Genomic DNA, 63,462 nt, shown 5'->3' on the forward strand with positions numbered 1-63,462 from the left:
ACGATACAATAAAATTTTGCATCAGACCAATGCAACTCTAATATTAGTTAATATTAATATTAATCATTTCCTGGAAATCACATTAAATAAATTCATAATAGTCATTATTGTGAATAGTATGCAATATAAGTTAGTAAAGGTGCTTTGAAATGAAATGCATAGGTTACATGTGTGTATCCACAATATATATATATATATATAATATATATATATATATATATATATTTTAGATGAACAGTCATTAAATAAAATTTTAATAACCATATGTTAATATATCAGAGCTTACTCTTTTCAGTGGCGAATAGAAACATTTGATCAACTAAACTTAACAACAGTTAATACACACAGTATAGCAAATGATTTTTAAAATAAATAATGTCTAAAATTAAATAAAAACAAACTTTAAATTAGGGACATACAGTAGGAACGCTTGAATGTGAAAAAGAGGGTTATTTCTTTAAAATGTCTGACTGTAAAGACGTAACCATACGGCTCAGCGTAAACGACATAAAAATGGTTTGTGCAGTTATAATGCAGATATTATACTGTGAAGTCTGAACTGGAGACTGAATTCACTGGCTTTCGTAAACGTCGATGTCGGCCACGCCGTGCACCTGCGACAGCTGTTTGCATTCCAGAGACGCCACCAGCTTCCTCTTGCCTGCTATCGTGGGGATGAAGTGCTCCGTCACCGTCACATTGGCATGTTTGCTCACATCACTGAGAGACAAGAGAAAGAGAAGACATGGAAGAGAGAGAGATTAATGCAACACGTTCATTAGTGGAAGAAAAGTGTCATAAAGAGCAGTGAACTGAACTGTGTACAGGATCTGAACTGAGTGCAAGTCATTGTTATTTAGTATATAGTTTTATTTTTTATTGTACAGTATTATAGTATTTATTCATATTTAGAATTAGCTTTAATTTTTATATTATCAGTTCTCATTTTACATTTAGTAATCGTTTTTGTCATTTTTATTAATTTAATTTATTTTATATTTATGTCAGTTTTAATAGTTCTAGTAGAGCAAGAGCAATGAACTGAATTGTGCACAGGTCAGTGTTATTTAGTATTTTATATTATAATCTATATTATAGTTTTTATTTATTATAGTATATTTTTATATTATTTAATAATACTTAGAATTAGGTATTTTTATATAATAATTTTCATTTTAAATTTTTTTTTATATTTTAGTAATATTATTTGTTTTAATTAGTTTAAAAAATGTAATTATATTTTTTATTTAGCTTGATATTTATATCAGTTTATGCTTTAGTACTTTTATTTTAGTACTTCAACTTAAACTCTTTTATTTTTTTTCTCAGTAAGTTACCATGGCAACATTTCTTAAGTTTATGTATGTTTACTTCTAATTTAAGTTCAAGTTTTTTATCAAAATTTTCAATTTTATTTTATTTCAGCTTTATTCCAATTAATGAAAATTATTTTTAATCTTTTAAGTTTTAATTAATAACACTGGATCCTGTGTAAAGTTTAACCATAATTTTGAACCGTTTCTAACAGGAATTTAGTGGAAATCAACCAAGATCCTAATCAAAATTCCTGCAGGATTTTATTATTTTTACGAGTCCTTTTGGATATTGTGCAACATTCAACAAAACTCTACTTGTATTGTATTGTACAGGAATAGGGAAATCATTAAGAGAGCTTTAGCAGTTTTCAAAATTTCAAACAATTTTCTTTAAATATCCTACAGGGGCATTGTATCCAGACCATAGTCATAATAGTCCTGTTGGGAACTTTGTGCTCTTTGGGATCTAGTTTTCTGTGTTGTGTTGTGTTTTGTTTTGATTCAATAAGAAAATTCCCACCAAGATCCTGTAGGATTGTTTTCAAATGGTCGTATTCTGAGAGGAGTCCTGCACACACTCTGTTCTAAACAGTTAAGATGACTAATCTTGATGAATTGTGAGGCTCTTACCCGACTCTGATGGGATGGAGGTCTCTCAGCCCCAGTCCTTCCACTCGGATAACCACATTACGGAGAACACAAGGCAGAGGATTTGTGAAGGTGATCTTTGCGGATGTCTCCTTGCCAACATACGCCTCTCCTATAGGCTACAACAAGAAACAAAGCACATTTACAAACCCATTCCAATTTTAAGATGCAATAAAAGTATCTGCAAAGCATTATTGTGGTCAAATTTGGGAGTAAACATAACTGTACAGTGGTAAAAAGCAGCTGACGGCTCTGGATTTCTCACCTCAATTTGGAGATCAGGTGTTCGGAGCCTAAAGCTGGTCTGACTGGCCAAAACCTGCTGGGTCTCACTGACCCGTCCCGATAGGGTCAGCATGAGCGCGGCCTGGTCAACCAGTTGATTCTGATACTGTGTGTATGGCAGCACCCAGTCAATGGTCTTCTCTAAAGGACGTGCAATAGACATGAAGAGTTTATCAGCAATGGTTATGAGCTTTAGACGTGACATTCCTCAGTATATACTGTACACTGCTTGCTTTTAAATGCTGTATGGATTACATAAATAAATAAAATAATTATACATTATGCAACAATAAAGGTTTGACAAACTTTCACATGACATTATGTTGCAAGCTTAATTCAGCAAATTGCATTAAGTTATTTCAATAATGAATGTGTTGTTTAATTGCAAAAATAACTTCAAATTAAAATAAATAAAATGAATTTGATTAGCATATATTTTATATGGAAAAGCCTTGGCAGTCTTTATAAAAATAATGAGAAAATATGTTTGATGTGGTTTATCACATTAGAAATGAAAGCGGAAACTGTGTATATTATGGAAAAAGTCACAATTGTGAGACATAAAATCAGAATTGAGGGAAAAAGAGTCAAACTTACAAGATGTTAACTTAATTAGGAGGAAAAACTCAGAATTAAAGTTTATAACCTGCAATCATGAGATATAAACACTTAATTGTGTGAAAAATCTAAAGTGCGAGATACAAACTCAAAATTAGTTTGTAACTTGCAATTGTGTGTGTGTGTGTGTATAAAGTCACAATAGTGAGATAAAAGGTTGCAATGACCTATTTTATATTTTTATTTCATGGCATGACAGTATGCATAGTTAACTGTAGTATGAAAACTCACCTTCCTGTGGCTTGAGCTCCACATTAAGCGTGTCCTTCTTCACGGTGTCCTTCAGCACGCCGGTGTAGTACATGACTGCCACTTGGCTGTGGAGGGTGGTTCTGCGCGGCTGAGAGCTGGTGTTCTTCACCACGATCTTCAGCTGAGCGTCTCCTCCCATGCGTGGACCTTCTCCCTCCATCATCACCTCCACCCGCACGTCCTCAGCAATGGGACTGGAGTAGATTTCGGGTTTACTGCCATAGCGACAGGCAGTTTCCACGGCGATACGCTCCTCCTCCGAGTCTGATGTGACAGATTAAAAAAAGGAATGTACATACAGTACTGGTATATCCTACATTTTTCAAAATGTCTACTTTTCTGTTGAATAGAATAGAGAAACTCATATAAGTCTGGAAGGGAACAGGTTGAGGGTGAGTAAACGGTGAGAGAATTTTCATTTTTGGGTGAACTTTCCCTTTAAGTCTTGTTTGTTTATATTTTGTGTAGCTGAGTAACTGAGACAATGCAGATATTGTTTCCTGTGGGTGGGACTCGGGTAAATTTAAACTACCCATTTGGAGATAATGACAGGTATGTATTTTGGTGAAAAGGCTGAGTGATTACGGCAGAGGAATGTTAAGCCACTTATCATTGATTCAGTGCACTTGTAAGACAGCATTGACTAAGAACATGAATTTAACTCCTGACTGTTTAGATAAATCTCACAAAGAAAGGTTATATTATTACCTAAAGGTCAAATCTTTTTTTTGTATTTTTTTTTTATAAGATAAAATAAAATAAAATAATAAAAAGGTTTTTTTTTTCTATTTGCTTATAAATCATTTTCTTTTTTATGTATATATTTTCATATATATTAAATTAGAAATTATGTTATAATAAATATTACATTACAAATAATTTAAATAACATCTTTTATAATAAAGCTTTTTTATTAAAGAAAATCACAGTGTAAAAATAATTATGTTTATGCAAAATTATTTTCTTTTTTTTTTAGTTTGATTTGAGGTAGTAATATGACATTTCTTCACAGTTTTTTTTTTTTCGATTCACTCATATTAAAATATATTTTGTATACGAGTGTTCTCATAATTTTAATACCACATTATTTCATCATTATGTACATATTGGCCCTGATATATTAAGTAATATTTTCTCAGTGCCTCTTCTTTTGACAGCTGCTAGTCTGTATTTCATGTGTTTCTGATGGATACTGGCAAAACGAGACATTGAGATCGATGTTCAAAATGTGTGAAAGTGTGTGTTTCTCACCTTCAGGATATTTGTAAAGGTGTGTGATGTCGACACGCTCGTCTGAGCCCACCGCCTTAGTGCTGATGCAGTGGCCGACTGCTTTCTTCTCACTGTGGATCTGACTGAAGGTGCTGTCCGGGTTCCTCTGCCAGTAGATCTTATCGCTGTTCACCTGCAGCAGAAAAAGCACAAGGTTTGGAGCTGACACGTTTTCAAAGAGACATGACTGTCAAGATACATGCAGGTTTCAAACTGAATCTTACAGAGGGTATAAAGTAAATGTCCTGTAGTGTATTCACATTTAACAGCATCCACAAGTCCTTTAACTTCTGTACTGTGATATACTCAGAGTGAAACAGCAATTAATTTTTTCTCAAATTAAAAGAAATTGTGATGTCCATTGTTATTTCTGTTACCAAAAACTATTAAAATACATTTGGGGTTATCAAATAAAGCTGAAATGCAATGATATATGAATATTAGAAGAAAAACTAAAAAATTACAAATGTTGCCTTGGCAACTAACTTAAATGATTAAGTTAAGTTAAGTTAAAATTAAGTTGTAAAAACATTTGTATAAAAATTACTAAAAAAGTATAATAATTACTAAAACCGAAATAAAAAATTAAAAGCCAAATAGAAATACACACACAAAACGCTTCAAATAAATAAAACTAAAAAGAAAAACATAAATGAAAGCTAATCTAAAATAGTAATAAATACTATGAAATAGTACATTAATAATACTAAAATAACACTGGTGATGTCAGCCGAAAAGGAAGGTTTATAAGAAGCTAGCAGGAGCAAGCTGTTATATTCTGATTAAATTATTTTCATTCAGAAATAATGAGAGAAAAAAAAACTGTAAATAAAACAAAACTTTTATAAATATTATAAACGCTATAAACAAACAACAATTGTATTTTGGTTATTCTCACTTCATAACAAATCCTTCAAATGTAACCATATTCAGATATAAATATAATTTTATTTTGGTTATAAAAACATTTTAAAATGTCTTTCATTTTTAACCATATTTATAACAAAATAGTAAAAAAATTTTTGGTTACAGTCATAATAGATATGAATTTCTTTAGCTTTGGAATATAAGTTGAAGTATGGTTCAGATAATTAAAAAGTAGCTTATATTCCAAAATATGGTAAAATGTAACTGGTGCCTTTATTGTTATAGTTTATAGTTAACAAAATAATATATTTATTCTTTATTTACTCTCTCGTCGTTATGTTTTTATGTATTGAATTTATTTATTGTTTTTTTATTAATAGAATGTATTTTGGTGTTTTGTCTGTCATCATACACATAGTAGGAAACATAAATACTATGGAAGTCAATGGGTACCACCAACTGTTTGATTACCAGCAAGTAAATAATCTTTTTTTATGTTCAACTTAGAAAGCAACTCATACAGGTTTGGAACGACATGAGGGTGAGTAAATGATGACAGAATTTTCACTTTTGGGTGAACTATCCCTTTAAGTAATTTTCAATAAATGTGTATTTTTATTTATCTGCTGTAAATTTTAATAAATTTAAATTCTAATATTTTGTGCTTAGTATGCAAACTTGTGATTGCCTTGAACAAAAACTAAGTAAAGTGAAATAGGAATAGTATGTTGTACTGGCTTACTTAGTATAGTTCTTACAAAGAGTTCTAGTAACTAAAAAAGAACGGTAAATTCTTTCATTTAGTTTACTCACGGACTTAGTTTAGCTACCTCACTGACTCCCAGAATGCATTGCGCCAGAATAATTTATGCAGTTGTTGTTTTACAGTTGTTGTGTTGGTTATTTTGCCAATTTTATTTGATGTCTTGTGTCAGTAGTAGCACAACAAAACAGAGCAAAGAAAATGGCTATTGTTGACTAAAGAAAATAAATTAAACTTAATTGTTACCATTGTTTGTGATCACGTGATGAAAGTTTAAGTCTGTGTGTGACAAGCAGCATATTACCACACACCATTTAAGGATTATATAAAAAGCAGATCAAGGTATTTATGAAAAATAAAGTCTCAAAAATGTAATTATTAAACGCACACAGAAAAAATGCTTAATTTAAAAATAGGTCATTTTATAAAAGCAATCTATTTTATTACTTCTTTGAAATCAAATAACTCTGATTTTTGATGCATTGCTGCATTAACATAGAGAAAATTATGGTAACATAAAATGAAGTTTTCAGGTTTGCCCAACCAAGGGAACCCGAATCACTATAATGGTTAAGGCTAAAAAAAAAAAAAAAAAAAAAAATGAAATTAGCAACATATTTGCACTGCTAGCCTCTAGACTGGTTATTAATGTCATTGGTTCCTTTGTGGCTACTTGAATATTTTACGTAAGTGTTTTCAAAACAGTAAGTAAATTTTTTATTTGCCTCTGAAAGTAGCTGAAACTATAAACTAAAACCTCGTATATTAACAACTAAGTAAAAACTAATTAAATCTAAGTAAGGTAAACTATTGGATTTTACTAGTCAGAAAGAATGTGTGTTTTTTATATATCAATATATATATATATATATATATATATATATATATATATAACGATAGTTTTAACATTGATGAGTCTAGACTCACCTCAGCAAAGACGAAAGGTGTGTCAAATTTAAGGTACACCTGTCCAGAGCGGATAGCGGCCAGTGATGCCGGGCCACAGCGGAACGTCCCGTGACTGGTCTCCTGGGGTGTGGAATCCACGGCCTGCCAGCCACCCATACCAGGAGGCAGATCCGGACGGGCCATCCAGCAGTCATTCCACACATGGAAGTTCCTGCAGGAACAACAGAAGAAAAGAGAGGAATCAGGGATTCAGAAAGACTTAATAAAAGAATGAGTAATGATATACCAGTGAAATTATTCCATGAAAAAGCACAAATGCTCACCATACAGAGTCCGAGTTGAGATGATGGATTGGTTCCATGTTCTCATCAAAATACACATCTGTGGTCAAGGACACATCCGTATCATGGGCAGACTGGAAATTAGTTACGGAACGGGTAGGAATCCCTAAACATCTCAATACTGGGACAGATACGGAGAGAGAGAGAGCATGAGTTATTCATTTTTTGTAAATATTCAATATTATAAAATACACTACCATTCAAACATTTGAGGTTTTTGAAGAAATGAATGCTTTTATTCCACAATTATGCATTAAATTGAACAAAAGTGACATTTAAAATGTTACAAAAGATTTATATTTCAAATAAATGCTGTTCTTTAAACTCTTCTTTTTTTAAATTTATCAGAGTTCTGAAAAATGTATCAAATATATATATCAAAAATATGAAGCAGCACAACTATTTTCAGCACTGATAATAATAGGCAATGTTTCCTAAGCAGCAACAAAACCACTAGAAAGCAAGCCTGCAATTATTAGCCGAAAAAAAGCGTAACGGCTAATGCTAACGCTTCCGGTTTGCCAGTATGTGGGAAAGGGCACCAGAGGCTGTTATTTTTAATGGATGTCAATGTAGGAGAGGCTTCACTACGCTGAATAAACAGCTTTTTAGAGGTAACAGCTCATCATTTAATTAATCGACAGCCTTTCGGCTAATCTCCAACATGTTTTACACTAAACAATACAATACAATTATCATTTAAAAAAAAAAACTTTTAAATGCTAGGGTATATCATATCAAATGAATCGATTGTGACAGTCTAGCAATAAGTGCAAGAGTCTCATGCAGAGTCAAATACTATTAATATCTGTGTGTGGAATGAACAGTATGCAGAAGAGAGTATTTTAAACTGAAGTTCTCTACGGGGGTCAGCTATGAATGTCACAGGACTCTGACTGCAGTAAAGACAGTCTGCGACTGGGAGCTCAATAGCATATTTTGTTGATTTGTGAATTCCTATGATATTATATACCCTTCCAGTCTCTATGATATTATATTTGACCATGTACATTTTGATGTAAAACATTAAAAGCTGATTGCAGAAAATAGGAAGCAACCTGTAATTAACAAGACTGACTTGAGAAAATATTTGCAATGCTTTTTTGTATGTCAGTTGTTTGTGATTAGTTACTAGTTCAGACTAGTTGACTGGTGACTTTTTTTAGGAATAACAAAAAATGCATGATTGCAATATTTCACCCCTTGATTTTTTAAATTAATCATAAAATGTCCTTAGATATCCAGGCAGATTTCACCGAAATAAGTGTAATAATCTTATTTTGTCACAAAGGCATTTTTTGGCATGAATTGATCATTTGGACAAAATAACACCAAAAACAAGCATTAAGAAAGACAATAATGTTATGGAATAATATGTTTCATTTCACTTGTACAGTATTATTTTTTCACATTACTGTAAGTAATTTTAGTTTGATTACAGTAAATCTGATTTACTGTGATTACAGACTCTGTAAACAGCAAAAAAACAAATAGAACTTTTAAGGACTATCACAATCACGCTCTTTTGTGTTCGGGTTTGCTCATATCGGAGTTGGGCGGGGTTTAGAAAGGCAAGATACATAGGACACTTATCTGTGATTTTTTCCACAGTCAAAGTTTTTGTTATTCTCTTAATAAATAAAGGTTCTGAAAATATTTTTCGTAATGTGAAAAACATTTTAAAAATCTAAAGAACATTTTTCCGCTATAAAGAACCTTTTATGGAATAGAAAGATTCCATGGATGTTATCAATGCCAATAAAGAACTTTTCTTTTAAGAGTGAATATGCCTACAAGCTGGAATCCTAAATCTCTAATCACAAGTTTTACTACGGTAGTGGAGGCTGTTATCTACACACACAAACACACCTGTGGTCGTGACCCCAGAAAACACCCAGCACTGGCCGTATTTGACAGGTGTTCCTCCTTCTCTGTGGTATTGCCTGAGGATTTCAACACTTCCACTCCAGGCCGTGGGAGACGTCCCACCGGCGTAATTTCCAGACCAGTTTCCCTCCAGCACTCCACGGTCATCCGGGGAATTGATCTAGAACAGGCAATCAAATAAATTCACTAAGGGTTTCTGTGGTCAGGGCGGATAAAGAGTCTTTGTTTAAAGTATAAGAATAATCTGGCACTCTCTACCAAATTTGTTCCAGCAGTATTGCTGGATGTGGCGGCACTCACCATGGCAGAAATGACTCGGACCACATTGACAGGATCTCCTCTACCCGAGGGAGGAACCTCGCTATTATCCAGCACAAACAGACAGGCCTCTAGAATTCCTTCATCAAACTGGGTGTGAGAGAGAGAGACAACCAGGTAAAATCTCAAGTCTAAACAGGGTCCAAAATTAACATTTGCCAAAACTGGTTCTGGTTGCAAAGTTGACACAGATTTTTGCTATTTTGTAAGCACAGTAATCACATGTTGTTTTCCAAGCCAGTCTATAATTGTGGTATAAATGATGTCACATTTACTGTAAATGCCACATAAAAGCAAAATTAACTTCGCTTTATATGCTGTCTTTTCCTGTCTAATTGAGCAGGTTTTGCAAAAATAAGTTAAACATGCTTCATGTTTTTGTGAAATGTGGTGTTACTTACAAAAAAAAAAAAAAAAAAAAAAAAAAATAACACAAATTTTAATTTTAGTAAAAATAAAATGTTATATACGTATATATTATCTATATACGTAATATAATATATATATATCCATATATATATACTCTATATATATATAATATATATATATTATATATTATATATATATTATATCTATATATATATATCCTATATCTATATATACTATATATATATATATATATCTATATATATCTATATACGTATATATATATATAATATATATATACTATAATATATACGTATATATATATATATATATATATACATACTGTATATACATATAGTACAATTGTTGTTATCATTAATTAAAACTACTAACAATTGTTTTTGGTAACTAAAATGAAGCTGAAATAAAATGTAAATTTTTTGTTGAGAAACTAAAATCAGAAACGAAAATAAGGAATGCCTTGCCAACTAGCTGAAACACATAAGTTTAAACTGAAGTACTAAAATTACTCAAAATTTAATACAATAAACTTAAATAGAACTAAATAGACATTAAAAAAAATAAAAATTACTATATATATAATTTACAATGGCAGGTAAAATATGGATAGCTGTTAAATGATCAGTTCATCAATCATTGGCAAATGTGGTAAATGTTACGTTTGATATCAGTGTGTCAGTTATGGTTTGCAATGTGCTTTCTTCCTTGTATGACACAAGAAGTTCCCACAAAGATCTTTCAGAAGCATGCTTTTCCCCGAGTGCTTAATTCTGCTTTATTCTTAGTGTTTTATTTCTGTCCACACCTGGCCGAAGTTCCATGTACGAGCTCCGATCTGCTTCTCAGTGCCATAGTAGATTCTTCCAGTGTCATTTAAGACATACTCCTTCAGCTCTTTCTCACTCTCCATGTACACTGTGTCATCTGAAGAGAGAGAGAGAGAGAGAGAGAGTCATGAGGGAGCATGAACACACTGTTCCAGGATTTGATACGGTGGTTTGGATCACTTTAAAAGAAAGCAGTGTTATAGAGTGATGTCATCAACGTGAGCCCCACCACAGGACGTCTGGTATCTGCCCTGTTTTGCTTCCATGGAATGTTTTCCCTCCTGAACATGGGCATCATGGTGCGAACAAGAGGGAGGTGCAATCAAACGGGAAAAGGGAGAGAAAGGGAGGTAACCGAAATGACCAGAAGAGATACGAGAGGTCTGCAAAGATTGCAAAATGAAAGGAAAAATGACTCAGACATGCTAGAGAAAAGTGTAATGGAAAGAAGCCAGAAAGGGGGAAGCATTGAGACAGAAAAACACAGCAGGCTCATACTTTCTATAGTTTATGTTTGGGACTTAATATACTGGAAAAGATAGTAAAAGTACTTTAAGATGTAAATCGTATTAGTTTTCCGTTAACAATATCACAATTAACTGAACATAGAGCAGAATTTTCCAACTACCACTGTTTTGTTAAAGCTATCTAAAAGTATACGATTAAAAATAGCTTCCATTACTTGAAATAAGGTTGAAATAAAATAAAATATAAATATTAGATAAAAAAGAAATTAATTAAAAATGTTGCCATGACAAATAACCAAATAAAATAAAGTTAAATTACTTCAACTGAAATAAAATAAATGAAAGCTAAACAGAAATATAAAAAAGGCAAAAGCACATAACAAAATTACTAAATCCTAAACTAAAATTAAAATGAAAACTGAAAATAAAAAATCATAAATAATACTAAAAAATTAAAAACACACCATTTAAAATAATTAAAAACATGCCATTAATTAAACTTTTTGTCCGATGCCTCTTCGTTTTTTCCCTTTCTCTGATCAAAATGTTTCAAATAAACATATTTCCTTAAGAATATTGTTTTAATTAGTCTCTTCATTAATATTTTTTTTTCTTATAAGCTTTTAGTTAGTCTTTTGTAAAATCACCTTAAATAATAAAAGCCAGTTCCTAATGACATTATCGTTCAGGAAGTGGCATAATTTTGGAAGGAAAAAAATTAATAAACAACAGCAAATATTAGCAAAATATTTGATGAAGTTGCAGAAATTAGTATGATGATATCAAAATGACAACGGACGGTTATAAAAAGATCCATTATTAACAATATGACACCCAATGAGCAATGGTTAACTTTATCTCTTTATTTGAATCCTCTTAGGCATCTTCTAAATTTTATTGCCCTTGAGTAAATAATAAAGTTATGTCAAGTTAATTGAAACACTTTATTCATGCAGGTTTACAGAGTTCACAATGTTCAGCAGAACAGGAATGAGCGAGCAGCTTTCAGCAAAATCACAGAGCATAAAAATGCAGTGTTATAAAACAACAGTCTGAAAGAGAGCAGTAAAGAATGACAGGAAGGGGCATGGAGTGAACGAGGGGCCAGGGAGGGAGAGAAAGAGAGTGGGAGAGGGAAGATATATTTGACATGTGAACCGCCAGATGAGGTGGAGCTGTAGAAGAAAAGGCAGAAAAAAATGCAAAGAAAGAAAAGGATTACAGTGTTTGGAGTGAAAGGTGATTTGGCAGACCTCTCTCTCTCTTTCCTAACAAAACATTTCTGGCATTCAGTGCAGGAAAGAGGGCAAAGCCTGAAGCACACCAAAAAACTAAACTAACAGACTAATAAAGACTTAACACTTTGAATCAATGCAGAATGAAGCTTTAAAATGTAAAAGGTGTAAAACATGTGTTCTTTTTATTATTATGATATGCATTAAATAAGTTGAATAACTGATGAAAATATGTGACGATTCAAGTCGGTTGAGATGTTAAATGTATCACAATAAAGTTGGGTGAGGGAGTTTATATTAATGTATCTCTGAGGGGAAATGACTGTCTTCAGAAAAGTTTAGATGGTATTTCCATCTTATCTCCATATTAAAGTGTTTATAAACGCAGTGCTGCTTCGTTTACAGCGGTAACCAAGGAAATGCTGTATCACTGCTGTTCCATAAGGGCCACCTGCTGTCAGAGAGTGAATTTGCGTGACGTTTACACGAGTGTGTTTTCATTTTAAACTGTTTAACTTTTGCTATGATTCCACCTGTCGTTTACACTACCCCGGCATTTTCAACCCTCAAAAAAAACAAAAACAGAGACTTCCAAAAATGCTGTAGACACCGTTTTCATTTGAAAACTCCGGGGTTGCATTTCAGTGTAAACTGACCAAAACGGAGACTTTTGAAAAGATGGCATGGCTGCCCACATTCACTCTGCATATCCTTGATGACCGTGTAAACAATGACTTCATGTTCATTGTTTTACCAGCATGAATGGTCATGTGACAAATGCGCTTTCGTGTAGTGTGAACGGAAAACTCAAGTGTAGACCAGGATCGTTTTCATTTTAAAACACCGTTTTAAAACAAAAACGCACTAGTGTAAACAGGGCCTCAGCCCGTCTATGGTTTTTGTTTTGTGCAGGTATGTTTTATGCAACATAATTTCACATCCCTAAGCATCGTTATTTATTTTATAGTTAAGACTTTTTATTGGATTGCATTTCCACTTTCCTTTGAATTTGAAATTCATTAAAAAGCCTGTATAAATAAACTTTTTGCAAGAGTTTCCAGAATCTATTATCAAAACAATCATTTGGCAAAGTAAAAAAACAAAACAAAAAAAACTGAGGTGGCCATAACCTCAAGCTAAATGGATTCCTGCTTGACAGAGATGATGTAAAACTGTCTTGTAAGGACAAGATTAGTTATGAGTTATAGCTAGTAATTGCAGCAAAGCCAAAGCAGCTGTTAATCAAACCTGATGGAACTCAAATGGATAGTAAGATCACATTCATTCCTCCTGAAGACTGACATAAGTCACTGGGGTGCAAGAGGAAACTTGTTGCACCTTCATGTTATATTGCATTAACAGTTGCCTGTGCAATATTTTAGGCTAAATATATCAGTGTTTCCCAGACATGCCTCAGTGGTGGTGTGTCTTGGATTCTCGTCAATGAATGAGTTCGATTAAAAGGAAGGTGTAGAGTCATCTTCTATCTACGCAAGCTTGACTTTATGCCTCACTACATTCTAAAATGTGACCCAACGCAATTCACAAACATGTTGGAATCTCCGTGATGATGCAAAAGGCAACTATGGCAAGGTCAGACACTACTGTGTTTATGGGCTATTTGGCTTCTTTCAGACTAGTGAAAAGAAAACATCCAAACTATACATTTAAGTGTTAATTTTATTGCACTTTATCTATTTGCATCTGTGTATTTCAATTACAATTAATCTCAAAATTTGTTTTCGTTTCAACAATGTATCATTTTCAGTAAATGGGTGCCGTCAGATTGGGAGTTCAAAGATCAAGCTGCAAGCAACAGTTTGAAGTTAAAGTTGAAGTTCTTTATAGATTTGTTTTTAATAACCATGCAGATGTTCGCATCACAAGATGTTAACTGATGGACTGGAGTGGTGTGGAATACTTGTGGATTATTGCAATTGTATTTATCAGCTGTTTGGACTCATTCTGACGGCACCCATTCACTGCAGAGGATCCATTTATGAGCAAGTGATGGAATGCTAAATTTTTCCAAATCTGTTCCCATGAAGAAACAAACTCTTCTACATCGTGGATGGCCTGAGGGTGTGAAGATGTTCTGTATATTTTCATTTTTGGGTGACGTATTGCTTTAAGAAACCTGGAACTCTATGTGTCTTACCTTCACACCAGGGATTGAAGAGCATGTAAATGTCTTTGTCGGAGTCATGCGTGGTGGTTTCGCCCGTCTTCAGGCATTGCGTTGTGATGGTCAGCTTGTACTTCCCAATAACAGCAGTGACGGGGGAGTTGACGGACAGCTTGACCCGGTTGATATTCTGCTCCACGATCTTGGCCTCCCAGCGTTCATCCTCGAGCTCGTCCACCAGCGGTATGATGATGTGTGTCTTCTTCGACACCTGCGGGAGCGGCCCTGAATGACGACATGAAACATATGGTTTAGGGAGAGGCTCAATGGCCTCCAGAAGAACGTGATGAATTTGCTTCCAGGTTTCGAAACTCGTGATAAATTATTACACAAGGGAGGAATCCAGCCGAATCATTTCCAAAAACAACTATGTTGAAATCAGGGTTATTATAGTTCACTAAAACTAAAGCCACAAAAAAAGTAAGATTAACTAAAATAAAATATTTAAAAAATGTAAACTTTTTCAGCTAGTTGCCAGGGCAGCATATTCCATTTTCATACAGTTTAATTTGAAATACTAAAATAACTAAAACTAAATAAATTGAAAGTAAATAAATAAAATTAATATAAAATATACAGACAAACTAATGACAAAAACAACAAAACTACTAAAACTTTAACATTAATTAAAATGAAAGCAGAAAATGTTAAAATAAAATCTAATTCAAAATATTAACAAAAACTATAATAGTACATCAATGATACTAAATGAACACATCATTCATTCACATATGGCCAGCCAAAGAAGTTCACAGAACACATAAGACTCGCACACATGAAACTTGGTCCTCCCTCTTTCAATTCCTGTTTTTATGCATCTGTGATTTATTAATAGCTTTAAAAATAGCATTTAAATGTTAAAGTGTCAGATGTGAAACATGAAAAAGAAAGCTCTATTGCCCAGGAAAAAATATACAGCACATTAAACACTGGCTCACACTAAAGTGGCGCATTTTGTCACAATATACGGGGTAAGATGTCATAGTGATAACTTGCAGTTTAATGACATGTGAAATAAAATATTTATTAAATATGAAATAACTTTATCTGAAAAAATTTTAATGTTAGATTCTTGTATTCTTTTTTTTGTATTTTTATTTTTCTATTCTAATCTTTACAATATAACATATTTAAGATGGAATTTAATTAGCAAAAATAGAAAAGGTAACACATAAATGCATTCCAGCACTCTGACCTCTATATTTTCTTGATTTTATTTTTTTATTTTTTCAGTTGTTTGGAAAGCATGAATAAGTTCTTTTTTAAAATCATTTTAGGGAGGTACTCACAGAGAGTCAAAGAAAAGAAAATATATATATATATATATATATATATATATATATATATATATATATATATATATATTCAAACAAAGATATCAGTCATCCAATAAGTGTCAGTTGTCACAAGTTCCCTTTTGTTGTGACAACATGCCCCACTTTGAGTCAAGCAGTGTTCAATGAGCTGTGGATTTTTTCCTGGGCGCTAACAGTGAAAATACCGGTGAATATTTGAAGATTTCACTATATGTTTAAACTAAAGAGATCAGATAAAAGCACATATTAGTGTAATAAGACCTTACAGTTATTGAGATGCAACTTCATGCTCACCTGTCTTCAGTTCCAAGTGAAGTTTATCTGTGTTTGGATTGAAAGTTCGTGAGAGGTCGAGCTCTATTTGGAAAGTCTGGCCTCTGCGGACGATGAGCTGGTCGCTGTGGTATTGATCCGTGTGATGCTCCTTCTTGTTCCGATCGGATTTCCGGCTGAGCAGGTTCACAGAACGCACTGCTAGAGTCAACTCTGATGAGAAAAGATGGGGAGAAGAAGATTGAGTTTGAGGAACTTCAGCTGAAGTTTATGAAAATAAGTCTCAAATATCATGTCAATAATCAGTCTGCCTGAGACAGAGCTCCTCACCGTCCAGCTCTGTATCTCCAGTGGCAGTAATCGGAGACGTGGGCCCTTCATTCTCTCCGCCCCCGACAGCCACACCTTCATTGTCACTGGTCACATCATTCGAGCTGTTCTGACGCCGGAAGCAACACGGACAAGCCCTCCGAAACCAACGGCGGCATCCGCTCTCTTCTTTCTTCATTTTGGACTCGCTTTGTCTCTCTGGGACGGCCTGGCCATTGCTGGCAGAAACACCGTGGAAACGGCCGACAGCAGAGTTATCTCGGATTGACAGTCTCTCTCCTGGCATCCTGGAAAACATCATACAAAATAATTAGATGGAAAATGGTGTAAGGACTTGGAATCAGCAGACAACAAAAGTTTAACAATGCATTTGCTGATAAAGATTAACTGGTGAAGTAAATGCAAAGAGAACTCATGAGTCAAGAGTGATGTGTAGTAGGAGTATGTTTTTTTTTGAGGATAATTTTGTAAGTTGTTGTTTACAGAATACTTTTGTAAAAAATACAGAAAAACTGTAAACACAATTACGGCCAAAAACTGTAAATTTTACAGTATAAAACTGTTATTTACAAACAAGACAATTTTAATGTAAACCAGTAAATTCAACAACGCACACTGCTATTAAATCTGTTTTTGTACCTTTAACATACTGACAACCACCATAATAATGCAGGTGGTAAAAGAGAAAGCCACATGAAGAATCGAAGTTCATCACAAGTAGCTTCGCCACAAACAGAAGTTTATATTAATATATAGAAGGTGCACAAAGTCATTCATGCAAACACAAAACACCATCATGGTGACACACGATACTTAAACAATTCATAAACTTTCATTAAACAGCAGAAGATGTAACATAAATCCCAAATGTACAACTGATAACAAAAACTATTAAAAAACATGATTAGTTTTAAACAAAATACTTTCAAATGTGGAGCGTCAACACAGGGAATTCTGGAATATCAGTTTACAGTTTTTGACTGTAAAATTATACATTGATTTGTTCTTTTTTACTTCTAAAAACTGTAAAAATTAACAGCATTTTACTGTAAAATTACATGAAATGTCTGGTTAGATCTTTTACAGTTTTTTCCCTGTATGTAGTACGGGAACTTACTGTTAACCTATTAACACTTTTTTTTTGTAGCGTTTTTACAAAATTGTACAGTTAAAATGACACTTATTTTTTACAGTGTGGAAAAAATACAAGAGTAACATCATTCTGCTTTTTAATTTTTTATGACATGTTGGTGTTATCTCTTTCACTTGGATGTTATAAGTTGCACTCAGTAAATACAACAGGATAAAACAAAAACTGACTCCGTCTTCATTTCAGGCTGCAAAGCTACAAAATTTGATTATTTTAAAGGGGGTGATTCTTTTCTATAACCAATGTAAATGATAACTGTTTGCGTGGAGAAGCATTTACTGTGAACACAGCTGCTCTGAGATGCATGTAACCTACACGCATATAAATAAAATGCATATGAAACCTGCAGCACTTATATTTATTTAATTGAATCGCAGACTTTGTGAATTAACAATAGCACTATGCTTTTTAATGATTTTTAAATGGCTTTAATATTTTGTGCAGCCTTAGAAATCAGTCTGATAATACTCTTCATGGATTGTCGTCCGTGGAATGTGCCACTTTCGGTTAATCGACAGGCAAAATGCAATCGAGGATTATTTTTTTAATTGAGTACTTGAATTTAATCGAGGAATCGTGACAGCCTTATATATAACATAATATTTTCTCCCATGTTACTTCATCAAGACCCCCATGGAAAGAAAAAGTCTCCACACATCTGCGTTTCTCCACAGTTTAATTGCCTGTTTGGTCATGAGCCATAAACTTAAGCATGCTGTTTAAAGATACAGGAATTTCCCAGTATTGCTTTCGCTGACAGATGTGCCTCAGATTGCCATTAAAATATACATTAGTGTTTATTCACAAATGATCAGTGATCACTAGTACTTTGGTGCAGAAAAGATTAAATCAAGAGGAATAAAAAATGCTGATGTTGCATGACATTGAAAATACACTGAAAAGGAGAACCATGTGTTTTCCTCCAAATAGCCTTGTGCTCTCTTCCATCTCCTTAACATGTTTTCTTCTGTTTTCTCAAGTCTTTTCTCACTATCTCCGAATTCCAAAACTCACCAACCAGCCACCCGCATTTCTGAGACCCGTTCCTTTCATTTGAACATAAACCAGACACGCATCTGCAGTACCTCCTAAATTGTTTTTCCTCAGCGGCAAGGAGATTAAATGCAAACAGAGAGTTTTTAAGAATTGCTTTTATCAGATTATTGTCTCAAAACCCAAAAATCTCAGTTTAAACTCTGGAGACAAGTGAAATCTCAAAAATTTCTCAAACAGTGCTCAGATTTGCAGAGATACAAACATCTGCAAACCAAATTCAAAGATTTAAATATGGACTCAAATTACATTCTTTTTTTAGATCTATACTCTTACTTTATGACAAATATTGTCTCTTTTGTGTCTCTTTTTTATTTCTCTAAATAAATGGATGTGACACATCAACAAAACATAATTGAGAGCTTGTTTAAGCTATAGAAATTTGGCAAAAATTTACTCTAAAATTTACTCTAGGCATGTTACTGATCAGTTACTGTAAAAATGTCCAAAGCCCAGTATAACACAGTCAAACACACACAGTTCTGCTCATACGTTTACAGCTGTATATGTGAATGTGTTCCAGACCAAGAATGTGTGCTATGCAGCTCTGGATGTCTGTAAGTCACTGAAGGCTGCAGACTGTATGCCATGAATACTACATGTTGCTATACATACTACAGTTACTACAATACTACAGTTACAGGACAGACCAGACCAGAGGACAATGCAAATAAAATCTGCTGTGACATGTTTTATTCAATTAGGAAATATGCATTCATGATTGATGTCATGAGAACTTTCACAAGGCCTGATGAGTAGTCTTCAGTTTAAGATTCTTACAGGAGCAAACGTTCAGTCAAAGACTGTATTTAATTGTGTATGCAATTCTCTATGTTCAACCAATGAGCACCCCAGTTTCTTAAACATGAGGTCACGACCTCTATGGCCCTGCAGGCACAAACTGAGTTAGTACTGAGAGGTTTGTATCTGTCAAGGAAAGAGAAATCTCAAATCAGAGATCTTTAATGCATCAATTGTTTCTTCTAGACAGAAAAAAATGAAGACTTTTGCTCCTGCTTCCACTTGTCTTGTCTAGACTATAATAGATCTTAGTTATAACATACCAAATCAAAATAAAAGTCTCATGGTTAGACATTTGAAAAGGAAGAAATTAGGATAATAAATAATAAATATAAATAATAGCAGTGTCACATTATGTAAAATTAATTATTATATTGTTTCATTTAAAAAAAAATCTTAAATACTGTAAATTATTATATTGTTTCATTTTTTTTTTAAATCTTAAATACTGTAAATTAATTTTACAGTGATTATTTATTCTTTCATTAATTATGTTATTTTTCAAAAATACTACATTATATTTTACAGTGAATTATTACAATAGTTAAATTTGTATTTTAAAGTATTTTTATTGTTTAGTAGTAATAATAATAATTATGAAATATCACAATACTTTATCATGACATATCATAATTATTATCATCTTCATCTCATCATCATCATTATCATCATATACACATATTGATATATAGTCACGAACTGATATATTATCACAATTTTGACCAAATTGTGCAGCCCTACAAAAAAGAAGAAAAAAAGATTTTTCAAAGTTGTAAATAAACCAAAGATTATTAGAGTAAATATTTAGACAAAAATACTATTTCAGTTACTCCACTTCAAAATGTAAAATTTAATTCAGTATTTCTACAACAATTTTTTCAGTGTACCCAAAAGCACAGCAAATCTGGATTTGTTTTTAAATCACAATTTTTATTTAAATCTTTTTTTTTTTATGCAAATCTACTATACTCTAAATTGTATGTTGTGGCTATTTTTATTTCTCCCAAGGACTTTTAGGAGAAACATCTTCACAATGTTGCATTTTAACTGAAACTCAACCAAACTAATTTAAGTCTCATGAGCTATTAAAGAGCAACACATTTTTCCACTGGGTGTTGTGTATCATGAGATGCCACAGGGATTTATGGATGTTTTAAAATGAATCTTTCAAGTATACATAGACAGCTATGACTAGAATGCCTCCAAATACCCAGGCTGCAACCTTTCTCACACATCTGCTGACACTAAATCATGACTCACAGTGACCTATGACCCCTGCATGCTTATATGAGTTTCCCATTCAAAGGTTTAGGGTCAGTTACACTGAATGATTTCTGAAGGATCATCTAACTCTGAAGATTGGAGTAATGATGTTGAACATTCAGATTTGCGTCAACGGAAAATTTCACAGTTTTACCGTTTTTACTATATTTTTTATCAAATAAATGCAGCCTTGGTAGAGACTTCTTTCAAAAAACATTTAAAAAAAAACATTTACACATTCAGAAGTTTGTGACTGGTACGTGTCCACTTTTGCAACTGTGTGTATGAGGTCTAAGGTCTCCAGCAGCTGGTCTAAAGCCAAAGATAGAGCAAGCAGATGGCAAATATGTGCACATGAGAGGGGAGGCTACTGATCTACCCCTCTGAGCCAGATTTAGATTTTAAAGGCATAGATCACACCACAAAAAAAGACAATTATGTTGTTATTACTTTACTCTCAAGAACCCCACTTTTTCTTTCATAAAGCAAAAAAAAAAAAAGTTAGTGACAGTTTTGTGTGCGGAACACTGAAAATATCAGTATTCACTTGAAAGCTTGCATACATTCTGTTTTTGCATAATGTTAGTCTATTTCTCTGTTCTGGTCTGTCGTTGTATGTAAAACAGCTGTGTGAACAGTCTGCAAACTCTTTTTGTATTGCACATATATAAAGGTGAGAAAGCGATGGTGACTTTTAATTTCTGAGTGAACTGTCTATATAAAGTGGTGCACAACAGTGTGTGTTCATGTGGGATCTTAGAAGGCACCTAATTGTTTTAATTTCACCACAAGGTTTAATTTGGTGTGACCATCGCCCACTCGTTTACATGGAAACGTCCCATACGGATGCATAAAAACCTAGCAACACGACCAAAACAAAGACATAACGTCTCATACCTGATGAAGTCATTATCTTCAAAAACCAGACTTCAATGACATGTATTTCATCATTTCTATGATGCAGAACAAAAAAAATGACTGGGCTTTTCACCAATCGAGACGTAACATGACTCTACATGCAGTTATTACATGACAGCAGATAGATATTTTAGATAGCTTAGTTCACCTCTTCTGACTCGAGCCATCAAAAGGAACCACCTAGCAACCACTCAAAACACCTTAGCAACCCAGAACACAGAGTAACTTCAGTTTTTCCTCTTTCTTTGCACCACTGTGGTTCACATGGTTGCGTTCATCTGTTTGTGTGTGTATGTGTGGATTTTTGCAGTCAAAACTGGACCTTTATTGTTATAATGCAATAGTGCAAGAGCTTGAGAAGCAGATCTAACCAAAGAGTTTTGCAATTCAATCTAATTTATCACAGGGAACACATACATCTTTAAAAAAAAAAAAGTTTATATGAAAAAAAGAGTTGCCAGTTCATTCTTCAGCATTTCTCCTTTTGTGTTCCACACAAGAAAGAAAGTTTGAAACACCATGAAGGTGAGTAAATGATGATGGAATTTTAAGAACTATGTCTTTAAGAACTTGTTTTGAGTGATGCTAAAAATATAAAAAGTTCATGTTTACAGCATTTGGAGTCATGAGGAGATGAGCACATGATAATCACGGCATTTATGTGGAATAGACAAAATAATTGTTTGACTCAAATGGATGGCCTGGAAAAAAAATGGATGCAGTAGCCCCAAGAAATTGATGATTGTCATAATTGTGTTAATAAATGAAATATACATGTAAAATGAAAAATAGCAGGACGGCTATGACATTATCATAAGCTGTCTCATTTGTTTGTGCAGAAACCAGCAGAGAATAATGGAGAGATGTTCTCAGGTCTGATGTATGTTAACTATGTGAAGAGGTTTTCGTTCCCCACCCTTTCAAATCAAGTACAGCTGGAATTCATTAGAGCGAGAAAAACAAAACAAAAAGAAAATAAATAAAAAACATCTGGAAATCATGAAGTCAGTCTCCAGCTTTAACTGTGATCCTTGCCAAAACATAAGAAATGATTCCAATGCAAAAAAGCATTGGCTTCGGTCCAAATACTATGCAACGTGTATCCTTAAGGCATACTGAATAAACTGGCTACATCAGTAAACAACTGTGACTTGTAAGTGTGGTTTGAGTTTCTCAGTACAGAAAGTTCACACATCAGTCATCCAAACGGAAGTACAGAGACACTGAAAATGTCTACTTTATAAATATCAACACGCAGAAACCGTTATATATATATATATATATATATATATATATATATATATATATATATACTACTTTATAAATATCAACACGCAGAAACCGTTATATATATTTTTTTTGAACCTCCCAAGAGGTCACGGCGCACTTAAGGACCCTGAACAGCATTTCTGCACTTCAGAACAAACAGCAAGACTGACAGCAAATAACACATGAATGAATAAAATGTTTAGACTTACTTTTAAACAGTTTTTCTTCACGGGATTCCGATAGTGTTCTTTAAATATAGCAGTACGCGAAACTCCCAGCAGACTAAAATTTGACACTGAACCGAATTTTGTCCACACACGACTTAATGCTAGGGGCGTGTCAAGAACATTTTAAACAGGAGGGGGGTGTGTGTGTGGGGGGGGGGGGGTGCCTCGAAAGAGGGTGGCCGCAAAATTACAAAAATCACCATGATGAGAGGGAAAAAAAACTTGTAGAATCGATGGTACCTGCAAATGTTATCTATTTCTACCTGATCTTACCCTTATGTTTAATTTTTTCTTTTTGTGTATACCTCCCCATTTTATGTGGTTTTGTTTTAGTTATTTTTTTTGTGTTTATAGATGATTTGGTTTTTTTTATTGATGTTATATGTTTGGATGTTTCACCAGGACCACTCCCTCTCCTTGGTCTTCAGATATGTCTGATATTAATTAAGTGACACTCTTATGGAAATATTATAATATTTTGTGATTTTCATTTAAATCTGACCAATTTTTTAACTGTCATAAATCAGCATCTCAGGAAAATGTTATGGGGTTTCAAATCAAAATATGACTTTCTGTTACGAAACAGGACGTTGATTTCATACATGTCCTCATATGAGGACACCGGGACTGTTTATGACGCGGGACTGTTTATTACGACACAACAAATGAATAGGGAAAGAAATTATGTTTCAATATTCCTATGAAATATTCGGGATTAACTCTCGACATAGCAGTGACTGACATAGTGATGACCATAGCAGTGAATGGGACAAAATATGTGAGAATATGCATTACGACTAGAGCAGCCTCACTAATTTCAGAGGCACCCAGTGATTTATTTCTGGAACCGGGCCTGGTTGATACACTTTTATTATAGAACTATATACAAAAATACAAATGCACTAAATAAAATAATTTAATAAATGCATAGGCTATTTACAATACGCGATTAACTCAAATAGGTATTAAATAAATAACTACAGAAGGCTGACTATAATCAGCTTGCTTCCATTTAGTGATGAGCCTACTCTTCACCTGAATTAAAAAAGCTCTTCTGGTCTTCAATGAAGCAAGAGCAAAGTTTGAGCGTGCACACGCAAAGCGCACGTCCAGTTTAGTGTGAGAGCGAAGGAAATCCGCTGTGCTCGCGTATGGATGAGCTATCATTTCACTACTGAGCTCTCGACATTTGTCATTAAGATAACTTTATAGAAAGCGCCTAAAATGATAGCCTACATAGAAGAGAAGAAAGCCGCCCTATAGCCGCCTATATTGCCCCTGCCAGATGCAGTTAGAAGCATAATATGATGATAATGTTAAATTGTCCCCTGTCTCCCTACACTTGTTAATCCCAAAGTTTTAATGATTGTTCACTGATCAACATGTGGTATTTAAACACTTACTGTAAAGTTACTAGCCTTGAAATTATTTTTACATTGGAAATATTTCTTGATATTTCTAACATTATAAATTCTCCCTGAAGAAAGGACTGGGTTATCGCAACAGAGCAATAATTTCCCTTTCAAGCCTAAAAATAGTGTAGAGGAAGTGAAACTGCAATGTTAGCTATACACCACCACTTTCATGAAGATGTATACCTTGTCTTTACTGAAGGGGTGGAAATTGTTCCTTAAAGTACTGCCACGGCATTGTGTTATGCAATAGGAAAAAGCAGTGTGTATTACATTCTGTCAAATTATTATTCAGGAAACAGTTAAAACCACGATCAGGGTTGAAACATATCAAAAGTGGTTTAATCAAGCTTATTTTTTAGATATCATCAAATCATATTTGGAGTTTTGTGGCTTTAACTCCATGTCTGATAGCTTTGTTGATGCAATATTGATGTTACATGTTTTAATATAAGACACAACAACAACAACAACACAGAAATGTCATTTCATTTAATTGAGCTGTTAAATATTAGCTTTTGCTGATTTTTGGCTGTCATTGTTTTTAAGGTTCTCTGAGGCTCTTTGTAATGTGCCTCATTCTATTGCCTCAAACTCAACTGAATGCAATTGAGGTGAAACGTTAGAGGAAGTTCATCAGGTCAGTGAGGTCACTAGTAACTTTTCTAAGTAATATATGTGTTTTTTTAGTAAAACCATAGGAAGAGAAAACCTCAGTGTTCACAAGTTAACAAGTTCACAGTTACGCAAACAAAAAGATTCTCATACCACTTGTATTAGTCTTTCTTTCTTATTATAAACATTTTTTACATGATATTATCACCCCTATACTGGGTACATCTTGCAATTTATGACCTAAAAGAAAAAGTTGCTTTTCTCTGTTGAATTGGAGAAGCTCAGGAAAAGAGTGAGAAGAGTGATGACACACAAAGTTTGCCACTCCTTTCTGGTTTATATATTTCATAATATATACAGTACAGAGAGTGGGAAAGAACGTAAGTTATGACTTCATAGTGGAAAATAAATAAGCCGTCATAATGATGTATGAAGGTGTGTCTTTTTCATTCTTATCTGAACAAAAATCTATTGAGAAAAAGCTGTTAGGAAATGCATCAAAATGAGCAGTGTAATTCATTCAGTCTGATTCATCATTACAACAACTTTCAGTCTTTCTCTGATCTCACAATCTGACCCACCCAAGTCATGGAGCGCAATATTAATTAACCTGAGTTAGCTTAACAACCAAGGGTGGGGTTTGAGTGGATGTTGAAGATTCGCAGGATAAGGGTTACCATCCCGACACACAAGCTCAACCTGTCCAGGAGACACATTGACCTTAAATATGGAGTGCCCTCTAGAGGCAAGAACCATTTACTGCTCTAAAGGCCTCTCTTTGGCTCTTAAAGGACTGTTTTGGGCTCAGTATTAGTGATCCAATGCATGTTACTTTTACTAGATCTACAATATATAGTAAGCATACTGTGTACATTATGTGAATTTTATGTTTGCATAGAATGACCTGCAGTAAAAGCCAGAAGTGTGCAAAATACAACAGAGCACAATATCTCACAATGCAGTGAATGTGACTTGACCTTCTAGTTCTGATTGTGACAGATTACTTGCAATCTATTTTTTGGACAATGCACTGAAGAAGGTTGGAAATATTTGTATAATATAAAAAAAATAGGGATTTATTTATTTATAGGGAATTTTTACTGAGTCAAACCGGAAACTCTTAGTTCTGTTGAACTATTTATTAAAAACGGCACATGAGAGTCATTTGTTTCAGAAATCAGGTAACACTGGTCGACTGGATCACTGGTATGTTTTTTGATTCTCTACAATGAACCGGCTCATAAGAGCCAGTTGTTCGTGAATCGGAAGTGATCTGGGTGCATAGTTCAAAATGTTTGTTTTGCGTGCAGTCTGAGAGGACAGCTGAATGACCATTATTCCGTAAGAATGAGTACCACCTGGAACGACCTTGTGAGATAAACTAAACTATTCATTAAACAATCTCGGCAATACATGATATTATATCAAACACTGACAGCTCTTAAAATACTCTTTTTTTGTCAGTGTGAAGATAATTAAAAAATCTAAAGTACCCTTTTTTGGAATGAAAAGATTTTATTGAAGTTAAAGGTTCTTAATTGAACAATCAATGTAAATAACCATTATTTTTAAGAGTGTAAATCAAGCAGTTCAAACAGTCCTTTATACTAGTGCTACCATCCTAGTCCTACTAGTGCTGTGCTATATTGTGCATAGTTTTCTCATTTTAAAAAAATATAATACCTGTATGACCAACTGCACATTAGTGAAGGGTCATTTATGAACAGTTTGTTAATTTTCATCTGTTGTGTGACAAACGAACAAAACACTCAGATTTGAAGACACAGCTGAAATGATAAACAGCTGTAGCAAAATCATGTCCTTAATGCAGCATTTTTTATTCATGCAAATTTTTTAGTTTTAGTATGAAGTACACATATGAAAAAAGTGCCCATAGTTACAGAATCACCCTATTACTAGTTTACATGGTGTGCAACATCATATTACTCAGCATTAAACAATAATTGGTATTGCATTAGTAAATAATTATACTAATGTACATATGTGTGACATGCGCTACTTAAATGTTACCAGTTTGGGTCATTTTTTTCCTTTATGGCTTGATATGCATTGAGTTGTGTGGGTTTAAATGACAGGGGTGTTGCACAGGTCCGTCTGACAGCACTTGGCTTTAATATAGGGGCTGGACTGAAGAATCATGCAGTCTGTCATGCTAATGCACCTCCGGAAGTAAGAAACTAGAGGAATGGAAAAGAATATATAAGAAAAAGAGCTTCTTTGTTCAAGAGCTTCTTTGTACATGTTTTTCTCTGTACAAGTATTTATATATTTTTGAGCAAAGTTCATTGCACACGTGATAATAAAAGGAAACTCACAGGGAGAGATTGTGAATCTGGCAGATACACACGTGTCTTTTTTATAGCCACACGTCTCCTGAGTGGTCACACAATGTCCTCCAGGTGTGCTGGGGACACATTTGTGACATTTCAGGGCGGAGCCTACAACACAGGTAATCTGATTATTAAAAAAAAATCTTTTTATGACACTTTAAATGACACATTATTGTTTTGCACAATTAGATAAGACACCATAAACCTACCATTCTCCAACACCAGGACAACAACAAGAGCCAGCAGCAGAACCTTCATCATCCTGTTGAATAAAGTGGAAAACTAATCAGCTGAAACAATATATTGTGTCACAATATATTGCAATACAAAATGGCTAATTGTGGATAGCAACAGAATGTATTGTACTGTTTTCAACAGACACATTTAACTTAGCCTCAGATATAGTAATGGTGCATGATATAATATAGCAAACCCAGAAGGTCACACATATTAATAAAAAAATAAAATAAATCACATTATTTAATAAAACAGATTATTTAAAACATTTTAAATGTATTCAGTGATAGAGTGGAAGCATATGAGTCTAATATAATTCTGTTTTTTTTTTTTCTTTTTTTCATTTTCCTTCAAATTGCAGTGCTTGGACTACAAAAAATTATTTTAAAACAAGTCTGGATCATATTGTAAAAAATGTATGTTTTGTTATTATTCAATTTATTATTATATATTCAATAAAAATATATTTTTTTGTATCTGTGACTTTAACATTGTGACATTTTGATAATTTATTTTGATTATAATTTATTAAAGAAAGTATTGATAAAGCACAGTAATATTTGTTGAGTTTAATTTGCTGATTTTAAAGGATGACTCTCATAACTGCATTGCAATTATTATTATTATTATTTTACATTTATTGCATTATAATACTTAGAATGTGAGGAGAAATACAGTTAATTTTTCATCTAAATATGTCACAATGCAAAATGCACAATTATTTTGATTATGGGGTGAACAGTTTTCCCATAACTATTTTTAAACTATCTTTCAGTGCCTTATCATTCTAGATGAACCAGAGAACAATAGGAGTTTAGATCCTAAGAGTTTGCGCTTTCAAAGAGAAAACACTGTTAATTTGTACTTCATTGCCTGAAACTCTTTTTATTTTCTTACAATTCTCCTTTTCAAAATGCAAAATTAATCTTATAATAAACTTAATGCATAGTAATTTAACAAACAACGGTTGCATTATGCTGTGTAAACGTACCTTGACTGTGAAGCAGAGCTGAGCTGAAGTGAGTTCATACGCACCTGTGTTTGTCCCTTATATACTGTGATGCTGCTTGTTAATTTCCTGCAGTCTTTGTCAGGAATTTGGAAATTCCGTTTTGAATTTCGGTCACTGTGTGCTCTTGGCTTAAGTTTCAGATGATACAGTACATGTTCCTTTATTGGTTTACTGGTCCATGTGGTTGTGTAACATTTTTGTTTTGTTCTGTTCTGGTCTTTTCCAGTTCAGCAACAAAGACACATTGTTTTCTGTTATCTTATTTACTTTGCTTGCGCAAACCGGACCGGAATAGAGGTACATTTAATAAAATGTCACCATGTAGATGTTTTGTAAGATAATTTTGTTGCATGTGAGCAGTTATTCACTCTTATATGGTCTAAAGCAAAAGATGCCAAACCAGGGACTTTCGAATAAAACATAGAGAATAAAAGTGAATTTATAAATGTACATTTTAATATAATATAGTTGGATATAATGCAACATTTACTTTTATGGCTACCAGTCAGTCTGATTTTTGGCCCTTTGTGTGCTCTAAAGCATTCAGTCTCTATTAGATGTCCAGAACAGAAATTCGCAAATTGCACACAAAATAGAGACTGAAAAATAGACGAATTGTTTGACATTCACTTAAACATGCAACATAAGGACAATGCAATGCAACAATAATGTAGCATCCCTTACGAAAATTAACCATGGTTTTACCACAAATAAAACCAAAAAACCATGGTTACTATAGTTAAACCATGGTAACCACAATTAACCATGGTTTTGCTACACTGACCATAATTTTTATTAATTTATTTTATAAAATTTATTTTTTATAAAGTCAAAAAGTATTTTTTTTTTTTAATGAATTAAATGAAATGAATCACCATCATCAGTTCTTTTGAAACCATTATATTTATCGTCTGACAAAATCTGTAAATAAGACAGATAGTGAAGCCTCTTTAAACATCTGTATTATTGTAAACATGAAAGGTTTATTATCAGTTCTGAATTGCAAAACTGGATTGATACTCTGGAGAAAAACTGTTTGTTACTTCATACTGTTTTGAAACATTTAGAAATGTCACATTGAACAATGAACAATGGAAATGATGTCACCTTTATTTGTTTACTTACGCAGTACAGAATAAGCTGGGTAAGGCTTATTGGCATTTTTTTGCATATAGTCTAGTAATAAAGTATCACTTTCGCAAAATCATGTCTGCTGACCTGTTGCACAGGTCCGTCTGACAGCATTTAGCTTTAATATTAGGACTAGACTGAAAAATCATGGAGTTTGCCATCCTAATGCACCTCCTGAATTAAGAATCTTGAGGAATGGAAAAGAATATAAAAGCGTCATTGTTCATGTGTTTGTGTGAAAGTCTTTCTAAATCTTATTTTTGTGCGTCTTTAGAGCGACATCTACTGCTCACAGGGAGAGATTGTGCATCTGGCCGATACACAGTGTCTTTTTTATAGCCACACGTCTCCTGAGTGGTCACACAACTTCCTCCAGGGGTCCCCGGGGACGCAGTTATAACATATTAGGGCGAAGCCTACAACGGTTATTAGGCCGATAATGAACTATTGATTTTATGACACCTTAAATAACAGATTATTAGAATCTTTAGATAAGGTTTTTAATCTAAAACAGTTCAGAAACAGCACCATGTTGAGAACAAGAGCCAGCAGCAGAACCTTCATCATCCTGTTGAATAAAGTGAAAAACTAATCAACTGACTAATATGACTAGGCTTTAACAATATGTCATGTCACAAGATATTACACAATTTCCAAAATACAACCTGTATTAATAGCGACAGGTATGGTATAGTTTGCCTAAAAAAAAAAAAAAAAAAAAAATGCATCAAATATGAAGCACATTTGTGCTTCAGTGTTTATTAATTGTTTATTTAATAAAATAGAAATTTAAAAACATTTTAGAACAGTTCTGGATCATATTAAAAATTGTTTTATTATTATTATTATTCAATAATATTTGTATAATTGTGTTTTATATATATATATATATATATATATATATATATATATATATATATATAATATATATATATATATATATATATATATATATAGTGCTTATTTTGATGATAATCTATTCATATAGTATTTATAAGCACATAATATTTAATATTATAATATTAAATATCATAATATATTATTATAAATATTATAATAAATATAATATTTGTTGAATTTATTTAGCTGATTTTAAAGGATAATTCTCACAACTGTATTGAAATTAGATTTTTTTTTTAATTGCATAACAATACTAAGAACGTTAGAAGAAAAAAATTAAATTTTTCATTAAAATATGTCACAATGCAAAATGCACAATTGTTTTGAGGTGAGAGATGGTCTGCACCTTAACAAATGTTTTTTTTTTTTTTTTTTTTTTTTGGTATCCTTATTTTTCAAGGCTATTGGTATTTCATTGTGGCTCTAAGAGCACAAATTGGTCAAACCCCAAATGTGGGCCATTTACCAGTTTTTCTTTAAAAGAGGAATGTCCAAAGAACAAATAATGTTGAAAATTGAAATGTAATTTGTTTCCCTCTATAAAAACAACTGCATCTAACTTTCCTGTCTGAGTGCCAAAAATGTTCATTTTCTATAGTGTGTGTGCTTGTAACTCAAGAAGTATTAAAGATATCTTAATATCCTTTTAGATTCTGGCTCTTAAGAAACTTAATTTTAGGTCCATATATGGTTCAATCCCAGAGAAATAGGGACCTCTGTGTGGCTCCATGAAAGTAGTTTTCAGTGGTCGAGCACTGTAGGTCACTTTGCATACAGCTCATATGTATTTAACAGGGGATGTCTGAAGAACAAATGTCGAAACTAGAAATGTACCTGTATTTATTCACATAAAAGCAGTGAGATCTGTATCTTGATTTTTGAGCGTCTACACATTGTTAGTAATAAGGAAATGGCCATGTAGCTGGTGCAATCACTTTATTTCACTTTAGCATTTTAAAAAAGTACATCTATTCAAAATCTTACATTTTAATAATATATGTTTTATTTAAACTGTTCCACAATGATTCAATCATTCAACTGTTGCAAATGCTGAAATAAATCTCAAACATCAGTAACCCATATTATAAATCATAATATTTATTGTTCGGCAGAATCTTTAAATATGAGAGATGGTGAAGCCTCTTTTGAACATCTGTAATTTTGTAAACCTGGAAAGGTTTATTAGTGGTTGTATTATTTGCTCTGATTTGACAGACATCAGTCTAAATGATGACCATGTTATTGCAGAGGTCCGAATGGCAGCATTTAACTTTCATGGCAGTGTTACTCGAGAGAATAAGACACTCCGTCATACTGCTGCATCTCCTAAAGCCCATGACTAGAAGAAACAGAGAAATCAAAACATATTTGACATTTATGCATGTTATGATTTGATCTAATCACAAATGGAACATTTATCTGCTTACAATGTAAAGAATCACATTACAGCTGCTTGTTTGCGTCCATGTCAGTGTTATTTTAGTATCACTGAGCTAAAAAATTTTAATTAATATTTTAGAACATTTTTCTACAGTGGGAAGCTAAGAGGAAGGTTAAACTCACAGGGAGGGAAGTTGAATCTGGCCGCAATACAAGCATCTTTTCCAAAGCCACGGGTCTCTTGAGTTTGTGTGCAGCATGTTCCACCCTGAGGAACGCAGATCCTGCAACACACAGTGCATGCATCATCACCCAATCAGAGTTTGCACAACCAGAGTCATATATCATATACATATATTAACTAAAAAACAAAAAAGGGTTGCCAAGTAAAACATTTCTGAATTTTCATTTAGTTTAAGTTGATGTACAGAAATAACTAAAACTGGAATAAAACCATATAGACTTTATAATTTACAAACGAATAAAAATGACAACGAATTTACTAGAACATTAAATAAAATTCAAATGAAAACAGAAGAAATTATATAATTATATTCAAATAACTATAATATTCTCTCAATGTTACTAAAATACCACTTTGAATCATATAAGTTTAAGTGTTCAAGTGTTCATGTTAATGTTTAACCTTTTAATAGCATCTCTAAACTCACCGTAGTTCAACACCAAAACAAGAACAAGGACCACCAGCAATGTCTTCATTATTCTATTGATTAGAGCTGAAAAAATTTATGATTGAAATTTATGATTAAATGATTGTCATTTGGAAACAAGTCAGTAATTAGTGCATGTCTGTAACTTCACGAAGTGATCAAGCTCAAATTTTCACTAGGCAAATAATAAAACTGGCAAAAAATCCCAGAAAGAAAAAACAAAGTCAATTTGTAATGATTCAAAAATGTAGACCTTAAATCTATCCTATCTATACCTATCTATATACTAACAGGCCACAACATTTTCCTAACTGTGTTTGGTCATTGTTTACTCATGCATTTGTTTCAGATCATCAGTACTGTTCGTATCTTGTGCTTGAGCAAGATCCTGTTCTGTCCTTGTTTTAAATATGGCTTAAGTCCATTACAGAAGTTTTCTTAAATATGATCTACATTTGTGTCTCAAACTAAACTATTTTGGTTGTGTTTTTCTCTTTCTCAACAATGCATTTACATGCATACAAGTTCAGTGTTATTTTTTCCAGCACTCTAGGTTCAGTAAAGATCCCTCTTCTTTTTGTAAATTTAGAGGTGAAACAATTTTCACTAAGAAAAAGAATAGTACATTTCACAAATAAATACAAATGGCTAGAAATGCATTTAATTAAATGTGAAATGTTGTCATATAAAGACTAAAAAAAGTATTTTCTTGTAAAATATACTCCAGTAATCTTTGTTTTATTTACAATTGAATCTTTTTACTGTGTAAGTAACTTAATTGGAACAAAATTATCCATTCAAATTTTGTTAATCATGACAGCAAAACCTACATTTTTATTTAAATAAAATGCAAAACAATAGACCTTTTCTTTAATCTTTCGTCTTTTGCTAAATAAATATAATTGTTAGCATCAGCTCCCCTTCAATTGTGCAGTTTATTAAACTAAAACTTAAAAAAATAAAAAAATAGCTTACTTTCATTTAGTTTAACTTTATGTACTAAAATAACTAAACTAAAAATTAATAAAACTGAATAGATTTTTTTTTTTTCAAAACACAATAACTAATAAATATGACAAAAACACAGTAAACTGACAAAAAATTGCTATCTCAGTCATACTAAACTAATACTGAAGCAAAGGTCAGAAAGGTCAGTTAAACAGTATTTCATCCAGTGACTTTGATACAAATGACAAATGTTTTCTTTGATTATGAGGATTGGCAGGAATGTTTAACATTGTATAAAATAAGGTTGAGGAACCCAAGAGCCTGATGGGACAGGTGATAAATATTAGGTTTGAGACTAAGAGACATATTATTATTTGTCTGTAAGAGGTTTGTTGATATGTAGTTTATGAGATATTAACCATTTTTGCTGGTTGTTTAGAGTCTGAATCTGTTCAACAAGCATTTACTGAATTTGAAATGTTCCAGTAAGTGTGAGCAGATGTTTATTATGAGTCTAAGGTCCATGTGTGCACAAGGCTTTAATGTCTGTTTGATTTAGCTCTGCCCATGGCTTAGTTAACTGGCTGATAAGATGAAATGAACGATGACAGTCATTTGATCTAGCAGTGATTAATTATGTAACATATAAAAACATGTGATGTAAAGCTAATATGGCAGTCAAGCGGCGGTTGCAGTTCACCATATTTTATTTGCTGGTTATTGAGATTTTTCTATGAGCACTGTCACTGAAAGCCAATGTTGATTTTTCTTAGTATTTTGTCTTGTTTTTCACTACAAATATCTAAAAATGCATAAATTAAGAGACATTTACTTTGAAAAACAAAACAACTTCAAAAGATATTAAATCTTGTTTTCTGAGTGAAAAAAAAAATCAACATTTTATGCTTAAAACAAGAAAAAAAGGTTGCCAAGGAAATTTCTGAATCTTCATTTAGTTTAAATTGATGTACAGAAATAACTAAAACTGGAATAAAACCATATAGACTTTACAAATTACAAACTAATAAAAACGACACTTGAATTTATTAGAACATTAAATAAAATTCAAATGAAAACAGAAGAAAATATATAATTATATTCAAATAACTATACTATTCTCTCAATGTTACTAAAATACCACTTTGAATCATGTTAATGTTTAACCTTTTAGTAGCATCTCTAAACTCACCATAGTTCAACGCCAGAACAAGAACAAGGACCACCAGCAATGTCTTCATTATTCTATTGATTAGAGCTGAAAAAAATTATAATAATTAATAATCATCAATAAGAATGGGAGAAGGCAGAAAAATGATTGTCATTTGGAAACAAGTCCATAATTAGTGCATGTCTGTTACTTCACGAAGCAATCAAGCTCAAATTTTCACCAGGCAAATGATAAAACCAGCAAAAAATCCCAGAAAGAAAAAACACTCAATTTGTTATGATTCAAAAATGTAGACCTTAAATCTATACAGTTTAGTGTTGAACTATCTATAAGGCAAACGGCGGGAGAAAAAAAAATCTACATTTTTTGCTTAAAACAAGAAAAAAATGTATCAATAGGCTGTGAAAAAAATTATCTTATTTTCCCTTTGAATTATGTTTCTTCTTTAACTTCACTGACAGATTATTTATTTTTTTTTTTCTTATTTTAAGCATAAATTGAATTTTAATATCTTAAATGTAAATGTGTATTGATGTAAGAATGTTTAGATATTTGTACTGGGAAAAACAAGACAAAAGAGAGTCAATTATTTATCAGTGTATGTTGTTTATTTGTTTTACTTTTTTTAAATTCTAAAACTTTGTTCATTTCCACACTTCATAACCCCATTGTATTTTCTTAGTAATATTCTACTGGTATGCAAAAGATATGCACTAATAATATTGCAGTATATTTCAGTTTGTGATTCATTGATTTTAATGTATCAACATGTAAATGGTCTTCTATTGCATTTTATTGGTAATATATGTTTTACAGACAAACAATTTTCTGTGAAATGAGAATGTATGTATTTGTATGATATGTATTAAAAAGCAAGTAAATCACATTATCAACAAAAATGCTAGCATGCTTAGTTTATTTTAATATAAATGACCACCTTGAAACAGACTGTTTTTGTAACATTGCACGAATAAGAATTTAATGTTGAAATGTTGTCTTTTTTTATATATTTAACAACAACAACAACAACAAACACATTATAAACATACATGTGTAATGTATTTTATTGAAAGCTGTTTTATGAGTCATGCTGATTTATGGCAGCGGCAGATCAGTCAAAGGTGTTGCAGAAATCCTTCTGACAGCACTTGATGTTGATGTAAGCGTTCTGTTTCACCATCTCACAGCCTGACATGGACATGCACTTTTGGTAATGACCGTCTGTTTCAAACAAAACCATAAGACATTTAATTGTTTAACAAATTGTTAATGTCATGTCATTAACAGCAGCAGATTTTGTTTTATTGTCTGAATGGTCAAAGTGGGCTTCATCACTCACATGGACTTCTTCGGAACTTGGCAGCAGCACATGCGTCTTTGTCTGAGGGGCAGGTTTCGGTGGTGATCTCGCAGGCCCCTCCTGCTTTTGCTGGGACACAGTGCAGGCAGTCGAGGGCCGAGCCACAAACACACGGGACAATATTTGAGTTCACTCTTACATGTACATAAACCCTGTATGTATAAAAGCCTTTGACCTTGTGCTTTGGACTGCTTTTGCTGCTCTCATGTCGACATTTCAGACATTTCATGCATCATGAATGATCTGAAAGTCCGTTTTATGACAAGAAATCAATAATAATAAATCATAAACGCACTGATTTTGTCTTCAAACTATTGCATAGATTTTTGACTAATGATGTTCAGCTCACAAGAATTTAGCTGTTTATTTTTTTATATTTACTTGACATTTATAGTGATATAAAGAAGATAATCAGTACAATATTCTTAGAAATGCCAAACCTGCCCTCATGCTACATGACATAATTCAACTATTTCTTATTTTCTGTTCCTGTATCCAATCATCAAAGCATTTGCATCTTATGGTTATATTCAGTGCATAATAGATGATCTCAATACTTACCAATTTTTACATAAAAGAATGTATAATCTTAAAACTTAATTTACTGTATTTGCAGACTTTTTGATTTAGCCATTTTCTTCCATACTATGGTCATGGTTACTGTCAACCATTTAGTTACCCACATTCTTCAAAATATCTTCTTTTAACTATCATTTTAATGCACACATACAGAAAGCATAATTTCAATGCATCATAGATCCAAAGTACGTTTTATGACAGGAAATCCATAATCACACTCACCGCCTGTCACGACCAGCATGAGAACAACAGCCAATACCAGGAACTTCATCATTCTGGGAAACAAACCAAAGAAGAGAGGCGACTGTTTACACTTATTTCATTTATTATCTTAGAAAAAGTATGAATATAACTTTAAACAGTATTAAAACACATACTAGACAACAACCAACCAACTGAAACCAAACCGAAGCATCATAAATGTACTAAAATCAAACCATTACTGTGATTAGTCTGAAGCAGCTCTCTACTCAAATATTTCCCATAGTAGATCAATAAAGTTTTATCTTGCATAAAATGATGCATCTCTGATGTATATGTTTTAACATACTGTAAAAATAATTTTCATAAATAAAACTGTGTGTAAAGTGTAACTCACCTTCGTACTGCTTTGGGCTGAGTCAAACTGTTCTTCTTCTGTCAGTCTGTATGTCTATATGAAACCTCACCTTTATCCTACAGTTTCTTATCAGCTCCCTCCTCTCTCTCTTTGTCTTTCTGCAAACAAACCAAGCCCTGTCATACACAGCACAGTAAAATCAATGGCCTTGACACAGAAAAATGTATAATATTTCTCAATTTTATGTGTGTATCTTTGTGTGTTTGCAGGGTGTTGTGCTGTATTGTAATTGCACGTATGCAACTTCCTTCCTGCAGCTTCCCAGCTGGGGTCATGAAGATGGAAATACAGATAGATAGATAGATAGATAGATAGATAGATAGATAGATAGATAGATAGATAGATAGATAGATAGATAGATAGATAGATAGATAGATAGATAGATAGATAGATAGACAGACAGACAGACAGACAGACAGACAGACAGGCCAATGATAGATAGATAGATAGATAGATAGATAGATAGATAGATAGATAGATAGACAGACAGACAGACAGACAGACAGACAGACAGACAGACAGACAGACAGGCCAATGATAGATAGATAGATAGATAGATAGATAGATAGATAGATAGATAGATAGATAGATAGATAGATAGATAGATAGATAGATAGATAGATAGATAGATAGATAGATAGATAGATAGACAGACAGACAGACAGACAGACAGACAGACAGACAGACAGATAGACAGATACATAGACCAATGATAGATAGATAGATAGACAGACAGACAGACAGACAGACAGACAGACAGACAGACCAATGATAGATAGATAGATAGATAGATAGATAGATAGATAGACAGAAAGACAGACAGACCAAGACAGACAGATAGACAGAGAGACAGACAGACAGACAGACAGACAACAGATAGATAGATAGACAGATAGACAGGACAGACAGACAGACAGACAGACAGACAGACAGACAGACCAATGGTAGGTAGATAGATAGATAGATAGAGATAGACAGATAGATAGACAGACAGACCAGAGAGATAGATAGATAGATAGATAGATAGATAGATAGATAGATAGATAGATAGATAGATAGATAGATAGATAGATAGATAGATAGATAGATAGATAGATAGATAGATAGATAGATAGATAGATAGATATCTCTTGTGGTACGTCTGTTGTGGTCTAGTTCTTGTCATGTTTATGTTCTTCGTCTGTGTTGTGTTTTGACTGTGTGCCAGCAGCAGCAGCAGTCGTTCTCACACCCAAACACTGACTGTAAATCAGAGCTTTAACACAGTCGATTGTGCCTTTGTGCATCTCGCCCACCTGAACTCCGATATCAGCAGAGCAATGTAAGAGAAACTGTCCATGATGCAGAAACCACTAAGCTCTCCATTGTGCCGCTTTTGTGGGCAAAACCTCGTGATAACACCTCAGAGCCTATAGGCCACATATATCAGACAGTCCAGATTTTTCCCTCTGCTTGCTCTCTCTCTCTCTTTCTCGCTCTCACTCCACTGGATAGTTGCTCAGGATCCAGGCAGGGAACGATGTCACAATATTCAGGGAAGGTAAGTAGTACATATCAGGGTATACTGTCTGTCGTCTGCTGACACAGTTTCATGTATAAACTGTACTTAAGTAATATGTAATAGATATTTGCATACTTATACAATCACACATATTTATTTTTTTTGCATAATTTGCAATCTGCACAACTGTAGTTTGCAGTTTTGCATGTACACTTGCTTATCTACAATACCAGTATATGCACCAAAATTAATGCACTCTTAAATTAATGCATATATTTACATGAAATATCTCAGTGCACACATTCTGTGCTGCAGAACTCAACAATAACAATAAGTTCACATTTTTACCTGTTCTGTCAATATTTCTACTGGCCTCAACTAATATATATATATTAGGGGTGCACGATAAATATCGGCCAATAATTAATAGTAAATTAAAAGTAAAATAACAAAGTAAAATAAATAAAAAGCTGTTTTTATTAAGAAACATGGATCTAATTTCTTTTTTTAATTTGCACTAATAGCTGGAAATTATAATGATGGCTAGAAATTAATAACCCCAATTTTGCTTGGAACATTAAGAATTTTTTATAATTTTCAGCCCATTCTAGCTGATGCTTTCCTGATTATCATCAAATATTTTTGCAATTTCAACTATGCCAACTTTGTAGCCTGCTAGATAACTTTACCATGGTGAAAGATTTAAAGAAAAAAAAATTAGAATTTGACAACAAAAATGCTGAATAGGATAAAAATGCATGTGCATAACCAAAAAATTAAAGACTACATTTTTATGAAACATAAATTATTGTTGAGACTGGCGATGTCAACTTGCAGCTGTTTATTTTTGGACTCATGTTTCCAAATTTCCTCTCAGGAATCAAACTGTGATCTTGATTATGATCTTGAGTTTACCTTCAAATATCACCAAATGCAGATAATATTTGACTGAGAGTTTTCACTGTGGCAAACTGCCCTATTTTTCTCATTTACTCCATTTGTTCTGCTGGTTTAATGCCAAGATGAAGAAAGAAACTTCACAAGATGAAAAGTGTTCACAGCGTGACGCTGATTAATGAATCTCACACTGTGAATCATGTAGGTTCACTTTCACAGAGTCTGTTACACCACTGGTGACTGTAGTTGAATCAAAAACCTAAATAAATCATGAGTTCTTCCTTTGATCGGCACTAAATCAAGCCTCCATCTTCTTCCAGATAGTGTTCTATGAGGGGAAGTGCTTCACAGGCCAGAGGCTGGAGGTGTTTGGAGACTGTGAAAACTTCCAGGATCGTGGTTTCATGAACAGGGTGAACTCTATCCGTGTGGAGAGCGGGGCCTGGGTGTGTTTCGACCATCCCGATTTTAAGGGACAGCAGTACATCTTGGAAAAAGGAGAGTATCCCGATTTCCAACGCTGGAATGCCCACAATGATCATATGGGCTCCTGCAAGCCAATCAAAATGGTGAGGATGAAAACACTATGAAAAGATATAGTGTACTGCTAACTACACTGAAGAAAAAAATGTGAAATTTTGAAGTGGAAAGACTGCAATAGGTTTTTTTTTTTTTTTTCTGTAAAACATACTTCAATAATCTTTGTTTTATTTATAACTCTAAAAGAATCCAAGTTGCCAAGGCAACATGCCTCATTTTCATTTACTGTACTGTAGTTTACTGTAGTTTAACTAAACCTAAAACTTAAACAAAAATGTAAAAATAAATAGAATGTTAAAATACATACAAATTAAAAACTAAAAACTATATAGACCTATATTTCAAAAAGATAACAAAAATTATAAAAAGCACATGAAAATTACTAGAACTAACTAAAACTAAAATAAAAATAAATAAATCTCGATACTAATATAACACTGTACTAATCACCGTACTCTACTCTATTCAGTGATTAGATTATTTTGGTCAACAAGTATTCAATGCACAAAGAAAAACTGCATTTCTGCAAACAATATATGCTATTCTTGTATGCAAGTATTTCATACTGTCAAGGGTCAAACTTTGAAAAAGAGATTTTCTGTCTTGACTGTATGATTATTTTATTTTTTTTACATGTAACACTCAGTGTGCTTGTCTGTGTCTGTCAGCATGGGGAGCACTACAAGATGGAGCTTTTTGAGGGTCAGAACTTCACCGGTCAGTGTGTTGAACTGTGTGACGACTGTCCCTTCCTCCAGAGCTCTGGAATCAGCAAGAACTGCCTCAACTCCATTAAAGTCTATGGAGACGGAGCGTAAGTTCTGCATGGCCAAACATCAAACAAAGTTTTATTAGGCAAACAAAGACTGAAAGTGTCATATATTCCAAGGTTCCATAGAGCTTGAATACATAATATTTATTAGGAAAAAGTTTTATTAGGGTGTCATATATTGAAAGGTTCCATAGAGCTTGAATAATATATATATATATATAATAATATATATACATATATGCTCAGAATAAGATGATGCTGTTTAACCTCAATTTCAGCAAAATTGTAGATTGTTTAAAGCAATTAATTGTTTTAATTAAAACTAGAGCATAAGCTCAGTATCTTTTTAATGAGTATGAATCTTCATTGCTAAATTATTTGCATCAAGTTATAAGTATGCAATATTAAAAGTATGCATTTAACTCATAATGCATTTGAGAAAAATCATTTTGCATTTATTGATTGAAAAATTGCAGCCTAAAATAATGCAATTTAAATGATGCACAAATGCAACAGCGGCCATCCATTTTTAATACCATTCACACAGGAGAGCCAATTGCAAATAATATAAATAATAAATAAAATTGTTCTTTCTTTCCACCGGTTTAGTTGGGTCATGTACGAGGAGCCGAACTATCGTGGCCGCATGTATGTTGTGGAAAGAGGAAACTACTGCTCATTTATGGAATGGCAAGCTGAGGATGCCAACATCCAGTCTATCCGCAGGGTGGTTAACTATTTCTAAACTTTTACATCCTAAAACTGCCTCACTCTCAAAAGAAAATCAATGTTTCAAAGTATACTTACCCCAAATGATAAACCAAATGAACCTGAACTTTGATTTATATTACTGAATTACACAGCTATGTGCTATTTATCTTTCAATGATGAATCAGTTATTTGAAAAGAAAATGCAATTAGCACAGAAATATTCTTGTACGTTTTATTTTGTATTTGTATTGAGGCATTGAGTTGAAATAAAAGTGAATTGTGAAGAAGTTGCTGTTCTCTCACACTCTCTTTTTTTTATGTTTGATTTCATTAAATTAAATGTTATGTTATAAAAAACTTTTTTTTTTGTCAAAGAATTCATTGTTAAATATATACAACCAAAAATACCTTAAACACATGGTTTAATATTTTTGATAAACACATTTCTCTGCAAAAACATGTATGCATTGCGACACATATGCAAAAATTTTAGAAATATTAAGTGTTTTATTTGCTGAAGAGTATGAATTATCCACCCTAATTATCCACATGTAAAACCGCCCTAACAACTGCATAGCAATACACTTAAAGCCACGCAGTACACCACCCACATTTTGCCAGTCCTATCACTATTTATAATTAAAATCCATTCACAAGGTAATGTGACAAACTTTTGATATCGCAAATATCTCTTCCTTCCTACATTTAGAAATGTATTGCAAAAACATATGTATTGCATATGCATATAGGATATATTTTGAATTTGTCACTTGAAGTGTTGTTATTGTTATCTAAATCTAAAACTGAAACTATTAAAAATCATTTTTGTTTATTTAAATAAAGCTGAAATAATATAAATATTAATATTAGATGAAAAACTGAAAAATATAAATATAAAAAATAATAAATTAATATAAATATAAATTAAAGCTAATTAGAAACAAAATAAACAATAAAAATGACAAAAAGCACATTACTAAAATGTAAACTAAAATTAAAATGAAAACTAAAAATATAAAAATAAAAGGTAAATCTAAATAATAATAAATACTGCAATACTATACAACTGAACTAAACTGAATTGAATTACACAAATAATACAAAAATAACACATGATTGCTTAAAGGAATAGTTCACCCAAAACTGAAAATTTACTGAAAATGTGCCGTTTTCACTTGTAAATTGTGCTTGATCTGTGCATATCTTAATTCATACAAGAAGCCTTTTTCACAGGAGAAAGCAATATTATGGATAGATGACTCCTATTTTAGCCCGAAGCAATGGTTTGAAGTTACAAACATCATAATGATAGATTTGTTTCTTACAAACACGCAGCTTTTCACTTCACAAGATGTTAACTGTCGGACTGGAGTGGTGTGGATTATTGTGATGTATTTTACAGCTGTTTGGACTCTCATTCTGATGGCACCCAATCACTGCAGAGCATCCATTGGTGAGCAAGTGATGTGATGCTAAATATCTCTAAATCTGTTCTGATGAACAAAGAAACTCATACACATCTTGGATGTCCTAAGGATGAATAAATTGTCAACAAATGTTAATTTTTGGGTGAACGTTTCCTTTAAAATAGATTTGACACCTGTTGTGAACTTTTGGAATCCGATGCATGTTCTTTCTTTCATTCACTTCACAGCATCTTCTCTGAGCAGCTTGTTTAAGCTCAAGGTAACACAAAAACACAGTGCCCCTGTTTGCTCCTCACTTGGCCGACAGTGAGAGTCTTTGTGATGGAAAGTCTGTGAGAGGGGAATATCCTGGGTTTGTTCGTGACAGCTGAGTATGGGGTCTGGGGGAGGAATGTGACCCTCTGAAGTTTTTGTTAGTGGGGGGGAACAGAACGGACAAAGCCGTGACCTCTGGGGTCAAGCAGCACTAGGGGTTTCTCTCACTCTTTGTGTCGTCGACTGGTTGTAGAGAAGAAACGGTTGACATGCCCAAGATCAGCGCTGACTGCTTCACTAAAGTTTCAGAAGTCTGTCCAGGTCATAAAATAATGTGTTTTAATACCAGGTGACATGTTTGTACATATTTGAAAACAGTTCAGTCTAAAATAGCACAGTTTAAACAGTACAACTGAACACAAATTGAACACAGACACGTGAGCTTTAGACATTTTATATTTGAGTCCAATGTTAAAGTAGGGTTCATTTGAATGTGTTTTAAAATACTTACTATACTTGAAATGTGCAAATGAGCACATCTGTAGTATTTGATTTTACTCATTTAGACCATAAGTAACTCATTTAAACAAAGTAGTATAATTGTTTGTTGTTCAGGTTTTTGGGACAATATTTATTATTATTATTATTATTATTATTATTATTATTATTATTATTATTATTATTATTAGTGGTATGTGTGTTTATTTGTTTGTATAATAAATTAATGGTTTTTTTGTTTTTTTTTTTTTTTTTTTTTTTTTTAATATTATAATTAATGAAGATAATTTTTTGTATTTTTTTTTTTTGATTTTTTCTTATAAACCAGGTATATTTCAGATATTTAAGGCCAGTGATGAAACAGGATGTATCCAAAAGTCCATCATATTTAATTTTAATATATTTTACATTTAAATAAAATTGTATTACATTTATTATTTAATTAATATATCATTTTATTATATATTTTATATTATATTTTATATATTTAAATATATTTTAAAATAGTGGACTGGTAAAATAGTATAACTTTCTGTTGTTCAATTATTAGACCATTTTATAATATTATTATTATTAATATTGTAGAAACTTAATTTTCTGTAAAGTTGCTTTGCAATGATTTGTATCGTAAAAAGCGCTATACAAATAAACTTGAATTGAAAACTTGAATTATTATTATTATTATTATTAGCTTTACATGTAATATTAATTATCTACAAAGTCCACACTGTTTAATTTTAAAGTTTTAAATTGAATGCATTTATTTGTTACTTTTTTAATTTTAGTAAACATTTTGTACACATTGTACATTGCACGTTTCTTTAATGTTAGTCTATATTTCAGATATTTACATAAATAATGTAAATAGGCTATATTTCAGATATCTCTGACCAGTGATGAAGCAGCATATTTCCAAAAATTTAATGTGATGTATTTTGAAATAAAATAATTAATTTGTCTGTTATTTATTTATGAGCTTTGATTAGGGTGTGATATTAATATTCTCCAGTAGCTCCAGTTTAATTTTAATGCATTTTTACATAATACAAATTTCATTAAAATATAAAAAGTTAATATTATTTTTCAAGTTTATATATATATATAATTTGTATTTGATTTAATAGATTTTTTTGTTTTAATGTAGTTCAGTTGCAATTCAAGCTTATAGTACGTTTATGAGTATTTCTCTTGACTGTATTGCTTTCATTGGATTGATGATGAAGCAGCAGTGAGTCCAGTGGCCCTGATGAACATCCGGGTTTCCCGTTGGCACCGCTGCTGTGGCTCCTAGGAGCCATCTTGGACGCCGTTCAGCTTTTCGCATGTCAGTCCCTCCTGCCCCCTCCAACTGCCCCGGCCGAGGGGAGAAACCCACACGGACACACACAAGGGGGCTTCGCTTCTGCTCCAAGCGTCCAAACTCACGCTCGCACCGAGAGCTCGTCCATGCTGCTGCTGCCCGGTCAGAATGAAATGCTGGATGTTTGCGGCGGCAGGGACTTTCTTTCCGACCGGCGCGCGTCTGAGGGATACATTGTTGTTGTGAAGAGCTCGTGTTGTTACTGTAGCGGTGAAGAATTGCGCGCAGGCCCGCGGCGGCTCCTTCGCGTTCATGTGTTTCATTTCATTCTTAAATGCTTTCACGGCATAAAGGACGACGTTTATCGCCAGGATCCTCGAAGGAAGGAACATGTTTGTCACCTGGCTGACTTTTGCACTCGTCTGGTGCACAGGTAAGGCGTTCGTTTACTGAGATTTGGTTCATCTTCAATCAAAACGATAGTATCTAGTGTGGCTGGCTGTGTTCCTAAACCTAGTCAGGATGCCTATCTAGACAGCATGCTAGTTTGCAAGTGAAGCACTTGATGCTACCTATGTAGGCAGCGCGCTAGGTTTTGAGACACAGTCAGCGTTACCAAACCAGTCCACTAAGTGTTGGCTTCAATGTAACACGAATTAGTTGTTCATTCTTTATCTCACTTGGGTGTTTTGATATATTTCGTTGTTTAGGTTTGATCCAGCTCGAGTAGGTTGGTTTATAGTAGTTTGTATAATATTTCTGGATGTTAAAGGCACAAAGAACAAAAGTAAAACAGCTGGTTCGTTGAAACAATTGATCTCCACAAAACAACTTACGGTTTCACCACAACTAACGTTTGGTTTCCCAAACTGGTTTGTTTCCATTGCAGGTTTATAAGACATTTTAGATATAAAATACTAAGCATTTATAATTTTAATTCTTTAGGTGGCTGGGATTGTTGCCTTCTATATGGTCAGTGCGTTTAATCCTTGTTTGTGATCATTTGTGGACAAACATTACCTGCCAAGACGCACAGTTATTTTATATTTAAAGCATCTTTTTTCTGTTTTGTCATGAGGTGCCATGGCAGATGAGGTGTTTATTGTTCTAAACAGTAGTGCACTATAACACAATTTAAAAAATTATATTATATATTTTATAATAATTTTACATAATATTTATTGTATCATGTTCAGTGCCAGTGGTGTCAAAATTTAAAATATATACATATTATTTTAAAATTATAATAAAATATACAAAGTTGAGCATTGGTTTTAATGCGTCAGAAAGACACAGTAAAGAACAAATAAATGGTTAAACAAAAATGTTAAAATTAATAACAAATGGTTATTAAAAATAATTGTATTGTACTGAATTGAATTAAATAAGACAAGGCAAATAAAGATTAGTTTATTAGTTATACATTGGACTTTGGTTTAAGTGACAAGTTTGTTAAAATATTATTTGGGTATAATAAAAGCATCAGGCCAACTGGCATAAAAAATAAAAAGTGAATGAGCCAAAATAAATAAATAAACACAAAATAATAGAAGTTTAGAAAAGGTCCTTTTCTGTTTATTTTTGTGTAAGTTATTTTATTGACTTAATAGTGTGTTGTGTTATATGTATATGTATACACACACACACTTTTACTTATATATGTTTTTTTGTTGTTGTTGTGCATCAAATATATTCAAAACTGTCCTTTTATGTTCCTACTTTCGATTTCACTTTTAGTCCAGTCTGTTTGTTTGACCAGCAGACAAAGCATTGTGCTTTGTTCAGTTATTGATGTTGATGTATTGATTTTGATCGTTGTTTTATGGGAGCAGTGAGGAAGTCTTCTTATCCTGAAAGCTGATTTGTAATGGAGTCCTTTACGGGTGGTTGTGAGGAGGAAACCCCCTCAAAACAAAAGAGTCTTTGATACACCCTCTAGATCTGTGTGTGTGTGTGTGTGTGTGTGTGTGTGTGTCAGCTACGGGGTGAAGAAAGGTAAAATCTGGGAAAGCGCACCACAGGGGATCTTAGAAATTCACTTATTCTCTCTCTCTATGTGTGTGTGTGTGTGTGAATGAGGAAAGCGGAGTGCTGTGGGTTTTAAGTAGGGGGCTGCTGATGTAATTCGCTCTTATCATGTGACACAGTATCAGTGACAAAGAAGCCATACATTGACATATCAGTGAGTGTTTAGCTATTAAAAGCATGATGAACTTCAACTCATAACATGAGCTCTGGTGCTAAAGCTTCTGTAGCCCCTTCTCTCTGATCCTGGGTGCTTTAGTGAGTAGGTGGGGTCACGTTTGCAGGGGGAAGGGTGGCCAGAGGATATACGTCAAATTTAAAGGGACAGGCTTTGTTTTTGTTTTTTTGTTTGTTTGTTTTTTTGAAATATGTAATGTGCATAAACCTCCTTGCTTGTGTAGCCCATCAAACATTATGCATAATCTGCTTTTTTTGCTCCCTAGAAACAGAAACACAATTATTTCTATTGATTTTTTGTTAAAGTGACTAATAATAATGTGCAAGCACTGAGATTAGTTTTGTTTAGAAAGACAAGAAAAAAATGATTCAGTAATGTTAATAATAGGTTGAGCTTAGGGTTAAGTGGCATCCAAAAAAAAAAAAAATTATTGAATAAAGTCATTATTTTTGTTTTCTTCGCTTACAAAAAGTGTTCCCGTCACTTCATATAACCCAGATTGTACATCTGACGGCAGATAGAGTATTCTGACGTCGACTTTCATACCTTCTATGCACCTTGACACTGTTATTTACTTGGCAGTCTTTGGGACAGTCACAGGCCTCCCGATTTTCATCCAAAATATCTTAAATTGTGTTCCGAAGACGAACGGAGCTTTTATGGGTTTGAAACGACATGGGGATAAGTGATTAATGACAAAATTTTCTTTTTGGGGTGGAGTATCCCTTTAAGCTTCAGGTTCTGTGTCAGTCGTGTCAAAGTAAGACAGAAAAATTCTAATTGTTTGAAATAATAATTGGTAAAAAATGTGTTAAAAGATTAGACAAATAAAGATTGTTTAATAATTATAGCTTGGGCATTACACTGGTGCCGAGCATTGAGTTGTATTTAAAAAGACAAGATAAATAAAAAAAAAACTAGTTGATAATATTAATAATAATAGATTGAGTTTTGGGTAAAGTGACATCAAAAAAGACAAATAAATGTTAGTAAAAAAAAAAATAAAAAAATAATACTTAAGCATCAAGTTCAGTGCCAGTGGTGTAAAAACAACAACAAAAAACAGAAATAAATCAAATTATTTTTAAGTAATAATTGGTCAAAAAATGTATTAAAAGAATAAAGACAAATAAAAGCTTGTTTAATAATTATAGGCTAAAAAACAGTAAACAAATAAAATGATTATTAATAATAATGTATCAAGCATTGAGTTCGGTTGTATTTAAAAAGACAAAACAAATAAAGATGAATTACTAAAATAAATATGTAGAGCTGTAGGGGGGAAGGGTGGCCAGAGGATATACATCAAATTTAAAGGGGCAAGCTTTGTTTTTATTTATTTTTTAACATATATGCAATGAGCAGAAACCTTTTTGCTTGTGTTCCCTATCCAGCATTGTCATAAAATGCTATCTGACCTTAGGAGGTCTTTCTGCTCGCCTGTAATGTGGATCTTGTGCTATGTAATCATCTCACGATCCCTGACCCAGTTTTTTGTGCAAATGTGTGCAGTGATGCACAGCGTTATGGCATTGGTTGTTTTGTGGATTTGTTTTGGTTGTTTTATTGAGTTATGGAGTTGGTTGTTTCACCGGTCTTAAATCATCTACCCATGAAGCGTGTGGTTTGTGGCTGTGTGTTTTGGTCAGAGGTTTGATGGCTAGTTGAACACACACTGAGGTTTCTGTTGAGGGGGTTTTAAGTGTTTAAACATCTCATTAGGTTTTGATTGACAGGAAAATGTTGCTTGTGATCTTATAAAGTCATTTGCGGCTGAAAATGTTTGTGTAGTTATTTGTTAACTAATACCTAGATAAATACAACCACAAAGCAGCCACACTTTTAATGTCTCATGCATAACAAAATATCACACTTGTTAGCATACATTTTAAAGATGCACAAGCAAAACATTTTTCACTTGTTTCAAATCATTTGCAGTGCATCATTCGTTTGCATATATTTAGTTTTTTAATGCAAAATTTCTAAGTAAATACTGTGAATTAAAGCGATAGTCCACCTCAAAATGACAATTCTGTCATTATTTACTCAACCTCATGTTGTTCCAAACCTGTATGAGTTTCTTTCTTCTGTTGAACACAAAAGAAGATATTTTGAAGAATGTTGATGGCCTTTTCCATACTATGGCGATCAATGGCTACCAACAACTGTTTGGTAAAGAAAAGGCTTGTTTTAATCTGCTCCTATTCTGTGTTTTCTGTCAGGAGCCAGTCAGGCGGAGGTGGAGACTAGAGAGTGCGTCTATTACAATGATAATTGGCGGACGGAGAAAACCAATCAGAGTGGTTTTGAGAGGTGTGAAGGGGAGAAAGACAAGAGGCTGCACTGTTACGCCTCCTGGTTGAACTCGACCGGAACCATCCGCCTGGTCAGAAAAGGCTGCTGGCTCGACGACTTCAACTGTTATGACCGGTAACATCCTTTATATATTTATATAATGCCACTATTTGATTCGACTACCGTTTTTCATTGATATGGTGCCAAACAAATGTAGCACATCACAGTCTTTGTTTTCAAGGTTTGCCTCTTGATTTAAGAATGTTTTAAAATCCAAAGTTATTTAATTGAACATCTTGACATATTACAAGCTTAATTGGATGTAATGGTCAGAAGTTATCTAAACATACAGTTTGACCAATGTGTGGTCAGTTAGATTTTTGAATATTTTAAGTATCTTGTATCCACCAAAGCTACATTTATTTGATCAAAAATACAGTAAAAACTGATATACTATTACAATTTAAAATAACTGTTTTCTGTTTCAATATATTTTAGAATGTAATTTATTCCTGTGATGCAAAGCTGCATTTTTAGCATTATTATTCCAGTCTTCAGTGTCACATGATCCTTCAGAAAACATCATTATATGCTGATTTGCTTTTCAAGAAACTTTTCTGATTATTATCAATGTCGAAAAAAGTTGTGCTGCTTCATATTGTGAAAACGTGATACAAATTTTCTTCAGGGTTTTTTGATTAATAGAAAGTTCAAAAGAACAGCATTTATTTGAAATATTATAAATGTCTTTACGTTCACTTTTGATGAATTTAATGCATCCTTGCTAAATAAAAATAACAATTTCTTTAAGTATTAAAATCTAAATGACTCCATATCAATCAACTTTTGCGTATGATATTTGTAAATAAAATCATCTTATTTCAAACTGTTTGAAAAATAAAAGTGCATGAATAGCTTTGAAGCAGAAGAATAATAATGATAACAGAATTTTCATTTTTGTGTGGAGTGTCCCTTTAATGGCTCTGAAACCAACAGTTTCCAATATTCCCAGATTCTCTCAAGTGAAAACATGCATATGTGGGTCACATTAGACACTGATCACCGAGGATTGTAAACTGTTTTGAACTGCTGAAAACCATGGTGTTTTTGCATATGTGCTTTGTGGTTTCCTTGCAGACATCCAAGTTACTACATTTAGATTTATTTCTCTAATTTAGCAATTCCTTCAGTTAAGAACTCATCAGCCAGTGCCGTTTTACACCGACTAATTTTAGATCCACCCCTTTCATCACTGTTGTGTGTGTGTGTGTGTGTGTGTGAGCAGACAGGAGTGTGTGGCTACCGAGGAGAGTCCGCAGGTGTTCTTTTGTTTGTGTGAAGGTATTTATTTGAGTGACACACACCTGCCAGAAGCCGTCACTCCTGCAGGTAAACCAGCCTCCACATGTCAGCTCACAGCCATGTGGCCCGTTCTTCAGGTTTCTCTGGCCCAAAAATATCTGTATGTGAAATGTGCAACTTTTAATGATCTTTGGCTTTTAAATAGTCATAATTGTCAGTGATTTGTTGAATTTGTCAGTTTGTACTGATTTTACCATGGTTAAGAGGTGAAGCTTTAATGCCAAAACGTCTTTAAACCATGGCGTTTTGCTTTTATACAGTGATTGGCAATAGCAATATGATATATATTTGCATTTATTAACAATAAATTCTTCTTAGTAATATATTTTAGTTGTGTAACTGTAGGTGATGGTAGATACAAGATTTGATGCATTAATGTAAAGTTGATGCTCGGGCAAAGCTGGGTGATTTTATAATGGCTTCAGTCTAAGCAAATGTTTGTCATTTTCTTTTGTGTTTTACTTTACACCTGATTATGTTCCTCATGTGTTATTGCTGACGTTATGTTGTGTGTTTTCTCACAGTAAAGATCCAGCCTCCTCAGCCGGGGCCGTCTCTGTTGGGTGTGCTGGTTTATTCTCTTCTTCCTTTCGGCATTCTCTGTCTGGCCCTGGTGCTGGGCTGCTGGACGTACCACCAACGAAAACCACCCTACAGACACGTCGACATCGGCCAGGTCTGACAACTACAGATATCCTTGTGTCACAGTTTTCACAAAAATATGAAGCAGCACACCTGTTTTCAACATTGATAATAATCAGAAATGTTTTTTGAGCAGCATATCAGCATATTAGAATGATTTCTGAAGATCATGTGACACTGAAGACTGGAGTAATGATGCTGGAAATTCAGTTTTGCATCGCAGGAATAAATTACATTTTAACTTGTATTCACATAAAAACGATTATTTTTAATTATAATAATATTTCACAATATTACCATTTTTACTGTGTTAATGGTAAAATAAATGCAGCCTTAAAAATTATAGCGACCCTAAGCTTTAGTTTAAACCCTGAGATTATTATTGGGTTATGCTTGTAGTTTTCTGTCAGATGAGTGATTGTTACTGTTGTTGCAGTTAGATGTAATTTAGTCCCAAATATCACATTTTTGCCTCACACTCGACATGTCTTTTTATGTTACGTTGATTAACTTGTACTGCTAATAAGATACTGTTTCTTATCTGTGTTTTTAAATGAGCCTCATTTGGATTCTCTTGATTAGGGTGCTGGTCTTCCTCCACCGTCTCCTCTGGTTGGCCTGAAGCCGCTGCAGTTGCTGGAGTTGAAGGCCAGAGGGCGCTTTGGCTGCGTATGGAAGGCCCAGTTACTGAGTGAATATGTGGCGGTGAAAATATTTCCCATTCAGGTAAATATTCCATCCATGCACTTTGAAAAGAGGATTGCTTGTGTGTCTGTTCTCAAATGAATGTTGTGTGTATGGTGTTTGATTCTGAATTAATGTGTTCATTTACAGGACAAGCAGTCGTGGCAAAACGAAAGAGACATTTACCTCACCGAGGGTTTTAAACATGAGAATATTCTGCACTACATCTCAGCAGAAAAACGTGGCACAAACCTTCAGATGGAGTTGTGGCTGGTCACAGAATTCCACGAGAGGGTCAGTGAGGACTTATTTTTCCCAAAATGTCCCTAGAGAAATAACAAAACCTTACTGTGGGGTGAAATGGACCGAATAATTATATGCACCAAATAAAAACGGTAGTGTCTAAAGACATGCATATAGATATTAATTGTTGGTATTCATGTGCATCAATTCAGAATGAATAAATAAAAACCAACAATGATCAGCAATTAGTCAAAAAATATAATTGCAAATTTAAAGAAACTTACCATTGTGTATTGAAAATATTGTTGCTCTTATGGTAAAGTGCTTGTGATGATTCATAAGTGGCTTTGGATAATTGGCATTAGTTTTTCTTTCCATGTTTTACGTTTTAAGTTTTAGTAAAAATTTTGGTATTTTTTGTGTTTTTGTAATTTTTATTAGTTTTTTTATGTCTAAAGTTTTTTTTTTTTTTTCGTTTTCTTAATACATCAAGATAGTAAATAAAATTAGAAATGTTTTACAAACTAGTTGATTTAAAATAAGTTAGTTTTCTTTATATTTTAATATATATATATATATATATATATATATATATATATATATGTATGTATATTATGTATATTAATTAATAGATATTTCAGTTAAAATGTATTTTATTTAATAAAAAACAGCATAGTTTTTATTGAAAACCCTAACTGTATGCATTGCAGGGTTCGCTAACAGATTACCTGAAGGGGAACCCGTTGAGCTGGCCTCAGTTGTGCCATATTTCAGCAAGTATGTCCCGTGGCCTGGCATACCTTCATGAAGACCTTCCTTATCGAGCAGAGGGACCCAAACCCGCCATCGCACACAGGTACATGAGCCGTAGCTTTTACAACAGTGATACAGATCTAGAAGGAACCGGATCTTTGAGCATTTGATGTGCACTTTTCAAATACATTTGTAAATATTAATGCTCTTGCTGTGTAGTCATACGCAAGTAGTCTGTAGACATTGGGTGATTTGAGGTTTGTGTTTTGCAGAGATTTCAAGAGTAAGAATGTCCTGCTCAAGATGGATTTGACCGCAGTGATTGCAGACTTTGGGTTGGCTGTCTGCTTTGAGCCTGGGAAACCACCTGGAGATACACACGGCCAGGTGAGTGTCTCAAAGATGAAGCCAAGCCTTCGACTACATCTCAGTCCAGCTGCTTCTTTATATCCATGCAAAATATCTGAATGCATGCCCTGAAGTTACCTAAAAAAACAAATCCTTCTGTACCAAGAAACACTACTGCTCAGATTTGGGTTGGTCAAATTAAATGTTTTTGAAAGACGTCTGTTATGCTCACCAAAGCTGCATTTATTTGATCAAAAATGCAGTGAAACTGTAATATTGTGAAATATTATAACAATTTAAAATAACTGTTTCTGTTGTAATATTTATTTAAATGTAATTTATTCCTGTGATGGTGAACCTGAAATTTCAGTATCATTACTCCAGTCTTCAATGTCACATGATCCTTCAGAAATCATTCTTATATGCTGATTTGCTGCTCAAGAAACATTTTCTTTTTATCAGCAATGTTGAAAACAGTTGTGCTGCTTTATATTGTAAAATGAGTCTAATCTGTATTATACTTGGCACTGTACTATAAATATTGCTGCTCTTATGCTATGGTGTTAAAATATTATTAAATAAAATGACAAAGTGCTTGTGACGTTCCTTATTTGTATGTGGATTTGAATAAAAGCATCTGCTAAATAAATGCAAGAAACATGAGGCTTTTATTTTTCATTTAGCCATTTTAAGTTCAAATAAGTGTAAATTTGATACACATTAAGATGGTCTCTAAACTCCGCTGGGATGGCGGTAAAACTGTCTCGTGAATCACTGTTTGTGTTTTCTGTCCCGCCGCAGGTGGGAACTTGGCGTTACATGGCTCCAGAGGTGCTGGAGGGGGCCATTAATTTCCAAAGGGACGCCTTCCTAAGGATCGACATGTACGCTCTAGGACTGGTGCTGTGGGAGCTGGTGTCTCGCTGCACCGCCTCCGATGGTGAGTCTGCACAAACATACGGATCTCCGAGTGTGTATGCACCTCAATTTACATTTCTGGGAGTAACGTGTTGTATAATAACATAACCATAATTTTTTAATTTTTATTTATTTTAATTTCTTGATTGACAACTAAAATCAAAAAGCTCTGCCTATTCAGGGATGTGATTTTTATTTTTTTATTTTTAGTTTTTATAGTTATTGATTTCCATGTATTCTGACCTGAGAAGTATGACCCTTGTGAATTTTGAAATGGCTCTAAACAATTGCTAAACAAACTGAAAATGCTGCATTTTCTGTCACAGTGCAAAATGAACCTACACCATTTTTCTTTTTTTCTTTTGAGAATCATTTAAAAATTAACAAAAGAGAAGCTTTTTTTAAAGTCTCCCTGCTGTTTTCTTCCTAAAAAGATTAAGATGGCCATAGATATATTAGTATTGTAATTTTATTCCTTCGCCGATCACATGCTTGTGTATTGTGTGTGATGCAGCTAATTCTGTTGCTGTCTCACTCAGGTCCTGTAGGTGAGTATCAGCTGCCCTTTGAGGAGGAGGTGGGCCAACACCCTTCACTGGAAGACCTTCAAGATGTGGTGGTCCACAAGAAGATGCGGCCGGTGTTTAAAGACTGTTGGATCAAACATCCGGTGAGAATGTACTGTCAGGTGACAATAGAGAAGGTCTCCCTGCAGTTTAACATTTGAAAATAATGAAGACAGCCATAAATATTAGCATAGTTTTTTTTTTTTTTTAATGTAAAGTGGAATGTTAGAATAGCAATATTTCATATTGTTTTTTTTTTAGTAATTTTTACATTTGCATTTTATTATATTTTATGTTTATGTAATAATAAAAATAATATTATTATTATTTGACAGTCATATTGATGTATAATCACAAAATTTTAGGAAAATTGTGCAGCCTTACAAACATTGTTTTATCCGGTATTCTTTATTTAGTATCAATAATAATAATAACAATAATAATAAAGTATCGTCAAACAAATTGTGCAGCCTGAATTTTTTTTATCAGATAAATCGCAGTTTGAATTAAAATCCATTTTGAAACTGGAGGCCTGTAAATTGAGGTCCTATAAAATTCTAAAATGAATTATAACAATGTAGAAATCCTTTCAAAATCCGAGGCTTTATTTTGACCTCTTTCCCTGTGGTTCGGTTAGGGTTTGGGCCAGTTCTGCGAGACCATCGAGGAGTGCTGGGACCACGACGCAGAGGCGCGACTGTCAGCGGGCTGCGTGGAGGAGCGCATCTCCAGCATCTCGAAGACAACCAACACCATCAACACATCTACCTCGGAGTGCCTGGTCTCCATGATGACATCCGACAGCGACACGGACCTTCCTCCCAAAGAGTCCAGCACCTGAACACGCGCCTCCAAACATCAGGGACTGCGAACCACTGTGTTCATCGCTCCAGTAAATGTGAACTTTGCTGCTAATTTGATCTCTGGATCGTCATGTATTTCATTTCTTCTTGCATCGTTGGATCGCTTTCACCAGCACATTCATCTACTGTACTCTTCCGAGAGGAAGGCACACACAAAAAACCTCAAACGCGAGAAGACCGAAATCTCGGAGAGCATTCAGGGGATAGTTTCAGACTGCTGGGATATGAGCACACGTTACCTCATCGGTTTTAATGCCATTTTTATGTTGTTTTTTTGCCTTCACTCCATGAATACCTCCATCCAAAATGCTCTACCTTTGGGTTTTATCAAGACTTCGTGACGATCTGATGACTGTTACACAACCTTCCAAGAGCACACAAGGTCCTTTTTGTACTCAGTGAATTTTAGTGTAGTTTTAATGTACCCTTTTTCCCTTTGAAATGTCTTGTGGGATGTTATTTTTTGTATTCCTGGCAGTGACGGCAGTTGTCTGGGACACTGGAAGCTGAAGGCAATGGGACTGTTATGATTTGAGTTGCCTTTGGAGTGTCAGGATTGGTTTTAATGTAGCATCTGCTTATGTTGAAGTATCTGAAGTCAGACGTGCCATCATCTCCGCTGGTGTGTTTCAGCGTTCGTTGTTTCTGAGTGACAAGAGCTGCAGTTGAAGTATTAGTTCTGTGGCCGCGTGAAGACCAGCGCCGCGTTACAGGTTTGATTTCAATCACGGTTAATTGTTTCAGTGCATCAGGAAAGTGTGTGATATTTATCCACTACACTACTCAGGTAAACTCTGTGCATGTGATTGTGTGACCGCTCACTCTTACAGCAATAGTTCTCAGCAGTATTGTGAATCTCACAAAGAAAAATCTGGGTCATAAGTCATCTTAAATTCAAAATGAAAAATATAGAATTATACATTCATTAAAATTTTGCTCAGTGAAAGTAAAGCTTATTTTTAGGGCCAAGATTTTTTGCATTGCAGCATTATTTCATAGCTGTAAAGCACATCTTAGCATTTCATTAGTGTAATGGAAAACAAATATTTTAATGAAAAATATCACACATTGATTTTTTTTTATTTATATTAGTGTAAGGAATTTGGTACAAGAAAACTACCCTAAATATTTGTACAGATGTGCTTTACAAATAAACAGGCGCATCTCAATAAATTAGAATGTCGTGGAAAAGTTCATTTATTTCAGTAATTCAACTCAAATTGTGAAACTCGTGTATTAAATTCAGTGCAGAGAGACTGAAGTAGTTTAAGTCTTTGGTTCTTTTAATTGTGGTGATTTTGGCTCACATTTATCAAAAACCCACCAATTCACTATCTCAACAAATTAGAATACTTCATAAGACCAATAAAAAAAACATTTTTAGTGAACTGTTGTCCTTCTGGAAAGTATGTTCATTTATTGTACGTGTACTCAATACTTGGAAGGGGCTCCTTGCTTTAATTACTGTCTCAATTCGGCGTGGCATGAAGGTGATCAGTTACTGCTGAGGTGGTATGAAGCCCAGGTTTCTTTGACAGTGGCCTTCAGCTCATCTGCATTTTTTGGTCTCTTGTTTCTCATTTTCCTCTTGACAATAACTCGTAGATTCTCTCTGGGGTTCAGGTGTGTTGAGTTTGCTGGCCAGTCAAGCACACCAACACCATGGTCATTTAACCAACTTTTGGTGCTTTTGGCAGTGTGGACAGGTGCCAAATCCTGCTGGAAAATGAAATCAGCATCTTCAAAAAAGCTGGTCAGCAGAAGGAAGCATGAAGTGCTCCAAAATTTCTTGGTAAACAGGTGCAGTGACTTTGATTTTCAAAAAACACAATGGACCAACACCAGCAGATGACATTGCAACCCAAATCATCACAGTCTGTGAAAACTTAACACTGGACTTTAAGCAACTTGGGCTATGAGCTTCTCCACCCTTCCTCCAGACTCTAGGACCTTGGTTTCTAAATGAAATATAAAACTTGCTCTCATCTGAAAAGAGGACTTTAGACCACTGGGCAACAGTCCAGTTCTTCTTCTCCTTAGCACAGGTAAGACGCCTCTGACGTTGTCCGTGGTTCAGGAGTGATTTAACAAGAGGAAAACGACAACTGTAGCCAAATTCCTTGATACGTCTGTGTGTGGTGGCTCTTGATGCCTTGACCCCAGCCTCAGTTCATTCCTTGTGAAGTTCAATCAAATTCTTGAATCGATTTTGCTTGACAATCCTCATAAGGCTGTGGTTTTCTCGGTTGGTTATGCATCTTTTTCTTCCACACTTTTTCCTTCCACTCAACTTTCTGTTAACATGCTTGGATACAGCACTCTATGAACAGCCAGCTTCTTTTGCAATGAATGTTTGTGGCTTACCCTCCTTGTGAAGGGTGTCAATGATTGTCTTCTGGACAACTGTCAGATCAGCAGTCTTCCCAATGATTGTGTAGCATAGTGAACCAAACTGAGAGACCATGTTGAAGGCTCAGGAAACCTTTGCAGGTGTTTTGAGTTGATTAGCTGATTGGCATGTCACCATATTCTAATTGGTTGAGATAGTGAATTGGTGGGTTTTTGTTAAATGTGAGCCAAATTCATCACAATTAAAAGAACCAAAGACTTAAACTATTTCAGTCTATGTGCATTGAATTTATTTAATACACAAGTTTCACAATTTGAGTTGAATTACTGAAATAAATGAACATATATATATATATATTTTTTTTTTGCACATCACAGTAATGTGAATGCTTTTTTCTAATATAGATTGTTTTCTAATATATAATGTTGCAATATAAAAAAAATCTAAATTATCCTAGTATTGGCTTTATTCTCTTTATGCATTATTTCATATTATCATTACTGTTATGCAGAAATAAAAATACTATCCCACAATAATTAATATTATTTTTTGTAAATTTGTGAAGTAAATCTTAAAATATATTTACAATTGTGTTTTTTGCAATTTAAATATATTTTTCTGCCATCACAGTAATGATGAAAATGTTTTTTTTGCATTACCATAATGAAAATCCAAAGTGCTAAAATGACATAAATAAGTATAAGTATTAAAAACAAAAATTATAATGGTCCTAAAACAGGCTTTACTTTCTTTATGCATCATTTAATTTAGCCAAAAAATAAAGATTCTTTTTTGTGCTGTTGAGTATTTCTTTTCTGAAATGGCTTATCAACTAAATAATGTCATAATATAAAAACATCATAATGGTCCTAAAAAAAGGGCTTCATTCTCTTTATGCAACATTTAGTTTAGCAGAAAATAAAGTTCTTGTCATAAATGTCATAATTAAGCAACAACTTTCTTACCCAAATTTATATAAAATATGAAATATTTTCTTTTGAAGCACATTAATCTTTTTTTTTTTTTTTTTTTTTGCTGAAATGTCATGAAAATGTAATTCTCCTATCACAACATTTAATTTAACAGAAAATAAAGTTCTATTTTTGGGCTCTTAAATCATTAATGTCATAATTAAGCTACAATTTTCTCCCCCTAATTATCATTACTGTAATGCAAAAAACTTTGTAAATTGATGTGAAATACAACAAAAATGAACCTAAATATATTTACAATTGTTTAACAATTAAAATGTTTTTCTTGCATCACAGTAATAAGTTTTTTTTTTTTTTTTTTGCATTACATTAATGAGGTAAAAATGACCTGAAATATCATGAAAATAATTAAACAATATAAAAAAAAAAATCAGGCAGTCCTAAAATAGGCTTCAGTCTCTTTCTGCATCATTTAATTTCTTATTGTTTCTTTTGATTTTTTGGGTAAAATATGACCCAGGCATTTCTCGATTCACATCTTAACAGTGGCGATATCTCACTGCTCGCCTGTTTCCCGCAATAACTTCAGCGTTGGAGACTGAATGTCCGTAGTGCTGTACTCTTCAGTCATCTCATGGACTCCAGTGTTGTTCAGGAACAGGCAGCTTTTATCAGACTCATTAGTCAGCGTAACACTAATACGATCACTGAATCTCAACCGTCATGCGCTCAGTGATTAGATATACCTCAGATATTGTGACTTTTTTTATATCTAAAGTATTTTATTCTGTTTTGTGGTAGCAATATAATTTAATATCCAGTTGCTTTTCTGTGATTTAAGGAGATTTTCTCGTGTTTTTAACAGAAAGTGCTCGGAGTTTCATGAAGCGTTTAGCTTTAAGTCAAGCATCCGCAAGGTTCAGTGGCTTCTGAGGTTCAGATGAACTGTTCTCTGAGGACATGCAACCCTTTCTTGTGTTTTATTTAGTTCACGTTTGTTTGTTTGTTTGTTTGTTTGTTTGTTTGTTTGTTTGTTTGTTTGTGTGGTGCATGTATCTTCTTCCCTCGTCACCATCTTATCAATTGTATTAAGTTGGATTTCTCTATTATCAAATCAGGGATTTGAAATATAATTAAAGTATTGCAGTGCAAGTTGTGCAAATTTAGTTGAAGCCAAACTTTTATGCTATCAGGTGTTGATGTGTGATGTATATAAATAAAGTCATCAGTTCTGCTAACTGATGTAGTTGAAGCATCTTTTACTCTTGTTATATTTCTCTGTTTCACATAAATAAACCCTAACGAGTGTTCGTATGTTAGGACTACCTGAGGAGATTTCCCATGATCCTTTGCCGGCTCAATGTGGGCTGGATTCTCACAAAGAATCAGGAATAATGGAGGTCTATTGATGGTTTTTTTTTTGTGCATTTTTTTTTTTTTTTTTTTTTTTTGCTGCTAATGTAGTAAATGTATGTTGTGTTGCCCCAGTTTGGGTCTTTTCAGATTCTGCTGCCATGTTCAGTATTTTGTTGAATTAAACATTACCCATGTTTATCACTTAAATGTCCTGTTTGTCTTTTAAGTTTAGGACATAGTGACTTGTAGTGAATAATTCTGTATTATATGTACAAAAAAAAAAAAAGGCCATGATTGCCGGTCAAGTGTTTAAAAAATATTTTATTTAAATTTTAATTTATTTAAGGCCATGGTTGCTGGTCAAACTTGACCTCTACAATTTTTATTTTTTTTTTGTAAGTGTTACATATGTACAAAAATTTATTAAAAATAAGTACATACATTAAAAATAAATAATAAAAAATATGCATAACCAAAGAAAAGGAAGAGACATGACTGCTGGTCAAATGTAAATTATTTTATTTTATTTAAAAGTAAAAGGCCGTGACTGCTGGGCAAAATTCTTAAAATATTGAATTTAATTTTTTTTATTTAAAAGGCCTTGACTTCGGGTGAAACTTGAAACTTGTTTTACATTTTTAGCATTTATATATATAAGATATTTTTGATGAAGACCAGGAGGCCTGTGACTGTCCCATAGACTGCCAAGTAAATAGGAGTGTCAAGCTCCAGAAAAGTATGAAAGACATCGTCAGAATAGTTCATCTGCCATCAGATGTGCAATCTGGATTATATGAGCGACGGGAACACTTTTTGTAAGCGAAGAAAACAAATATAACGACTTTATTAAACAATTCCTTTGTCAACAGTCTCCTCTGTGTCTCTCCATATCACCGTATGCTGTGTATGCTCTTCTGTATCAGCTGCACCTCAAATATGTGCTGTTTCTACATGTATTCAGCTTTGATTTGAAAGAAAACAGCACATCCTTGTAAAAAGTTTTCTCGTCGCTTCATAACATTGCGGTTGAATCACTGATGGCAGATGGACTATTCTGACAATGTCTTTCATACTTTTCTGGATCTTGACAGTGTAACTTATTTGGCAGTCTATGGGACAGTCACATGCCTCACGGTTTTCATCCAAAATATCTTTAATTGTGTTCTGAAGACGAACAAAGCTTTTACAGGTTCAGAACAACAAGTGATTAATGACAAAATTTTCATTTTGGGGTGGAGTATCCCTTTAAGCTTTAAAGTTGAATTCGCCTCTCTGCAGCACTAGAGGGCAGTATGTGTTCGGCTGATCTCTCAGCACACGCACTCATGACTCGGGACAGGAAGTGACAGATGTTGACTGCAAGGTTAGGAGATAGGACATATAGACAGTACCAAATATTTAATACCCGCAGATATATCTCGCCAGAGTCCTCTGTCCCTGTAAGGATCTACAATAACACAGCAGGAGTGACAAATGACTGAAAAGTCAAGACAACCGGTTTAAAATAGACATGCTAACAAGACCTTTCCTTTGGTGTAAGTGTTCATCATTCAGAAATTTCTAGCTGAAAATAATATCTTCTATGGTTCTTCTATATCAGGACCTTCCACAAATTAAGTCCTAAAAACATAGGCTGAGGGTGAACCATCTTCAGGGTTTGTGTTAATCTAACAACAGAAGAAAAACACAGGATCCCAGGCTGCTCTAAATTCTGTATATTTGCTTAATACAGTAATACAGTTTTCACAAGCACTGTAAAGTTTATTTAGATCATTTATCTTTGTGTATAGTGCTTGAGGTAGAGCTATTCAAGACTTAAGTTTATATATATATTTAGAGAGCATATTGAAGTATTGTGTTCCCTTCAGTTTATTCCTTAAATATTCTTTTCTTGGTCTTAAAAAGGTCTTCAAAATATCCTGAATTTACTGTGACTCATCCTGCACTCACTTGTTTTGACCAATCAACTGATGACTGGCAATAGCAATATGCAAATTAAGACTATTGTTACAGTGTGGAATACGTCAGTCATGACTTGATCATACTTTGTTCCTTATGTATGAATATTGAAGATTAAGTAATGGCAAGAACAAAAATGGAATGAATTAAAAAGAACAGCAACAAAAAAGGGCTGTTTCAGGAAAAGTCTCTTTTTGAGTTTAGTGGAAATAAGCGGAGCTCCCCTCCGGGTCAGGATTTCTCCAGACCATTCTAAGCCATCACTCCACCAACAGATGGACGGCGTTAATTGCATTTGTTCCCTTTTTTTTTTTTTTTTTTTTTTTGTGCCGTATAATTATGATCATATTATAAAATTTTGTTTCTTGGAAGATGGTGCTGTTGTATTTCAAGAATTGGAATCACATTTCTGCTGTAGTGTTCCATGATGTCATCATATGAATGTTTATTCATTCATGTGTGCGTTTAAGGATTAGTTGTTATTTCCTATTCCTCAACATTCAGATATTCTTTATACATAATATATT

General features: G+C 33.5%; 5 protein-coding genes across 6 annotated transcripts; 2 read left to right on the forward strand and 3 right to left on the reverse strand.

The window, feature by feature from the left end:
• Positions 1-213: 213 nt before the first annotated feature.
• On the reverse strand, positions 214-23,282 carry LOC109055459 (protein-glutamine gamma-glutamyltransferase K-like). The gene is made up of 14 exons (XM_042712372.1): positions 23,160-23,282; positions 16,497-16,783; positions 16,188-16,379; positions 14,551-14,802; positions 10,669-10,787; positions 9,459-9,566; positions 9,141-9,318; positions 7,254-7,392; positions 6,949-7,141; positions 4,371-4,524; positions 3,099-3,383; positions 2,230-2,390; positions 1,947-2,083; positions 214-720 (listed from the first exon to the last, which is right to left on the reverse strand). Exons 2-14 carry the CDS (start codon positions 16,780-16,782, stop codon positions 573-575), a joined length of 2,352 nt encoding a protein of 783 aa, XP_042568306.1. The 5' UTR covers position 16,783; positions 23,160-23,282; the 3' UTR covers positions 214-572.
• A 3,736-nt stretch (positions 23,283-27,018) lies between these two features.
• On the reverse strand, positions 27,019-28,949 carry LOC109055468 (cytotoxin 8-like). 2 transcript variants are annotated; one of them, XM_042712374.1, is made up of 4 exons: positions 28,828-28,949; positions 27,765-27,817; positions 27,541-27,663; positions 27,019-27,402 (listed from the first exon to the last, which is right to left on the reverse strand). In XM_042712374.1, the coding sequence occupies exons 2-4, from the start codon at positions 27,814-27,816 to the stop codon at positions 27,290-27,292; spliced, it is 288 nt and encodes a 95-aa protein (XP_042568308.1). In that variant the 5' UTR covers position 27,817; positions 28,828-28,949; the 3' UTR covers positions 27,019-27,289. The 2 variants fall into 2 exon arrangements, with proteins under 2 accessions (XP_042568308.1, XP_018928229.1); XM_019072684.2 differs by having other exon boundaries at positions 28,784-28,925.
• Positions 28,950-36,050: 7,101 nt separating this feature from the next.
• LOC109111124 (neurotoxin 3FTx-RI-like) lies at positions 36,051-37,682 on the reverse strand. Its single transcript, XM_042712375.1, has 4 exons — positions 37,540-37,682; positions 37,164-37,216; positions 36,342-36,464; positions 36,051-36,223 (listed from the first exon to the last, which is right to left on the reverse strand). The coding sequence occupies exons 2-4, from the start codon at positions 37,213-37,215 to the stop codon at positions 36,114-36,116; spliced, it is 285 nt and encodes a 94-aa protein (XP_042568309.1). The 5' UTR covers position 37,216; positions 37,540-37,682; the 3' UTR covers positions 36,051-36,113.
• Positions 37,683-38,945: 1,263 nt separating this feature from the next.
• On the forward strand, positions 38,946-42,259 carry LOC109108468 (gamma-crystallin N-A). The gene is made up of 4 exons (XM_019121617.2): positions 38,946-39,100; positions 40,279-40,527; positions 41,167-41,312; positions 41,880-42,259. Exons 1-4 carry the CDS (start codon positions 39,080-39,082, stop codon positions 42,013-42,015), a joined length of 552 nt encoding a protein of 183 aa, XP_018977162.2. The 5' UTR covers positions 38,946-39,079; the 3' UTR covers positions 42,016-42,259.
• A 3,115-nt stretch (positions 42,260-45,374) lies between these two features.
• Positions 45,375-57,511, forward strand: LOC109072288 (activin receptor type-2B-like). The gene is made up of 11 exons (XM_042712385.1): positions 45,375-45,894; positions 49,887-50,094; positions 51,245-51,348; positions 51,846-51,997; positions 52,546-52,689; positions 52,798-52,941; positions 53,601-53,746; positions 53,916-54,030; positions 54,793-54,931; positions 55,449-55,579; positions 56,113-57,511. Exons 1-11 carry the CDS (start codon positions 45,852-45,854, stop codon positions 56,314-56,316), a joined length of 1,530 nt encoding a protein of 509 aa, XP_042568319.1. The 5' UTR covers positions 45,375-45,851; the 3' UTR covers positions 56,317-57,511.
• The last annotated feature ends 5,951 nt before the right edge of the window (positions 57,512-63,462 follow it).

Source organism: Cyprinus carpio, chromosome A2 (genome assembly GCF_018340385.1).
Source record: "Cyprinus carpio isolate SPL01 chromosome A2, ASM1834038v1, whole genome shotgun sequence".
Classification (NCBI taxonomy): Eukaryota; Metazoa; Chordata; class Actinopteri; order Cypriniformes; family Cyprinidae; genus Cyprinus; species Cyprinus carpio.

Excerpts from the sequence above, each read along its gene's own strand:
- LOC109055459 (XM_042712372.1), bottom strand. The coding sequence starts at position 16,782 with ATGCCAGGAGAGAGACTGTCAATCCGAGATAACTCTGCTGTCGGCCGT. Across the intron at positions 4,525-6,948 it reads CACCTTTCGTCTTTGCTGAG|GTGAACAGCGATAAGATCTA; the intron begins GTGAGTCTAGAC and ends TTTCTGCTGCAG. Across the intron at positions 2,084-2,229 it reads CACCTGATCTCCAAATTGAG|CCTATAGGAGAGGCGTATGT; the intron begins GTGAGAAATCCA and ends TTCTTGTTGTAG.
- LOC109055468 (XM_019072684.2), bottom strand. The coding sequence starts at position 28,821 with ATGAACTCACTTCAGCTCAGCTCTGCTTCACAGTCAAG. Across the intron at positions 27,818-28,783 it reads AGCTCTGCTTCACAGTCAAG|GATGATGAAGGTTCTGCTGC; the intron begins GTACGTTTACAC and ends TTTATTCAACAG. Across the intron at positions 27,664-27,764 it reads TGTCCTGGTGTTGGAGAATG|GCTCCGCCCTGAAATGTCAC; the intron begins GTAGGTTTATGG and ends CCTGTGTTGTAG.
- LOC109072288 (XM_042712385.1), top strand. The coding sequence starts at position 45,852 with ATGTTTGTCACCTGGCTGACTTTTGCACTCGTCTGGTGCACAG. Across the intron at positions 45,895-49,886 it reads TGCACTCGTCTGGTGCACAG|GAGCCAGTCAGGCGGAGGTG; the intron begins GTAAGGCGTTCG and ends GTTTTCTGTCAG. Across the intron at positions 53,747-53,915 it reads AAACCCGCCATCGCACACAG|AGATTTCAAGAGTAAGAATG; the intron begins GTACATGAGCCG and ends TGTGTTTTGCAG.
- LOC109111124 (XM_042712375.1), bottom strand. The coding sequence starts at position 37,215 with ATGATGAAGTTCCTGGTATTGGCTGTTGTTCTCATGCTGGTCGTGACA. Across the intron at positions 36,465-37,163 it reads CATGCTGGTCGTGACAGGCG|GCTCGGCCCTCGACTGCCTG; the intron begins GTGAGTGTGATT and ends CGTGTGTTTGTG. Across the intron at positions 36,224-36,341 it reads CAAGTTCCGAAGAAGTCCAT|ACGGTCATTACCAAAAGTGC; the intron begins GTGAGTGATGAA and ends TGTTTGAAACAG.
- LOC109108468 (XM_019121617.2), top strand. The coding sequence starts at position 39,080 with ATGTCACAATATTCAGGGAAG. Across the intron at positions 39,101-40,278 it reads TGTCACAATATTCAGGGAAG|ATAGTGTTCTATGAGGGGAA; the intron begins GTAAGTAGTACA and ends ATCTTCTTCCAG. Across the intron at positions 40,528-41,166 it reads CCTGCAAGCCAATCAAAATG|CATGGGGAGCACTACAAGAT; the intron begins GTGAGGATGAAA and ends TGTGTCTGTCAG.